The sequence below is a fragment of the Beta vulgaris genome, chromosome 5 (assembly GCF_026745355.1).
Source record: "Beta vulgaris subsp. vulgaris cultivar EL10 chromosome 5, EL10.2, whole genome shotgun sequence".
In the NCBI taxonomy this organism is placed as follows: domain Eukaryota; kingdom Viridiplantae; phylum Streptophyta; class Magnoliopsida; order Caryophyllales; family Amaranthaceae; genus Beta; species Beta vulgaris.
The window spans coordinates 38,264,549-38,336,637 of NC_079206.1; the positions used below are offsets into that span (position 1 = coordinate 38,264,549).

Sequence of the window (72,089 nt, forward strand, 5' to 3'; positions counted from 1 at the left end):
TATTTTTATTCCTTTTTTATAAAACAATAACTACTAACCTTTTTCTTAAATTCATGAAATCATAAAATATACTATTATTGTCACCTAGATATTAACACAATTTAAGTTGATAAATTTTATGCTGTAGTTTTATAATCGTTTTATATTTTGCTTAATTAGTGAAACGATAAAAATAAAATATATTTTTAACTACTCATAATAATTAATTATTTACTTTAATACGCTTAAGTTTTCAGGATATTACACAACTACACTATCATTTTCGAAAGGATTGCAAATGAGATTGATGGATGTAGTGACCACATATTTGTATGGCTCACTTGACATAGATATTTATATGAAAGTCCCTGATGGACTAAAACTACCAGAAAATCACATTCCCAAAGAGATGTTTTCAATGAAATTGAAAAAGTCACTCTATGGGTTAAAACAATCTGGCAGTATGTGGTATAATCGTCTTAGTGAATACCTATTGAAAGAAGGATTCAAAAAATAATCAAATCATCAATCCCTTTGTTTTCATTAAGCGATCTAAATCAGGATTCGCCATCATTGCTGTCTATGTCGATGATTTGAACATTATCGGAACTCCTAGAGAACTTGAAGTGACTGCAAAGTACTTGAGGAAAGAATTTGAGATGAAAGATCTCGGGAGGACAAAATTGTACCTTGGACTGCAAATGGAACATTTGAGAAATGGGATTTTTGTCCATCAATCAAACTAGACAGGAAAAAATCTGAAACGTTCTTTCATGGACAAACCCCACCTAATAAGTTCTCCAATGATAGTGCGTTCCCTGAATGAGAAAGATGATCCATTCAGACCACGAGAAGAAAACGAAGAAATTCTTGGTCCTGAAGTACCATATCTAAGTGCACTTGGTGCCTTAATGTACTTAGCTAATAATACTTGACCTGATATAGCTTTTTCAGTAAACTTGTTAGCTAGATACAATAATGCACCAACAAAGAGACATTGGAATGGAGTCAGACACTTATTACGTTATCTTCGAGGAACCCAAGACCTTGAATTATTTTATCAGTCGAAACCAAATGCATCACTCATTGAATATGCATATGATAGCTACCTATCAGACCCACAAAAGCTAAGTCTTAATCCGGGTATTTTTTTCACTTATGGAGGTACTGCAATAACTTAAAAATCCACGAAGCAAACCTTGACTGCTACATCATCAATCATGTAGAACTAATTGCTCTTTAAGAAGCTGACGGGATTGTGTATTGCTAAGGTCAATGATCAAGAATATCCAAGAAGAGTGTGAAATGGAAACAATAACAACAAATCCAACTATCATATACGAAGACAATACTGCATGTATCACCCAAGTAAGCGAAAGGGTACATCAAAGCAGCCATAACTAAACATTTATCACCAAAGCTCTTCTTCACTCATGACCTCCAAAAAGAAGGGACGATAAACATCCAACCGATTCAATCATGTGAGAATCTTGTAGATTTTATTTACCAAATCCCTTCCAGCGAAGAAATTTGAAGAATTAGTCCAAAAAATTGGAATGCGTCATCTTCACGATATATGCTAGATTCAGGAAGAGTATTATACGCGTTGCACTCTTTTTCCCTTCGATCAGGTTTTTATCCCACCGGGATTTTTCTTGACAAGGTTTTTAACGATGTAGTTAATTTTAAGCATATAAGGATACATAGTAGTTGTACTCCCTTTCCTAGTCATGGATTTATTTTTACTAGGTTTTTTCGAACAATGTTCTTAACGAGACAACTATATCCTATTAAATATGGGTATTCAAGGAGGAAGTGTTATAAAGTCAAAAAGTGAATGCCATGTAAATGCATGGTAAATTTTTCCTAAACCTACATATTAGGGTAATATATACATGTTGACTTGTAAGCTTTTGCCATAAGGCTATGTTTAGTTCACATGAAATTTTCTGATCTGAACTTATCTGATCTGAACTTATTTTTTCTGATCTGATCTGATCTGAACTTATTTTTTCTGATCTGATCTGATCTGATCTGATCTAATCTGATCTGATCTGATCTGATCTGATCTGATCTGAACTGATCTGATCTGAACTGATCTGATTTACAAGATCTTATCTTTTATAAAATATATTATTACTATTATATTATTACTTTGTAAATCATTATTATGCAATACATTATAAGATCTTCTTTATAGTATTACTATTATTATCATTTTATTTCTATTACAACTTTTACACAACTTTTATTAATAATAATAATTATTATCATTATTATAAGAACAACAATAATTATTATAATCATAATTATTATTATTATTACTAAAAGTAATTATATAACTCAAGTCATTAATTTATAAGAGCACTTATACAATGTTTCACACTTTCCCTTTAAAAAAATGTTTCACACTTGAGAAGTCGACAAATTCAACTTTTTTTTTCATATAAAATAAAATAAGATATACAAACAATTATGACTTGAGCAAAAAAGAAATAAATATCGTGTAACTTCAAATAGTTAAAGAGATCTGGAATTCGGTAGGAAGAGGTATACCAAATCTAAATTTATTATTTGTATCTCACACTTAGCTTATTTTGAAATGTAATCCGAACTTAGTAGTTTCGTTGTCATGAATTTGAGATATCATATTTTATATATTTCTTATTTTTGCGTCAATCTTATGTTCTTAACACGTAGCTTATAATTTTCTATTATTTAATAACAACAAAATAACTTAATATAATGATAACAATGACATTTATAATGGTAACAACAAGATTACTAATAATTACCAATATTAATAAGTACAACAACAACAACAACAACAACAACAACAACAATAATTCTTTTGAACAAATGTACTAGTAAATAATAATACTCCCTTTGTATTTTTTTTATCTTTATGACTTAGAATCTTGACACTATTCACAATTAGATAGAATCTTTTAGATTTTTCTTAATATATAAGAAAAAATATAGTCATGTGGGGTCTTGTTTGATTCGTCTCAATGAGTACTTTATTAATATTCAATTATTATAGTTTTTACTAATATGTAATGAAAGGTATTTAATAATAAGAATGAGTTTTTAAATATAAGCATAATCTGAACTGATCTGATCTGATCTGGTCTGATCTGATCTGAACTTATTTTTTCTAATCTGATCTGATCTGAACTTATTTTTTCTGATATGATCTGATCTGATCTGATCTGATCTGATTAGATCTGATCTGATTAGATCTAAAATAAGCAAAAATAAGGTGAACTGAACATAGCCTAAGTGGCAATGAACAATTTCGTGAAGAAAAAAATAATTTCTCTGTCATTTTTTGACTCTATAATCTTTATATTCTTGTTTCATAACCATTTGTATTAAAGTCTAATTTTGACATTTCGCTTGTTTAGGGCACGTGGGGAATCATAAAAAGCATAGAATTTCCCGTCCTTAATCTCTCTAATCAAAGTAAAACATTCGATCAAAAGTTCAAACTACCTTCACAAATACATCTTGAAGAGGATGCCGGTAAGAGTTTCCGAGGCTTCTGTACCTTCACAAATACCAGGTATTCCCCACAGTTCAACAATTTATATCTGCATCAATTACACCATCTTCTGCATTTACATTACCTCAACATTTGTGCTCTTTCTGTACTTATATTAATGTCTTCATTGTTCTTAAATTAATGGGTTTTCTGAGTTGCTTTCTGAAGGTTCATGTTCTGGGCACACCTCACCTCCTCCTTGTACCCTCCTCGGTGTTGGGCAGGTAATATCCCTGCTGACATAATACAACGCTTAATCTTTCATTTAATTGTGTTCTTAAAATGATTGTCTGTTATGATTTATCTAATTAATGTTAAATTATGGGGTTTTGATGTGTTGTTACTTGGATATTGAATTTCTACAGTTCAACGTGAGTTGGAGATACCTTTAGTATGATTGGTCTTGTGGAGGAGTGTAAAATCTAGTGAGTTTGCCATTGCTTGAGCAATTGAGCTGATCATAATATATCACATATAAAAGTTTGCCTCCATTCTAGTACTCCCTTCGTCCCCAGGCCCTTCCCCGACATTTTGGAGGCCCTGGTCGAACTAAGAGAAATGAACCCTCCCCAATGTCAACTAATATTCTTGACTTATATCGATTCAAAACATAATAATGGTCAAAGTTCGGTTGAATAAGGGTTTCATAACTCATGAATTTTGTATTCATTTTAGCTCACAATTTTTATAAGGTACTCACTTTTTAACCGTTCCACTTTGACATTTGCGTTTTTTATTAACATCTAATATATTTTTTTATCCTACTTTATTGATTCGTACAATTTTCGTAAAATAGAACATTTTGAATGTAATATACATTGTGATAAATTTAGTAACATTTCATATTAGCATTTGTTCTTATATATTAGTAACTTTGTAGTCGAATTAGAGCAAAAGAACAATGTAAACATAAAAATTGAACAATTATATAAAATTGAAGAGGGGTGTGAAATAGCAAAAGCATAATTACTCTATATGAGAAGGAAAAAAACCACTTACTAAAGATTAAGCAGGTGGAAATAAAAGAAAACCAAAAAGAAAAAAAAGGAAACTAAAGCTTTAAATCATTGAAAATAAAAGGAAAAATAGAAAGCTGAAAGGCGAAAAAAAGAAAACAAAAGAAAAGCAAAAAGAAAAAATAGAAAGGGAAAGACAAAAACTATTCGTGGGGTTCGAACCTAGGATAGATGAAATGCAAAGGAATCAATCACTAGACAACAAACCAAGGAGCTAACCCTATACTAAATAAATGTAATGCAATGCAAATTTATTTATCTCAAATAGCATATTGCAAAAACAGCAACTTGAGCCTTTTCTCCCTGGGCCCTTGGCAGGCGCCGGTCCCTCAAGGACGGGTGTGTTCATTCCATATTTGTGTTCCTACTTAGAATCGTAACACCATTTCAAATTACATAGAATCTTCCATATATGTCCCCAATTTAGTCATTATGAGGTCTTATTTGATTCGTCTCAACGATTACTTTAGTAATATCAAAGTTCTATAATTTTTTACTAGTGCGTATTATATATATTAATAATGAGAGAATTGCATTGGTGAATGTGCAATTAAAACCAGGAACATCAATGAGGGACGAAGGGAGTATTTCGATTAGTGTCCTGTTTGCACTATTTTTGTTCTTACAATTGAGCTCCATCACAGTATTGTTTGGGTATTCACCTTCAAACTCTTATATACGCCACTCTTGTCCACTTTTTTCCTTAGCTGAAATTGAATAATATGCCTCACCAAATTGATCTCCTTATGTGCATGCTTCACCACTGGAAGTTCTCTGCTTCATTATTAGCGGCTGCTTTGATGTTTTGTTTCTAAAATCTGCAACAAAGAGTTTGTTTTTCTCAATAATCCTTTAAATGAAAGCTCATCAGTCATGACTGTAGCTATGGCTTTATAGGGGGTACCAATGATGGAGGAAACTTGTTAAAGATTATGGTATGAAGGAATGAAGAGCTATTATTTAGCCACTGTATTGAAGCTCAAAATATTGTGGTAATGGTGTGTCTGTTTTCTTTGTCTAGGGCCTTTAGGTATGAGGTCATTGAGGCAAAACGTTATGAAAGGCACTAGTCCATGCTTGATTGGGGCGCAACTGGGGAAGCGGGGGATCGGGGAGAAACCCGATTTTTTCAATTTGATGAATACTTGGCCTTGTGTGGCTTTATAGTTGGTATCACATTTGTCATGGCTACTGTACTGCTGTGTAGCTGATTAGTAAGTTTTAGTGGCTTACAATTGCTTACAAAGGCTTTAGATTGGATACAAAAAGAAGATCAATGAAGAACCATGGCTAGTCAATCATGGTAAACCATGACTGGCTTGACTCATCATGCCATATGGCACGGTTGTTCCGCAATCCATTAGATATTGTCCGGTTTTCCGAGTAGTGTAATGGGTGGGCATGTCGGTCACACCCTTTGGCACAGGCAGGCCTTGATCTAGGACATTTTAAAAATTAGGCGTGCTAGTTTGCATGAGTTTATTTCTTTGCTGTTTACTTTGCGGTTTTTGGGATTTGCTTAATCACTAAGATTTATCATGTATTTGTTGTAGCCTCACTATTGTAATATATGACAACAATTAGGGTTTATTTCTTATGCCATGTACCCCATATAGATAAGAGCATCTTTAGCTTCATATTAAGATTTTGATTGAATAGAGCTATGAGACTAGAGGACGCGCTACTCGTCATTTGGGAACTTTCTGACCCTTAGTGAAAATCTTTATTTATTAATTTGTGTGTGGATTTCCTCTTGGGCTTCTTAAAGTCTAATCTATGTTTTGTGCTTGACTGATTAGGCTTAGTTCATGGACTGTGGTTTACTTTTTGCTGTAATCTGAATTTAAAGTTCATCTTTCTTTATTTTTCTCAAATAAAACCCCCCAAAACTCTTATTCTTCGTTGAAAATTGATCTTAAGAAAGTTCCCTAAATCTCGGATTTCTTCATTTTGGTGCCCCTTCGAGCTTAGAAGAAGTTATTGTAGTAATGTACCTTTGATTTGTTTTTCCTGCTTTGGGAACTACTTTTTGTAAATTTTTGGTGCTTTGATCTCACAATTTATCGAATTATGGACAAAAACACTTCAGGATATAACCTAGATTGCCAGATGTTAAGAGTTACTCATATGTTTCCAAAAACAAATACATGGGTCACCAACCGTGTTTCTAGGAAATTTGTAAATTGCTTACATAATCAATTCAGAAAATGAATTCGATCAAGAAATTATTATATTCTCAAGATCACCAACTACAAAGGAAACAATTATGAATTTTTTCATCAAAGACTTACTTTTTAGAATGATTAAACTACAATTACTCCTTCTGTCCTGAGAGTATGCTATAAACTTATCATGGCACACAAGTTTAGGAGGCACGTTGTTATTTGGGTATCATTTTTTTATTCAAAATGTAGTTTTGGTAGGAGTTAGTAAGGTATTTTTTATCTAGTAAAATGATATGCTGGAGATAGTAGGGTAACTTTTTTGAATGAGAGAGTGATTGGGACCATAACTTTCTAGGAGTGGGAACAGATGTATTAAACTATGATTGGATCATTTTTAAATATAAAAGTATAAAAAATTTGTGTGATTGATAGAAAAAGAAAGTGTAAAGAACTATAATGGGACAGACGGCGTATAAACGTTAACCTGAAATATCTTGTAAAAACTAATTTTCTATTGATGTGTAATTGACTAAAAAACATGTGATGAAGAGTTAAGGGACGATGGCACGATCATTACAAGGTTTAAGGTACCTTCAGTCAATATTACAAACAAACATGACCTTTTCTAATTAAACAATGAAATAACCAATTATGCTTGCAAAATATGCAAGGGTTGTTTGTGCAAAACTATCTGATTTTTGTAAATGACTGTTTTGTACACCAGTGAAATGACCTGTTTTGCAAATGACTCTCGGATTTTTTTTAAATAAAAGGTATAATACATTACCTTATAAAACTAAAAAGTTTGAGTAGCACTACCAGAGTACCATTCCACAGACTCCGGCACTAATTACTGTCAATGGGGCCCATAAACTCACTTTTCCCTCAAAGCTTTTCCTCAATTGAAGATTAAAGATGTAAGTTCCACATCAATTTACTCTCTCTTGAATATAATTTTCTATATTTAAGATGTTTGATGTCCAAATTATGGCAATTGAAAGTTTTAGGGTTGAATACTCGAAGGTAGGGTCTTAAATTGATGATTTTAGGGTCGACAACTTAAATTAGGTTTCAGCGTTTCACACTTTAGGACTTTATGTTCAGATATGGGAATGCAGGCTATTTGGGTCTCAATGGTCTGCAACTTTGGTTTATGATTTTTTTGCTTTAAGGCTATCTTTGACTAGATTCATTATAATCAGAAGGTGAAAGAGTTTGAGGATCCTATTGACAACAATTAGTAACGAAATCCATTAATTGGTAGTCGTACTCAAAATTTGCAGTTTTATAGGGTAGTTTAAAAAAAAAAATACATATTAGGTAGTTATATACAAAATGTCTCATTGTTTCTTTTACAATGAAAATGTCTCATTTATTAGGTACTATTTTTACTATAATTTCATATGCATTATTAATTGGCAAATATAGTATTATCAGATTAACAATTGCCAACCTTTACTCATAAATATGCATACCTTATAGTGGTAACTTTTTATATATGGCGAATTAAGTTGCAAATGAAAAATTAGAGGGAAGGTAATAACTTTAGAACAAAGAAGAACATTGAAATATTATGCAAATTTTCAATAATGAAATAAAGAAAAGTATAACATAAAAGAACCATCAAATGTAGTGTATATTTGTGGTATTTACCAATCAAAGTAAACCATTTTATTGAAAAATCTAACAAAAGATCTTTGATTAAATATGTAATGAATAGAAATAAGTGACCATATCCAATGAACCATTATCAAATATCCTAACTGTGTTTGAGTAGCTTAATTTTACAAATAAAGTTTACTGTATGATTTGGGTCCATAGGCAAACATCAATAACTTGAATGCTTCTTGAACTCCAAATCACTTAGTTTTAATGCTTTGTGAGAGGAAGATATTATCTCTACAGTTTGTTGGTGTACATCAAAAACTTGAATGCTTCCTGAACTCCAAATCACTTAGTTCTAAACTTTTACTGATTTGTGAGAGGAAGATATTATCTGGTACGGTTTGTCATGTAGGCGATAATTAATTTTGTCTACTGGTAATAAATTGGTGTAAATCTGTTAGAAAAATCTCATGTCAATGTCCATGGTATGACGGTAATCAAACTTATTTTGACACACGTGAGTTTCTTTATAAATTTTCATTACCAATCAATATCAACTTTCGTTACATAAGAATGTAAGAGTAAAAGGCTTTGAAAGGTGTGTTGTTGACACTCTATCTTTTTGTTTATGTCTTGTAAAATCTGCATCTCTCTGGTCATGAAATGATCACCTTATGGCCTTTTAGTGACTCGATTACCGCTTCTTGAACCAGGTAGGCATTTGCATGATCTAGTGTGATGCTTAACACCAACATACTATATACAAATGTTTATCTTAGAATTCCGGTGGGATCTTCAATCTGCCACTTTCAATTTGTAACCAAGCATGATTATGTTGTGGGTTTACTGTTTAGTCAGTGTTTTGTCAAAAAGCAAAGATTTTGTCTCTGAAGTAGTAATACAACTTCTTGGATAAGTAACTCAAGAGGCACTTGTGATTAGTGAAATGTTAGGTTTTTGAAGACGTTTGAATCTAATTAAAGGCAATATTTTCAAAAAGTTTGAGGCGTTCAATTGAAACCCAATGATCTGGATTCTTGAAAAGTTGTAGCTTACTACGTGTGCAATCATTAATATTAATATAGTTTCATTCAAGTGACAGGCTACTTATATTTTACCCCTTCTGTTTTCTATTTTCTTCTTTGATTGAAGGTTGCGACTGTGAGAATAGGAATACCTTTATGTAGAAGGGGGTGCTTCTGCATGCCAAAATCCTTACCCTAGTTTGCCAAAACTAGAATATTTCAGTTATTTACTCAGAAACGTTTCATGTTAGGAGGTGTGATGCCCATAGGTAGGAAGTATAGCGTAATCGAGTCAGGGTACAATTTTTTTATATGATGATTAAGGACAAAATGCATTAGGAGGATTTTATTTGTGTTTCCTCTTTTGTATCCTAGAAGCTGTGAGCTGACACTACCCACCTCTTGAATAGGGTTAGGAACAGTACAAGAGAATCGAGAAAACCAATGTCAATTGTTAAGTAGTCTCATGATGCACTACCAACAAACTTTTTAAGCAGTTGTTATGAGAACGTACTACTAGGGCAATTGATTGATCTTTCTTTCACCAAAATTCGCTGAAATTTTGATTGTGTAAAGTTCTTCATGGATCTAACTCACATCTCTGATCTAGAAGTACAATGATTTAACACCACAGTTTCTGTCTATATTTTGATGATTTTATTATAAAGCAAAACTGCCAAGTGTAGATCTTGGCAGTATTAGGAAATTGTTTGCAACAGGAATCAACAAACAAAATTCAAATTGAAGGTCTAGTCCTGATTTTGTAGGGTGCATTATTATTACAGCAAAGAAGTAGAAATCCTTTTGAGCTCCATTAATTTAGGACAAAATTGTCCTCATGAGAAATAGAGGGGCATGAGCATCATTCATTTTATGTACGCTTGAGAACAACATTAGCAGTATAGATTCCTAATTAAGTACGTAATCATTTTTTTGGAACAACTTGAGTAGTATAGGTTCCTAAATAAAATCTAGCACTTTGTTGAGCCGTTTCTTCAATTTATCTCAGACAACCAATTAGCTGTCATCTTGACCTAAAGATGCGAGCATAAAAGTTTACTCAACAGCTGCTGCATCTTCTACTTTCTAACGAGGAGACACGAAAAAATTGATATTTTTGCTTGTTACTTGCTGTTTAGCCTGTGTCTACATCCAACAATTCTTAGTATATTAAGCATGAGTAGTCGCCTTTTTTATTAGTGGTTACTTTTCACATTTGTATATAAGTGGAGGATTCCTCCTCCTATTACTTTATCCTTTAGTGAGTTATTTTCCTATCTAGATTTCCGTGAATCCCATTTTAACTCGGCTAATTACATGTAAGACTGCGACTTATTGGTAAATTCTTAGTGCAACAAATGTGCTGCAGCTCTACATATGACATATTGGTGTAGTTCCCTGTATAACGTATTCTTATAATCTTTTCCTATTTTAGGCTTTTTCTGGAACTCAAAATGTTTCTAGTGTACAAAAGGATGAGGCTTGGAGAGTCAATGTACGTATACAAGGTTGTGACCTTGAGCATGGGTATCTATGTGGCACTATGGAAGCTCTTAATGTTCCAATGGCAGATACACCTGTAAGCAACTTCCATCTGATGCATGTGATCTTTTATATAAGCTCTCTAACATGAGTATACATATCACTTGATATAATGATATATATCGATACCAGTTAGTAATTGATGAGGAACTCTATCATACTGTATACTTACCTCTTTTTTTTTTTTTTTTTTTTTTTTTTTTTTTTTTTTCTTTCAACTTTTTCCATTTTGGGAAGTTGCATATTACTTACATTGTTGACATTTTTGGTAATTTATTATCTTTTTCTCTCTCCGAGCATCTGGGGTCCTTTTTTTTCCTATTTTTCTCACCACCTATGAGGTTCATTTATGCTGAACAATAGGCAAGGGACCATCCGTAAATCAGCAGAGAGTTACAAAAGTGGTGGGTTTTTATTGTGATGTGAGGGAATAATCTAGAAATTGTAATTTTTAATAACGGGTCTATGCATCCATGCATCAAGTGTGAACAAAATGAAGGATGAGAAGGTTTCACAAATTATAGTGAGGTAAACATATTTGAGGGATATTTTCATCTCAGATAGTGAGAAGCTGTAGCCTGGTGTAATCACACTGATTATCAATACAACTTAGTTATGTGGGTTCCTAATTGCTATTTTTCTTCTTTATTTACTTTATACTGCTTGATCCGAGCTAATCTCTAGCAAATTGGTGTCAAAGCAAGTCGATTATGAGGTGAGAATAGAGATAAAATGGCCCCTGTTTCTAATGGACAAAGAATTGAGATGTTTGAGCAAAGTGTAGAGGTGTTGAAGGTAATCGCTCAAGCAAGATTACGCAGAAGGTGACCATAAGGTGACCATCAACTCGAAGTCGGTATTTCAAAAGTTGGAGGTTCGATTCTAGAGGTCTCGTTTGCAATGATCTGGGTGATGAGGGAAGTGGAAGTTTGAGGATGAGATGAGGGCGATCTTGCAGTCGCTGAAACCCACAAACTCCGAGGGACCACAATCGCTGACAGTTCGAGAGTCTAAATGAGAGAGTTGTAGCAATTTGAGGTAAGTGGGTGGATCTAAGTTTGCAGAGGTATGAAGAGGTCGAAGCGGCATGGTATGACATGGGAGTTAGAAAGTATAAGAAGCTCGATCTACCTCTGTTTGATGGGTCGAATCCAAATGGTTGGATACCGCTTGATGAGGTATTTCAACTTTTACTGTGTGAGCGAAGACGACAAGTTGGAAGCAAAGTGGTCTCGTTGGAGGGAAATGCACTTTTTTTGTTTTAATGGATCAAGGTCGTGGTGGCACCGACAATGGGAGGAATTGAAAATGCTCCTCCTTAGACAATTCCTATCCTTGACCTTCGGATCACTTCATGAACACTGGCTTGCCCATTAACAAACCGTCACCATTATTGATGGTCCCATTGGAGGGCATACCTGATAACATCTTAAAGGGGTAGTTTATTGAAGACCTTGAGGAGGATATAAAGGCTGAATTTAGGCTCCATGGGCCTTATACCTTGGATGCCACAATTGATGTGGCAATGAAAGTGGAAGACAAACTCAAAGTATCCCTACTCAAAAAGTAGACGTCATGCCTCAACTCTTGTAAAGGCACCTTTAGGTTAGTTTCTTCTTACTTTGTTAAGTCTAATTCCAATCCTCTTTTTTGGGCTCTATAGTGTCTTCCACCTCACCTATTGGGATGAATTCTGATCAGGGAACGAGGAATGGAGAACTGGTGTGTCGCCGGTTCCGTAGCCAATGGGAGATATGAGAAGGTTAGGTGAGAAAGAAATGCGATTAGAGAGGGAGAATGATGAGGTTCTCAAGGTTGATGAAAAATAGTTCGCATGGCACAAATTTAAGAAAAAAGAGTGTTGTGTGATTTATTTTGGATTGGGAATTAGAGGGGATATGCACTGGAGCACATGCTTTGCACAAGTTAAAGTTACCTATGAGCTTAGTTTTAAAAAGCGCGCCCAAGGTGTGCCTAGGCACCAGGCGAGTGGAGGTGTGGCCCAAAACGCATCCTTTAAACCACACGAAGCGAGGGACGATAGGCGCACTAAGGCGCGCGTCTCATGTCGCCTTTGGTAAGGTGCAAGGCGCACTTCCTGAGTCGCCTTTGGTTAAGAAGCGAGAAGAATAGGAATTTGAGTTCAAAACATGACAAGAACGCAAAAGAAACAAAATATAACTCTTAACCAGTCTTTAAGATGTAAATTCGAGCAAAAGCCCTAATGCATGAAATTACTTTAATTTAACCCCAAATTGAAAGCCCTAATTTTTCGACAAACCCTAATCTGAGAATTGTGAAGCATATGAGAAATTGTTGATGACGGGGTATGGCAAAGGTGGTCAGCCGGTTCTTTTGGGCACTAGATTGCCGGTGATTTTTTGTGGTCGGCCGCCGGTGAGGCTTCTACGTTAGTCGTTTCTCTCTATTCGATGTGTTCTTCTTTCTTTCTCACTCTTCGAACTGTCTTCTCCTTCTCTCTCTTCGACCCGTACCACAGTAGAGCCTCTCGATTTTTTTTTCTTTCTTCTTTCTTTTTTATCTTTTCTTTTTTCCTTTTTTGTTTTTTGTGTTTATTTTTTACCTTCTCCTATTCTTTTCCCGATACCATTCACTTGTTCTTTTCTCTGCCTTTTTTTTTCATCTTCTCCTTTTGTTTTCTTCGTTTGTTGTGCTTGTGTTGTTCTTAGCTCTTCTCTGATTATTTTTTGAATAAAAACTTACAATTTTAGAGGAGCAAGTTTTTTGTTAATCACTCTTTTGGGTAAAATAACATACAATATTTTTTAGAGTAATTTCTATAAAATATACTAGGTGGCAATAAGTAGCTTAATTTCATAAGTAGACTAAATATATACACCAATTAAAAAATTTACGGTAACTAATATTAACTAGTAGTCAACTTTTTTTTTTTTTTTTTATCATGACAACTTGTATTTTTTTCATTATTATGTTATTTCTAGTATAAGATATTTTCTATAATTAATTTTGAAGCTTTTTGGCCTCAACAGTGCGCCTCGCCTACCGGATGCACGCGCCTTCGCCTTGCGTTGAGCCCTTGCTCTTTGCGCCTAGCGCCTTAGTGCGCCTAACACCTTTTAAAACTAAGCCCATGAGCACTCGTAAGGCCATGTTAGAACATTTACTAAGGAAAGCAAGGCTCTTGAGGTCTCCTTGGATATTGGAGAAACCCTTCAAAGGAAGGGAATTTGTAACTTCATAGCATCATCCTTTGGCATAAAATGGTTGGCATGGAAAGAAAACGCGGGCGCTTTCGCGGTAACGGTCGTGTTTTTGCGGGAACGGCCCGTAACTGCCAAATCGAACGTTTTACGGCTGTCGTGGTGTGAAAAATTCACATAAGTGGCAATTTTAATTTTGTTTGATGTTTTTTCTTTATGTTGTGTCTAATAGTATTATATATAGTGTTTGGGATATTTACAAATATATTTTAAATATATTTTTTTATTTATTTGTTGTTTGTAGTTTTGTTATTCACTACAAGGCTCATTAATTGATAAGTAAACTGGATAATCCTTTCTTATTTAAAAAAAACCTTTGTTTTTACAGAAAAAACCAATTTAAAAAATCAGGGAAAATGGATAACTGTTGAATTCTTGAGTAGATGGAGGAGAAAAGAAAGGTTTTAGAAAAGTATAGTTGTTGTAAAAGAAATTACTGTGAAAAAAAAGGTTTTATAAAAGAAAAGGGAAAAAAGAGAACCATGCATGTGATAGCCATAGACTGCGTGTCTTCAGTTTGACCAAATAGTACGGCCTATGGAGGAATAAAGCAGAACAAGAAAAAAAAAAGAAGAGAGAGAAGGAGAAAAGAACGATATACGAGTGGGAGAAGCAAACTTACCCAGAAACTCTCACTGGCACATATGGTGCTAGAGGCGACCGGACATCTCTTGCCGGCATATTCTGCCTTGACGGACAACGTAGTGGCCGTCAATTGCATCCCTTAGTGTCACGCATATTAGGTTTCTATGAAAGTGGGATCTAATTTAGGGTTTAAAAGAAGTATTTCAAAGAAATTAATTGAGGGGTTTTGATTGAAATTAAGATTTAAATTTTTAGTTTAAGTTAGATCTTATGATCATGAGCCTCTTTTCTCTTTCACTTCTTCTTCTTCCTTTATCTTTTTTTCAGAAATAATGGGCGTTCTTATATAAAACCCGTTACAGAACGGTGTTCCACCGTTAAGGAATGATGTCGCGGCGAGTTTGGTGTGAATTCCAACTCCCGGCATTATAACGGTGGGTCTGAAATCCGTTACAGAATGGCCGTTCTGTAATGCAACAGACGAGTTTTTGATCACTAATGGTTGGAGAAGTTAGGGACTGTGACTGCCAACTCGAAAACCTAAAACCCCTAAAGTTTGAAGTGGGAAAGGCATCACTTACTTTGATTGGGGGAAGCCTTCCCTTGGGAGATCCGAAATATCCTTAAGCCCATGTTAGAACATTTAGGAAGGAAATCAATGGGTTTCTTGTGGAGTTCAACCACAAGCAAGTAGACTTCCTTTCCAGAGCCTCCTCAATTTTACGAGAAGACTTCCATCTTCCAGAAAAGGGGACTAATCTAGTGACTGTAAGGCCTTTTAGTTACATAGAAGCCCAAAAGGTTAAGATTGAGAGGCTCATACACATGGAATTAAAACTCTCTCGTTCCATTACAGAACGGTCGTTCTGTATGGATTTTTGACTTGCCGTTCTGCCAAATTCCGTTACGGAACGCCATAATAAAATTCACATACTTCTTGCCGCGTTGACCGTTCCGTAACGCGAACTCGCCGCGTTAGAATGCTTTTATCTCCTTTACATCCGTTCTTTTCAAACATTGGCCAAATTTTTTTTATGATTTAATCATATAGTTGAGGAAATATGATATTCTATTAGATTTGATTATATTATGTTGTAATAATGCTTCATAAACTAAAAAAATGCAAATAAGGTTAAAACATATTAATGTGAATTACTTTAAAAAATTCACGCCGTGTCGGCCGCGAAACGTTCTATTTCTCGTCGATTAAGAAGAAGGATGGGTCCTGGAGAATTTGTGTGGACTACATACCCTTGAACAAAGCGACAATTCTAGACAAGTTCCCAATGCCCATTATTGAGGAGCTTTTAGATGAGTTACATAGAGCTCCTATCTTTTGTAAACTCAACCTTAAGTCACGTTACCACCATATTAGAGTCAAAATTGAAGATGTGCCTAAAATAGCGTTCGGAAAACTTTGCCGTCTTGTCTTCTTTGCGATCTTTCCCGTAGTCCAGGGAAGATACTGAGCTACACTAGCTGAGGGCTATGAAGTACGGGTACTTCTCCATGGTGCCGTTTCCCGTACCGGGGACGGGGACCATACGGGTACATGACGGGTATGCCGGAAATTCGTCTTGTCACGTCTCTAAATTATGGGGATGGTGAGTACACTTACACTTAGTTTGTTTCTTTTTTTGTGATCACCATTTAATATTTTTTTATCAGCTTTTCTTATCCGCTAGAAGGAAAACATAAATGGTTAGAAAGTACGCTAATATTTTTCTAGATTTACTTTGACATTTTGACACTTTGACTTGTTAAAAATAAAGTACTTTTTTTCCACATTTATTTTTCATTTATTTTTTTGCCGAATCCATGCCCTACCCGTTTATTAATAATTTCGTTTTGTCGTTTTCCGTCCGCGTATCCGTCCCCGTACCCGTACTCTATCCGTCCCCGTATCCGTACTCGTATCCGTTCTCGTATCCGTTTCCGTGCTACCTAGCTTGAGGGGCACTATGAATTTATAGTTATGCCCTTGAGCCTTACTAATGCCCCAACCATTATGAATAAGGTACTTAAGAAAAATTGTTGTAGTGTTTTTAGATGATACCTTGGTATATGGTAGAAATACAAAAGAACACTTGGAGCTAGTTCTAGCTTTGTTAGAGTAACACCAGCTTTTTGCCAATGGCAATAAATGTGACAGACTGAAGTGGCCTACCTAGGTCATGTGATCTCGCACGCAAGGGGGGCGGTGTATGTGAGTAAGTGCAAGCTATGCTTGACTGGTCCATCCCCACAAATCTCAATGATCTCAGGGGATTTTCGGAATTTACGGGATACTACAGGAAATTTATTGCAAGATATGCACAGATTGCAAGACCTCTTACTCAGCAACGTAAGCAATAGCTTTTGGGTGGACTTTTGAGGCCACTGTTCAGCAGCTGAGGTCAGCATGTCTATCAGACTCGTCTCTTCCTTTCTTTCTAGAAACTGATGCATATGGGTTTGAAGATGGTGGTTTGTCTTCACCAAGGGCACCCAATTGCTTATTACAAGAAGTTGTTGGGTCCTAGGATCAGGGTGAAATTTACATATGCGAAGGAATTCATAGTTATTGTATTAGTAGTTCGAAAACAGAGGCACCACTTCTTATGGAGAAAGTTTTTCACCAGAAGTGATGAACAAAGTTTGAAAATCCTCTTAGAACAGAGAGAAATTGCCAACAATGGGATTGGAAGCTGCTGGGGTATGAGCTAGGGGCTACCTCCAAAGTGGTAGATGCTTTTTCTAGGGAGGAGTAGCAGCAGGAAAGAGCTCTCTTATCACTACTTCCACCATCAGCTAGGAGGATGTTAAGGCCCATATTGAGGGTGATCCCTTGATTAAGCGGCTGCCCCGGATATTCAGAATGGGGTCTCAGTTACTAGAGGCTCTAAAAGCTCTGGACCAAGATGTGTTGAAATATAAAGGGAGCTTGGCTGTTTCCAAATCCTCTTCCTTTCTTTCTTACTGCAAGAGGGTTAGCTCTTGGAGTTTCACTCAGCGGAATTTAAGACCTATGGCTAGTGAGTGGTTTTGTCCTCTTACGAGGAAAAAGATGTGGCTAAATATATGGCTTCTTGTGACGCAGCAAAAAGTCTGCACATCCCTAATCTGGTTCGAGAAGACATCTCCGTGGATTTTATGGAGGGCTTCCCAAAATCCATAGGGTTTGACACAATTCTTGTAGTGGTGGATAGGCTTACAAAACATGCTCATGTCCCTGGCCTTAAGCATTTATTCATAGTCACTCAATAAGTCTTCTTTTTGTCAAAAGAGGTTCTTAGACTTCATGGCATTCAAGCATCTATAGTTAGAGTGTTCTTAAGCTTATTTTGGAAGGAGCTTTTTGAGTTACAAGGCACGACACTCCTCAAAAGTCAAAAGTAGCGCCATCCAAAAACTAATGTCACCCAAACTTGGTTAATAAAAGTCTTCAAAACCTTTCATGAATGCACAACCTGAGGCATGGGTAATATAAGGCACAAGCATCAGCATGGCAATATAAGTGATATGAAATAGAATAGTAATTATGTAGTATTCTAGTTCTGTTAGAATTCTATGTAATTTAGGGTTTTATTTAAGTAAGTGTTTAAATGATAAAGGAATCCTATTATGAGTAGGAGTCTAATTCCTTATCATTGAGTCTTAATAATTAACTATGTTAGGCGTGTGGATTATTGAGTTTAGGCGTGTGATTAGGTTAAGTTATCTTTTATCTTTAAGCTTTACTAGTCCTAGTAGGTTTAGGAAAATCTTGTAATATATATAGGCTATTTCGGCCATCTTAATAAAGTAGTGTGTGTTTTGTTTTGAGTTTAACCTATTCCTTGTGGAATTAACGTTTTAGGAGTGAATCCAAGTTTAAGCAGTGAATGCAACCCCAGTTATTATCACCCTTGGTTAGGAGTTGATAATTTCATATCCTTGAACTTCTTGTGCGTGATGCATAGGAATTTCGAACCTAAGTCTTGAATTAACATTCAAGATTCACTTTCTTGGTTAAAGAATCATTCAAGAACACAAAAAAATACATTCTTTCATTCAAGATTCATTAAAGAAACAATAAAGAACTAATCTTTGTAATCAAGAACTTAAGTATAGCCTTCAATTTCACATCAATTGGTATGGCTGCTGGGATCATAAAGGTGTTTCATTGGAATTGGAAGGTTATAGCTTGCGCAAGATGACTAAGAATACAATCACTCTTGCGTCCTTAGCCAAGCAAATTGCGGACCTTATGGAGATGAATGCCATGGTGCACGCAGACATGACTGAGGTGAGGCGTGACGTGGTAGACTTAAGGAGTAATAGAAGGGATGTCTCTCCACCAAGCATAGGTAATCGAAGGAGGGAGGATGAACTCAAGCTTTCGGACTTGCCTTCCTTTGATGGTGATGAAGATGCCGAGGCTTATTTGGATTGGGAAAGGAGGCTGGAACGTCTCTTCAACCACAAACAATTGGAGGAACACGCTCATTTCTCATATGCCACACTTAAGCTTGCAAGATATGCCTCACTATGGTTTGAGTCACTTCAAGCTAGGCGTGAATCTGAAGGAAAAGAACCACTTGATACATGGGCCGAATTAAAGACTAAGATGAAGAAGAGGTTTGTGCCACGAAACCACAAACAAGATTTGTTCTTAAGGCTAAATTCCCTCACACAAGGAACCATGACTGTCGAAAAATACATCAAAGAATTTGAGCGTCTTTACATAGCATGTGATTGTAGGGACCAAGAAGAACAAAAAATCGCCAAATTCGTGCTTGGGTTGAACAGAAATTTACGCAACTATGTGGAGTTACAACCACTCACTACGTTTGATGAAGTATGTTCCTTGGCATGTAAGCTGGAAAGGCAACATAAAGGCTCGGTCTTTGGGATGTTCAAGCAGGCTAAAGGCGAGATGGACGTGAGTAGTGCAGCCAAGGAAGCCGTGAATACCAAGATAACTACACAAGAGGTCGTGGAGGCTATGAAGGGGACTCTTCCTCTTGGTGCATCTAAGGAGTCGGGGGTGAAGAAGATGGTGTGCTTTAAGTGTCAAGGGTTGGGACATGTGGCACGAAACTGCCCTAATCGTACCATGGTGACAAGGGAGGAATATTATAGCTTCTTGGTACAAAGTAAGATGGAAGAGAGTGAGCCACACTATGAAGAACCACACGACATAGGGGATATGACTAGTGAAGAGTTTTGGAACAATCAAGCCAAGTGTAGTCCAGAAGAGGCGCATGAAGTGTTGGTGGTAAGGAGATCCTTGTTGGCCGAATTGCAAGATGAACAAGAAGATGAGCAAAGGCAAAGTCTTTTTCTTTCGACTTGCTTAATAAAGGATCAAGCTTGTTCTTTTATCATTGATAGTGGATCATGTACCAATGCTTGTTCTCTAACTATGGTGGATAAGCTGCAATTACTTACAAGAAAACACCCTAACTCTTATAAACTTAGCTGGTTGAATGATGAAGGTGGCGTGTGGGTAAGAAAACAAGCTTTGGTTAACTTCAAAGTGGGTGAATATCATAATGAGTTATGGTGTGATGCTATTCCTATGACATCATGTTCGTTATTGCTTGGTAGACCATGGCAAAGTGATAGGTTTGTACTTCATAATGGCAAGACAAATGAGTATTCGGTTCTTATGGGTACTAGGCGCTTACTACTTGAACCTTTGCCTCCAAAGAAACATGCTGCCACGCAAGGGAAGGAGAAAGGGAAGCAAGAAGGAGCTCATATGTGCGTGAGTTTGTGTCATAAAGAAGTCTTGAAAACCGCAAGCAACAAGAAGGAAGGGAGACAACAAGTGCTACAACTACGTCAAGGCTCTAAGTTGGACTTAGGAGATAAGGTGTGGTTGTCCCTTGCAGCTCAAAGACTCCATGTGAATCACAAAAATGGCGAGCCAATGGATGAAGGACCATTTGAAATTGTTGAGAAAGTAGGCTATGAAACATTCAAGGTGTTGCTAGGAGGTGGCATATGTGCAACATTGCCTTCATGTGACTTGGTACCATGCGTTCCAGATTAAAACTTGAGACAAGTTTTTTTTTCTACAGGGGGAGTATAATATGAAATAGAATAGTAATTATGTAGTATTCTAGTTCTGTTAGAATTCTATGTAATTTAGGGTTTTATTTAAGTAAGTGTTTAAATGATAAAGGAATCCTATTATGAGTAGGAGTCTAATTCCTTATCATTGAGTCTTAATAATTAACTATGTTAGGCGTGTGGATTATTGAGTTTAGGCGTGTGATTAGGTTAAGTTATCGTTTATCTTTAAGCTTTACTAGTCCTAGTAGGTTTAGGAAAATCTTGTAATATATATAGGCTATTTCAGCCATCTTAATAAAGTAGTTGATGTTTTGAGTTTAACCTATTCCTTGTGGAATTAACGTTTTAGGAGTGAATCCAAGTTTAAGCAGTGAATGCAACCCCAGTTATTATCACCCTTGGTTAGGATTGATAATTTCATATCCTTGAACTTCTTGTGCGTGATGCATAGGATTTTCGAACCTAAGTCTTGAATTAACATTCAAGATTCACTTTCTTGGTTAAAGAATCAATCAAGAACACAAAAAAGTACATTCTTTCATTCAAGATTCATTAAAGAAACAATAAAGAACTAATATTTGTAATCAAGAACTTAAGTATAGCCTTCAATTTCACATCAATAAGGCACGAGCAACCTAAGGCATGGGAGTCCATGCTCTGCAGGAGAGAATTCCAGTACACCTCCTTTCATGCTTCTAGTGGGTGTACCCCACAACCCTCTATAGGAAGGAACCTCCACACCTCATTAAATTTGATCATGGGGCTAGAGTAGTTACATCAGTGGAAGAAATGCTCCAAGATCGAGATGCTATCTTGGATGAGGAGAGAAGGAGAGAGAAGGAGAGAGAAGGAGAGAGAAGGGAGAGTGGGGATTGTGGTTGGCGATTGGAGAGGTGGTTGGCTGGTAGGTGGAGGAGAGAGAGGGAAGGGACTCACGGAGTGAAATATCGATTGTGGTTGGTAGGGTTTCTGAGATTTTGTTTGGTTTATTTTAAAGCCCACTAGCCCGACCTCTTTTTATAGAAAACGGTTCTACGGATCCGGGTCCGGTCTGACCCAGACCCGCAATCTGACTACAGGACCCAGATCGGGATCCAACGCGTCTGAAATTTTAGGATCTAGATTCCAGAAAACGAATTTGGGTCGGGTCCAAGATACATTGCCATCCAGAGATAGATCCTTATAAAAGTTGCTTACCACCATCATCATATGATGAGAGTTCAAAAATCCAAACTTCATAGGACTAAAGTATGTCGAAGAATAATAGATATGTAAAGTATGCCATTATAGTGGGCGGCAAGCTATTTTTTGCTATGTGACTAGACAACCTAGCTTAAGACGGATCAATCTATTTTTGAATTTTTGGTAAGATTCATAATTGGCCAAAATTAACAATGTTTTCTTCTCTCTTTATGCTTCAACTTTTATATTACGAACTGATGATCTATCAGTCTCACAAGCACTTTTGAGAAGTATAGAAAGAGAGGTAGATTATAACTGGAATGTCCTTATTCTAGTAATGCTTGATGAGTTAGTGTCCTTATACATGAGTAAACACAGAATTTTGGGAAAACAAGCTGGAATATTGAAAAAAAAAAACATAAGTTAAAGGAAACCAGCATGCGTTTTATTAATTTGGAGAAGACTTGGCTCAGAGGTACGCATGTATTGGGTTGAAGCTTATCCCTTGCAGGTCGTGGGTTCGAGGACCCAAGAAATCAGTTTTACTGTTTTATTTTTTTCCTTCCTTCTTTTTTTACCTTTGAGCTGCGAGTATCAACTTTTGCTGCCACTTTTCAATTTTTTTTAATGCATTCTTTTGGTAGTTAGTTTTATAAATGGACTTTGTACTTTTTGGATTGGATAGTGTACTTCATAAATTAACTTCAAGTTTCATAATCTAGTTGTATAAATTGAATTAATACTTCATACTTGAAAAGTTGGATTGGATAGTGTACTTGATAGTTATTCTGAATTTTCAGAATCTGGTTGTATAAATTGAATAATTGATACTTCATGGAGTACTTGGATAGTGTACTGCTGCCACTTTTTTTTTATGCGATTTTTGGTAGTTAGTTTTATAAATGGACTTGATACTTTTTTGATTGGATAGTTTACTGGATAAATTAATTTCAAATTTCAAAATCTAGAATAAATTGAATTGATACGTCATACTGGAGAGTTAGATTGAATAGTGTACTTAATAAATTAATTTCAATTTTCAGAATCTAGTTGTATAAATTGAATTGATACTACGTACTCGGTTATTGGTTGTAATTTGAAATTTGAATTATGTATTGAGTTTTTTAGGTCCTGTTTGGCGAAATTAGAGGTTGCAGTATGTGTTAGCAGTCGAGTTAGCTGTTAGCGGTCAACAAGTAGTTGTTAGCGATTAACTTTCGATGTTGTTGTTTAGAATATAAGTGTTTGGCGATAGTAGCTGTCAATTGCAAAAAACAAAAAAGGACATATTAATTTATGGAATTAAATATAACAATTTGAATAATTAGTAATTTAATAATTAAACTCAAATGATTATTCTTCAATGAAACTTACATATAAGAAGCATTATACAACTTTTATTACTTAAATAAATGTATAAGTTTAGGATAGTCCTTCAACCCTTGAAGAAACCAATGTCTTTTTCTTTTACAAGGTAAACCAATGTCTTAACAATACTAGTAATCATAGAAAAAGGGTATATACCTTGTTCATAATAGGTAGTTTGACTTAGCCACTTATGAATTTGGGTTATAAAATATTATAAAACATTAGCTAGCCCATTTCTAAAAGAAAAACAATTAACAAAAAATTCCCAAGTAGTCCAACTAATAAGCAATTTACACAATACTTTATTATAGATTTATTTATATAAAAAAAGAACAAAAAGATGATCAAAAGCATATAGCAATGCAAGCTGCTAGCAAACGCTAGCTTATGTTTTTCAAACGTTACCTATTCTAACGTTTTACACAAGGTGCCCAAAAGCTACCCTAATCTCTACCCGCTACTATAACCGCTACGTTGCCAAATGCTCTTTTTTTTTTTTGTTTTCCCTGAGTAGTGTTTTGACCTTGTCCAACCTCTACCCGCTACCTAAAACGTTAGTGCCAAACAGGACCTTAATCAATTTATTTTGATCCTTTTATTTTTAACAACTCTGAACCCACGTGGGTGAAATCCTAGATCCGCCACCAGGTGTGATTGAAAGTGGCCTACATATGCTGTCACGAGTTTGCATTCTGCCTCTCAAATATTTTCATCTTCTATATCACTGGCTATGGGCTCTCCGCTTATTACTCTTAAATTGGTGTCAAACAGTGAATTGCGTCCTTATATAACTTACCAGTTGCCACTTTCTTTTTTCAGACACTGCTGTGTCTGACTTCAAATCAGATGATTTGCTGATCTCTGCACTGTTTCTTCCCTTTGACTTTGTCGTCTCTGAACTTGCTGCTTACTCTCTCGGCTCTAATTTTTAGTAAAAATATCCCCCTTCATGTTGCAGTGATGTAACATAAGTCTTGGAGGCCCAAAAACTTTTTGTTCTAGTTATATTTTGGATCATTCGAAAAAGTAGGGGGAAATACTAATAATTTAGAGTTTATCTTGCTATTTGGTTTCAAACTGAAGCAGTTTTCGTTCTCTCTTGTTAGGTTTGCGAAGTTTTCAGTGTCATATGTTACAAGTTCTTCACTTAAGACGGTTGCTATTTTGATAAACAATTAATTGGAACCCGAAGAACTGTAGCCATTTTACACTCTCTTGTTTCATTTGCGAATGTTTCCAGTGTTGTATGTTAAAGTTCTTCACTAAGACAGTTGTGACTCTTTTAAAGAACTAATTGGAGCTGGAGAACTGTAGGCTCTTGTGGCTTCTTAGTGTCAACATGTGCGAAGCATGTGGAAGTTTGTATTTGTAATCCTCCTAACAGAGATTCAGAAAGGGGAAGGGGAAATTCAGGAAGGGAAGGGATAATCAAGTTAATTAGAATAATTGTTGATCCATACTTGTTAATAGCCTAAGTTTGGACGTCTTTCTTAAGTTTCCGAGACTGGAAAGAAAACGAGCAGCTTTTTCTTATGCTGTGTCATATTCTATTGACTGCCACGTTTTGTTCATTTGGTGGAATTTGCAGTCATGGCTCACATATTTTTGCAGTCGTGAATTTAATGCTTCATCTTGGTATCTTGGTTTTGTATAAATGATTAAGTATGATGTCCTTAAAATTATGTATCGCTTTCTCTTATTAGCAAATGAGTGATTTATGCTTTCACCAATCAGTCATAGATGTTTTAGTGCTGCCTTCTGGTCACTTTTGAGCTTTGAGCACGTAGAAGGTCTTCCATTGAATCTAAACTAGCTGTTTGATGAGCACCACCTAGCTTAGGACCTTAGGTGTTAGAGTGTCATTTATTTAGTCTGCTTCACAACCTGAAAATGCTTAGGATCACTTGCTGATTAAGCTTCTCTGTTCACACATACAGGTGGTAACTTTTTGGGAAGGGGAAATTGTTGATACCAAGAACTACACCTTCTTTACTGGAAAGTGGGAAGCAACGTGAGGTTTCTATCTCTTTACTTATTACTGAGCCCAATTTTTTGGTTTTTCTATGTTTTTTGGGTGCGGGGGGAGGGGGGGGGAGAGGGGGGGGAGGGGTGGGGGGGAAGGGGATCTCTTATTTTTCCCTGGAAAAAGTTTTTATCCCAAGTTTAGGGCTCCTACTTACAATAACCCCACCTTTTCATTAATGATTTGTTCATCCGCTTCCTTTTGTATTTTAACACTATTCACAAATTTATGTTTGACTATCATTTGTGATTAATGAGTAACGAAAAATATAGTCATGTAAGATCTTGTTCGATTCATCTCGATATGTACTTTTGGAATATCAAATTTTTATAATTTTTATAAATTCAAATTTAGAGATATTAATGTTCAAACATTTACATTGACAAGCGTGAAAAGGTAGTGTAACTATTAAAAAGAAATGGAGTGAGTATTTGTGAGGGTCAAAATTCTTCAAAGTCCGAATAATGTTATGGCAAATTGTTAAGAACTAGCATAACTTGGATTGATCAAGGACAAGATCTAACAAGTAAAATCAGAGTTGGATTGATAATTTTCTGGAAAAGTGATGATAGAAGGATAAATACAAGCTTTCGAGAGGCTTGCTCTCTCCCCAAAGAACTCTTAAAAGTTCACTAAAACACTCATCAAAATTAAGCATGTCTTTCCCTTTCTCATTACCCCTATATATAGAGTATTTCCCCTACTAACCTACCCAGCTTATTCCCCACGCTACTGATGAAGATAATACCTTAATCACCCTTCCCCTAATTTCAGTTCATTACATTACTGCCCATCCAAACAATCACGTTGTCCTCAAGGTGGATAGAAATTAGCACTTGATTCTTGGCGTTGGCAGCAACAATTATATGTGTTCCTTGTGTTGTGCCACTCAAAACTGAGATTGGGATTCCTCATGCATTGAAGCTCCTTCACAGTGAGGTATTGACCTTCCATTAATGGCCTCACTATTGAGCAATAGTATTGGGATTTGCCGTGGAATGATGTAAGCAGGAGGATAAGTTTGTTGTTGAGAGTTTGTGGTTATAAGAGATGGGTTTGGAATGGTGCGTTTGTAGGATAGAGGCAAGAAAAGGAAGTTGGATGTACAAAAACATGGGCAGGAATACTAATGGTGTGGTTGCGGAATTTGGATTTTTAATTTGGAGGGTTAGAAAAACAGGACAGATTTGATGGGAAATGTTGGGTTTTTTCAAGAGGTGGACTGGATTGGGTAATGGGCTGGGTGGGATAATTGAGTTTAATGGATGAGTGAGTAGGTTGAGTCGTCAGGGTAGGGCAATTGGTTTTATAAAAGTAGGAAAATATATGAGCCGTAGAGTTGTTAAGACCAGAAGGTTTTGGGTTGAGGGAGTTAAAAAGAAAAGTGTTGAGTGGTTTGGGTTCAGAATTTTGCGCCTCAAAAGTGGGTTGTGTCTCAATAATTAGTGAGAGTCTGATTTGTAAAGAAATGGTTGCCAGTAACTTTCTTTCTGCCTGGGGCTTAATGCCCAATTTGCCCTTACTAAAGGTATCTTCTTCTAGTGCCTTCTTCTGCAAGCCAACGTAAATCCCAGCCATTCTTCCTCGCTCATGGTCATCTTCTTCAAATATCTGCTGCAATCCCCATTGCCATTGCCACCCTACTGAATGCCACGGGAGGCTTAGTCCCTCGGGCTTACCGGGTTTAGGTAGATAAAACCTTGCCAACGTACTTTGTTGCAATTTAATTAATGATTAAACTACAACGCCTATTAAATTCAGGCGAAATGTAATAAATAGAGCAAGCAATAATTAATCATTTAATTAAGGTAAAACATTCTCATACATACCACACACTTTAAGAAAGATTTTACAACACATAATAGGATAAGCCATGCTGGACAACTAAAGGGAAAGCACGAAAGTTATTACCTCCATGTTTTTTTGCTTCAATCGGAGAATTACAGAACTTGGCGCTGGGGTCGAGCAAGGGTCGGGTCTGGGTCGGGTCCAGTCGGACCCTAAATTTTTTTGCAGACACGGACCCTAAGGGTCTGAAAAAATTGGACCCTGACACAGACCCTCCAGACAGGCCTAAATTCTTTATTTTGCCAAATTTTCAGCATTATTAATATCAATAATCATCTGAAATTCGCATGAAAGAAACACAAGAATTTGCATAAAACAAACACAAACATATAAATTGAAAAAAACGAAACAAACACAAACTTATAAACTGAAAGAAAAAACGAAACAAACACAATTCACAAACATATAAACTAAAAAAACGAAACAAACACAAACATACAAACCGAAAAAAACGAAACAAACACAACTTACATAAGAGTTCAGAATGAGTGTTTTGGTGTTTTAGTTTAGGTTTCAGTCTTTTGGAAAATCAGTTTGTTTTTTAAAAAGTAAAATAAAATGTATATATTAAATAAGTTTAGGGTCTAAGGGTTGGGTCTGGGTCTTAAGACCCGGACCCTAAAAAATTCACTTGGACCAGGCCCAGACCCGGACCCTTAGGGTTTGAAAAAGTTGGACCCATACCGTTAAATTAGGGTCGGGTCCAACAAGGTTCGGGTAGGGTCCTGGACCCATGCCCATCCCTAGTTGGCGCTAGAACATGTTTTAAGTCTAAGGGACTAAACTATAAACCAGAAGGGGGTTGGGTAGACTAAGGTTAGGCTACGCTAAGGAAAGAGTAAATGCAAGTTGTGCTTGATGTTCGTTTGTTTTGGTTGATGATCCTTCTTCTATTTATAAGCAAACGTGTTATGCAACTTTGCTTTCTTGGAGGGAAAACATTTGAATCATCTTTGATTCAAATCTCAACACCCTTCTGGCCAATGACCGTAGCCTTGCACGTTCTTCCTTATGTAGATCCGTCTCATTATTATTCTTTAACCACATGTACTTTTGTTATACTTTTGTCATTCTTGATCTCCTGATGATCTTGATGGCATTCTTATGTTGACTTCGTCCGATGGGCCTTATGCTCTAGGTTGGCCTTCATATTGAGGCAAAATCAAACCTTTGAGATCTAATAGAATGTACTCTAATAAATGTTATCGTACGTCTAAAAATAGCGGTGTAGATCCGTCTCATGATTACTCTTTAACCACCTCTACTTTTGTTATACTTTTGTTATTCTTGATCTCCTGATGATCTTGATGGCATTCTTATGCTGACTTCGTCCGATGGGCCTTATGCTCTAGGTTGGCCTTCATATTGAGGCGAAATCAAACCTTTGAGATCTAATAGAATGTACTTTAATAAATGTTATCGTACGTCTAAAAATGGTGGTAACACCACCAAAAATTTCTCCGGCGAAGAAATTCGAACCATAACCACTATTTTTCCCTGAAAAGTCTCCGGGTCCATCCTGTTCTATACTCCACCACTTATGGAGTTTTCTGTAGCAAGCAATATGGTGAGCTCCACCATCTTCCACTACCAAGATTACCGGCGGCGAAGCCATTTTTACCCATAAAATTTCCGGGTCCCCCTCCTGACTCGCTTGCCTCCGACCCGCCCTACACAAATATTTCTCGTTACTTGTTCAAGCCACCATAAGTGGTGGTTGCCTCCCCAAACCTTCCGTTTGCGGCCAAAATACCTGGTCCACCACCGGACCCACTTCCTTCGGCCCCACCTTTCTCGAACTTTCTTCCTCCACACTTGCTTCCAACCGAATCACCTCCCCATGTGTATACTCCAGCAAAATCACCATGTTCTCCACCAAATTTTCCTGCGGTCGTTGGATCTTTGCCGATGCGATATACTTCAAAATTTATTTCAAGGACATTCTTCTTGAGATCTAACTCGTTCAGTTGGTTGCCTTCCTCTTCAAGCTCCTCTTGAAAGTTAATGGTGGTTGTTTGAATCTCCTTTGTTCCTTCCACCACTTTCTCTTCTCGTACTAGATTTTCTTGGTTGTCTTTTGGCACCACCAGTCTTCCAATGCCCTTGGTATGACAACCTGTATATCACTCATTTCACCATGACTGTAACTCACGGAGATATTTTGGTGCTTCACCTTACCATCCCAACCCCTCTGAGTTGCCACCGATGACGGGTTGAAGCGCCTCAACAAGTGCTTCTTCATTTCCTGCCACCCATATCGCTGGTGTTCCCATTCGAACCACCACTGCGCGTCGCCGTGAGTGCCATTATGGCAGCCTTAAACTTTGTTTCTTCATTTAATTGGAAAAATTGGAAGGAGTCCTCCACTATTAGAATCCACTCATCGTAATTTCTTCCATCAAATGCCGGAAGTTGAAGCTCTCGCCGGATTCTTTGTTCTTCTTCGAGATCTGAGATTCCTCCATCTCTTTTTTGTGTGATGTAGGCAAACTCTTCACTGATCCACCTTCGCATTAGCTGCACTCCGTTTACATTTCTGCCTGCAACCTACATTGCAGCTTTCTGTTTTTTTTTAAAAAAAAAGTCAGAAACTGAAAATCAGCACTTAATCTCCCAGAATTAATATACCATTTGTTAACAACTAGCATAACTTGGACAGATTAAGGACAAGATGTAACAAGTAAAATCAGAGTTGGATTGATAATTTATGGAAAACTGATGATAGAAGGATAAATACAAGCTTTCGAAGGGTTGCCTTCTCCCGAAAGTACTCTTAGAAGTTCACTAAAACACTCATCAAAATTTAACATGTCTTTCCCTTTCTCATTACCCCTGTATATAGAGTATTTTCCTTAATAACCTATCTAGCTTATTTCCCAAGCTACTAATCAAGATAATACCTAAATCACCCTCCTAATATCAGTTCATTACACAAATGTTCTGTATCTCATAATGAATATATAAATTTAAGCAAGTCGTCAGTGACTCGGTAGTATTTCAAGTTAAGCAAGAGTTGGGATTATTATATGATGTGCCAAACTAGGGTATATTCATTCTGTGTATCCCTTTTCTGTTCAGAGCTTTTTGTATTGATGATTAAATAGGCTGCTAAATCCTACATTCGTAGATGTAATTTATCTCTTGCTTTGCAACTTTGTTGTAGGCCTGAGGATGATATTAGACACTGGACAAAGTTTCCATCCTTTGCACCTCTTCTGGTAAGAAATTGTCCTTGTCACCGAGCAAAACATATGATCTATAAGTAAGCATCTGATATGATCTCTTATTAGAATCAAGTGGAGGTGGATGGTGGCAAGTCACTGGACCTGAATAACTATCCATACATATTCATGGTAAGCTGATGTGACTAGTGATATCTTGCTATATCAGAAATACAGGGATATTTTCAATTTTAACCATTTTCCTGTGCCATCTGTTGCGCAGAGATGGAAGGAACAGTATTTTGTGAATGTTGGTACAGACTGTGGCTTAACAATAGCAGGCTTTTATTATGTTTGCTTTTCCTGTAGTGATGGATCCATTAATGGCTTCTATTATGATCCAAATAGCAGGTACGCCATATTTGCTTTATTAATATAGCAACAAATCTTCAAAAAAAAAAATCGTGCCAAATGAGCATGGTTCATTTGTACATGCACTATGCAAGTGCCTGATGAATGAAAATTTGCAGCCCTTTTCAGAAGCTTGAGCTTAAATCTAGTAATGAAGGGAGGTCTGGTTTCAGCTTTTCTTCATATGAATTGCAATGAGAAATACTCAATGAGCATCATGAAAGTGAATATTGATCAAGCTGCCCCGTCGAAAGTTTTCGTACTGAGTTTAGAAGGAAAGCTGTAATATTAGGGGGTTGGTCTTTTGGTTTGAGGGAGATGCTTTAATGTAGCTTTTTCTTTGTATATAGAAATGTTAGTTCCCCTTCTTTATAGCTGAATAAGATTACATTTAATTTGTTAAGGCACTGAAACTTTTTGCTTTTTCTTTCCTTTTTTTTTTTTGTGACGCCATGAATTTCTTAGACTAAATTATGTTGGAGGAACTTTGTTGTAGGCGGAAAATGAACTTGCAGGGTTACACCATATATTTCTTGCCATTTTACTTGTTAATTCCCCATCACCATTCCCGTAAATTTTCTATTCATTAGCAATATATTGTTTTTTTTTTAGCTTATATAAAGTTGTAGAAGCTCTGTTAAAACGCTCTTTGGCCAGACATATTTTTTGTTATTGTTTTTGGAAAGGCTCGGGTTTAGGTTTTCTTGAGATAATAGTTACTTCTATGCTATTACTTTTTTACAACTATTATTATAGTTTTGGGTGTACTATTCAGTAGGTAAACCTTGAGATCTTTTATAAATAATCTTTTCTTCTTCCAATTTTTCGGTCTTTCCATCATTTTATGTAAGTACCTTTTTTCACTAACTCTTTCCATTCTGCGATCCAGGCCTAAATGTCAATTTTTTTTTCTAAGACAAAAATGGAGCTTTTTCAAATCCAAATACTTTCTATGGGTGTATTTGGAGATCCTTTTTTCTTTTTCTTTTATGCAATGAAAATAATAATTAGGAGATCTTTTGCACGAGGAAAACTTCTAATGCATCGCTTATAATGATAGTGTTTAGAGTCGAATTATTTAATGCTTATATAAATAAATAAGAATCAACGAAGGGTCTTACATTAGCTATTCTTCTATTGATGTGATTGATGCTTTTAGAGTTTGAGAGAATTGAGAATGAACTTTATGTATTTGATGATGTTTGCAATTTATCAAACAGGATCCTACAAACCTTGGACTACTTTGATGAATAGTAGCTTGTCTACCTCTAACATGTATTTTGGATACTATTTTGAATGGCAAGTACAATCCCATGCTGGAGAGTTGTGGCTTATGCTTTGAAAACTTGAGCTTTTTCCCAAAGTTCAAAGTGCAAGGCTTGTAGAGCTTCCCTTGATTGTTGCGAATGATAACACCAACTGCAGTGGAGGAGCCAGCAGAACAGTCGAATTTGAGTATGAAGGAAGAAGTGGGTGTAGGATACCAAGATAAAAAAAAAAGTGGGAAAACTTCAGTGGGAGGATGGAGATGAAGATTTGGAGAGAAAGGAGAGCCTATCAAGTGACACTTGTTTATAGTTGTACGTAAGATCAATACTGTGTGATAAAAATGCACTTCATGGGATATTATGTGGATTAAGTTTTTTCATTGTTGAAAATAATATCATTACGCACCTACCATAGACTCCACATTAAAAAGATGAGTTTAATGATTATTTTTTTCCCGTGACATGGTGGATTTCAAGGTGGGCCATAAGCGATGTGGAGGAGTGTCAAACTGTGGCCATTTGCTAGCTTTAGACAGGTATCAAAGTTGTTTGGAATTGATGCATTGACAAAAAAGATGATTAATAGTTTCTTCTTAAATGTTGCATAATTGTTAGATACTTGATCACTTTTCTTTTATAAAGAATGTCTCGAACGCCTAAACTGTTATATCAAATTTTTCATAGAAAAATTTTAAGCTGTAAGGGTATGTCGATGGGCCAAACCCATTTGAAAGGCCATTACTCGTTATCTGGGTCGAGATTATAAGCTAACCAAGTTGTTGGTTTTGCTGTGAAGTTTCCATTTAAGGTTAAACCTTTCCTCTTATATTGGCGATTATGTGATATGAATGTAGATATTGAAGCTTTTAGTTGTTCAAGTTTTATTGGAGAGTATATATATCTTCCATGTGGTACCTTTGCAAAGAATCCCTCTTTCAGAGAGAATTTTTAACCAAATCAAGGGAGTCTTGTAGTTTTGGGCACGAGAAAAAAAAAAATTCTTGACGTATCTTACATTTATGATTTTGAGCCATAAATTGTTGGGCCCGCAAGAATTATTCAGCGAGCTTGGTGATCAATGCTTTTTTGGTGGCAAATTTTTTTTAAACATAGTCTTTCCCTAGATTTAGGTCGGCATACATATTTTATCAATGCATGCTATTAGTGGGATGACGTGTTTATCTTTGTTGGAATGCTCATCTTATTTGGATGAACTCTAACAGGCAGACACCTAGAGAAATACTAAGTTACCAACTGTCGGAAAACAACAAAGATGATACAAGGTATTGGAGCGAGAGTAGGAATGGTAAATTCTTTGTCAAACCCGGCTACTGGACTTCCCTTGAGATAATGAACCCTTCAACCACCTCAGATTCGAAATTTTGGAAACGGCTTTGGAACCAGAACATATTCCTAAAATGGAAACTATTTACTTGGAAAATAATGAATTGTGCGCTCCCTGTAGCCAACGAGTTTGCAAAAAGAAATATTCAGATTGACCCAAAATGCAAATTTTTTCAGTCTGAAAATGAAACATTGGAGCATCTCTTTAGAGATTGTCAATTCTCAAAAAGTGTTTGGTTCGGTACCATGGAGTACCGACAGGAAGATAGGCCCTCCACCTCCTTCAGTGAATGGACAAGACTTTTTATGCAACATTTGGGAGCGAAATTTGCAAACTACACACAGCTCTAATCGAATTGTGAATTTTGCCATAGACCCGGGAGATGAGCATCCAATAACAGTTAAAGCTATAGCCACCATGTGGGCTATATGGATCCACCAAAACAAAATCACTTTCAAAGGCTGCGAGCCAGACACACAAAGAATAATGGCTTCTGTCCAAGAGTTGATTCACAGACAATCGATAACGACTTCTCTTGCGGACAAGGAGTTCACGATTCTAACCAAGCTACTTCTAACAACTATACCCCTGCGTGGACGCAAGGTCGGATTCAAGAAGGGAATCTAGAATGTTTCCAGGTAGATGGCTCTTGGAAGAAAGACAAAAATGCTCCGAACTCATAAAATATTTGGTGTGAGTTGGGCTTGCTCAACTAGCCATGTGGAGGAAAAGGGAGATATTTTTCTTCTCTCATTTTGATTTCGTGACTCTTTTGCATTTTTGTAACCTCCATAACCCCCTCATTATTTCACTTATTAAATCCTTTTTTATTTATTCTTTAAACCACTCAATAATATGATTAATAACAAAATATCATTGCTGTCATCCTTATAAAAATTCGGTCATTATCATCATCTTCATTCTCTCTCAAGTTTTTCTACTTCTTTTCTTCATCCATTGTTCTTAACTTGTTCTACTCGCCTATTCCTCATTCGTGGTGTTGTGGGGGTTTGAAGATGGAGAGGAGTGCATGCATAATTCAGGATTATCACAATAGTTTTTAGCTCGCCTCCGATGATCCAGGTAACTAGTATTTATCTTAGAATGATAGGGATTTGGGTATATTTCGGTATTAGATTATTGCGTTAGAAATTGTTTTAACTACTTTTCATATGAGATTGTTGATGAAAATTTATGTGAGTGTTCATTATGTATGTTGTGAGTATGTTATATGAAGAAAATAATTCTTTTTTGAGTTTTTCCTATTTTATTAGTTTAATTTGAAATTCGTGTGTTTATGGCTAATTTATAAAATAATTAGTGAATGAATCTTAGAATTGCCGAAACTATTTTTCATGAAGCATGTTATGTGTGTAGTATGTTTTTCATGTCTTAGAATAATCTTTTTTCTACTGTTTACGAGTTTGAATAATCCAATACTCTATTTTTGTATTTTCTTTTATGTTAGTATTCAAATCTTGAATATTATATTTTGAGGTTGAAAATCTATTTTTTTTTTTACATAATATGTATCATCGTCGGTTTATGCATGTTATGTGATGTTTCAGTAATTATTGGGCATCCTTTTATATATTTAAGTATTATAATGACTTATTAGACTAATCTGTAAATTAATAATTAAAAATTGCTTTTGGGGTCCGAAAATTAGAAATAATGGCCGTATGATAATTTTTTAATATTTTATTGATTGATTTTATTAGTTTAACAAAAAAATTATTGTGTTTTTGTTAAGGGTTTGAGGATATACTTTTTAATTATTTAAGGGTTTAATAATCAGAAATATATTAAGACCTTTTACATTCTTGGAAGCTGATGATTTGTAGGTTACTTGTGGTTATAATTGAGTATCATTATATTTACATTTAGATTTTGTAAAAATGATTAATCGTGAACTTGCTGATTTAATGAGCTTTGGTGTTAATTGGTGGTGGCGTTAGACGCATGCTGATGCATAAGACGCAGGTTGGTTTGTGCACCAGACGCACAGGTTGGCGCTGAGCGCTCTGTTTTGTGTTGTATGATTTTTTGTATGTGCTTGTACGTATTTTTTTTCTTGAAGTTGGTGATCTTATATGATTCATTTCTGGTTGATACTGTTGGTGCTGTAAAAACTCTTTTATTATCATTGTTGGTGCTTAGTGGTGTTCATAGTGTTTGGTGATTGAGATATTTTTTGTAAGTTTGTAAGTTACTATTTTGAGGAATTTTGAAGAGTTATTTTTTTGATGAATTATGGGTATAAAGTCGGATAGCATCCATTTTGTCGATTAGTTTTGAGATGAATGACACTATTATGTTATTTAAGATTTTATTTTTGGGATAAGAACATCCAGTGGGATAGATGTAGTTCTCGGTGAAGAACATGCCAACCACTTGCTTTGTGAACTTTAGGTAAACCTAGGTTAATTATTGTGGTTCGACAGCTCATGGAGTTCTATGTGTTCTACCCTGCGTCGGGAGTTTGGCCATTCTTAGACACAAGCAGTGGGAAGGTAAGCCCACAGACTAGCCTGGAGATTGCGATCTGACAAACCTTAGGAAGTGAATTACGACTCACTAGCGTTCGGTTTCTGACTCAATAACTTACTTATATATGCTTTTAATATTATTTAAGTACTATCAATATGGCTTATTCATTTTTTATCATATTTACTTGATATTTACTTTCTATTGCATTACTTATGAGCTTTATGGTTTTGGATGCATGTTATTGTTGTCTTGTCCTTATGGTTTCCTTTCTTATTAATCTATATATGAATTACACTTTGATTTCTTTTGTTCTGGGGGAACTGCTAGTTATTCCCCCACTGACTGTGGTATTATTTAATATATCTTTGCAGATGGAATTGGCCTTTAGACTTGTGACTGCTTGGGCTAGCAGAGTGTGGGTTGGTAATGAGAGGAAGTTGCTCATAGTCTTTTTAGTAGATGAGTTCTATGAAGACAATAGAGAGTCTTATATTATGTTAAGTCTCAAGGACATTTAGACTAATTTGAATTTTTGCGGGAGACTTGCATGTCTCGTAGTTTTTGGATGATGTTATGTTTTGACCATGATTTTGGGTTGTTCCTTTATGATTAGAATTATTATATTTTGAGGTATTACTTTGGAAGCTATGAAAACTTTAGTTAAGTTTACCTTTCTTTAATTTTTTTAGAGTAGCATAACCTTCTTGACGTTATTTCCACTAACGTCTTTTAGTCAATTTAAAGTAGATATATATTGTTAAGTATCTTAGTAGTAGAAGGACGGGGTGTAGTTGAAGTAACTAGGATCATTAGAATCTTACGCTTGAAGAAATGTAGTGGTGAGAGGGTCACATGGGTAGGAAACCATGGGGAAATATTTTCTTACTTTGATGTGATAAGTTATTATTTGCAACTATTAATGTGTTAAGTAATGATCGTTTAACTTGTGTTTGTAGAATACCGCTTTGAGGTTAATAGTGCTTAAAAGGGGGCTGCCCGAAAGAGGCGCCAGGCACTTGAAAACGCCATCATAACCATGGCTAATCAGTCTACTGATCCGTCTAATGGGTAATCTATCTTCGATCGATTTGACCGTCACCGTCCGCGTACTTTTGGCGGGTCTTCTGATCCAGTTGTGCTAGAAGTGTGGATAAGGGACATGGAGAAACTGTTTGCTGCTACTGGTTACCCTGCTGCTGAAATGGTGCCTATTGGTACCGTTTATCTGAAGCTGGAATCTGATAACTGGTGGAACACTGTTTGTGCAAGCTACATGGCTACACCAGGTTTTGGATGGGATGAGTTTCGGGTTAGGATGAAATAGAGGTTTTATCTTGATGAGCTCCATTGGTAGAAGCAAGAAGAGTTCATAACTCTATCTTAGGGTACTATGAGTGTGTAGGAGCTACATGGCTACCAACGTTGTACATACTGAAGTTGAGCGTGTAAAAAGGTACACAAGAAAATGGATTTTAGGGTAAGGCGAAAAAAGTAGCGGATGTTATGAGTAGCAAGAATAAGCATTCTTTAAACGCTGATGTGGAGGTGCCTCGTGAGTTGTGTTAAGATAGATATCGAGGTTGTTCCTGAAGGTTGTGTGTCTGTGATGTTTGGTTCTATAAGTGTTGTACCTGAGTTATTCCAGGAGTTGAGAAGCAAGCAAAAGGGTGATCCAAAGTTATAGAAGCTCCGTGAAGCAAAGATGCAAGGTCGTGCAGAAAATTTTGAGATATGTGCTGATGATAGCTTGAGGTATATAGGGTGTTGATGTGTGCTAAATGATTGTGAGCTTAAGAGAAATATTCTCAAGAAAGCTCATAATACTCCTTATAATGTCCATTCCGGGTGGTGACAAGCCTTATAAGGATCTGAAGGTTAATTTTTGGTGGCCTCATATGAAGAGTGACATCGCCGACTTTATAGCTAGGTGTCTGGTCTACCAAAAGGTGAAATTTGAGCATCAGAGACCTAAGTGATTTGTTGCAACCTTTCCTTATTCTTGCTTGTAAGTTCGACTCGATCTCGAAGGATTTCGTGATGGGTTTGCCTAGAGATGCTGTGGGAAGAATGTTGTGTGGGTGATTGTGGATCATTTGACCGGAAGTGGCTCGTTTTATTGCGATGAAAAACACTTGGTCTATGGAAGAGTTGACTGAAGATTATACTAATGAGATTATTCGTCTTCATGGGGTTCCGAAAGACATTGTCTTTGACCGTGATCCGTGATTTCTATCCCAATACTAGACCGCTCTACAAGAGGCTTTTGGTTCAAAAGTGAAGCTTAGTACTGCATTTCATGCGGATACCGATGGTTAGACTGAGAGAACTATTCAAGCCTTGGAAGATATGCTTCGTGCTTGTGCCTTAGAATTTCAACAATCTTGGGTCAAGTCGCTTAGCCTGGTGGAGTTCTCTTATAACAACAACTATCAAGTTAGTATCCAAATGGCTCCGTATGAGGCTCTCTATGGAAGGAAGTGTCGTAGTCCTAATTGTTGGAGCGACATCAGTGACTCATTGCTTTTGAGCCCTGACAGAATTCAGGATACTGTTGAGCAGGTGAAAGTAATTCAAGCTAAAATGAAGGCTACTCAAGATAGGCAGAAGTTCTATGCATATATGCTCGGAAACCTATTTCCTTTGAGGTGGGAGATAACGTGCTTCTGAAGGTTTCTCCAATGAAGGGAGTTGTAACACCCCGATAATTCTCTCTTTTCCGAAAATCCTTTTCAAATATAAAACTAGAGAATCATTAAAGCATTATTGCCCGTGTGATAACGTATCGGCTTATTCAGAATTTAACAGCGGAAAACATATAATTAACTTTAGAATTGAAATATAATAAATAACAAGTAACTATAAAACCTAACAACACTGTTAACGTTAGCTTCAAACCAAACTTAAATATAACGTAATAACTATAAAACAATAAATAAATCAATATGCTACAAGCTCTCCATTCTCAAAACCCTATGATGCATCATCTACACACATGTAGATGTCGTAGCGCAAGAGAAACTGCTCACAAAGAATGGATCATCACAGGATCAATAAGGCAAATGATCAACACATACAAACAAAGCACGTAATCAACAAAACTGAGTACTACATAATAGTAAATAAACATTTCTAACATGATAGTAATAAATATTAAGAAGAGATAAATAACAACATAACAATCTGTAGATAAGTTTTATTGAACTAAACTTTAACAACCTTTTTATTACTTTAATGGAATAGTAATCATTGGACCGAGTTGACTAACTAAAAACCAACCTTCACCTAGGAAGACAAAATACGGGCGCACGTATTCCAAACGACCTACGATATCGAACAACCTTTTAATTAAATATATGAACGGTGATCAATCTGATTCCCAGAAAAAGCCATGCCTAGCTCATCATGTGCCCCAACTCCTGATTGTCCAACTTCAGACGTGCACCAGTTCAAAGTTTATTACTATCCAAGTTTTTCTTTACATGATTTACCAATTATTACTTGTTATGACACATAAGCAGCACAAATCAATATAATCAAGCACTCACAACCTTATTTCTTTTATCTTAGGATTAAATAAGTGAGCATACAACTTGCAACCCAAGATTAATTCATTCTTTATTCCAATCCTTCTTATTTGTTGAACCTAGCCAATAACCAACTTACCTTTCAAAGGTATAAATTATCAACTAACCAGATAAGGCTCACAGTCCTCATAGAGTCGTGAAAATAATAATATAAGGGAACACATTATTCAATCGTGATCCAGCTAATAAATATATTGATTCCCCCATGTGAATTAATAAATAAAGTTCCTAAGCAACATGCTTGCATCAATATTCCATACAAACATGATATAAATCTCATAATTAAATCTCATACTTAACATGTTTCACACATGCATAAAACATGTAAAATCCAACATAATAGCAATCATATATGAACTCACAAAGTTCCTATACATGATACTACATAATTTTGCTTCATAAAATCGTGATATTACATCAAACAACACATAGGTGTATACGTACCTTGTGTAGACAAATTGATAGGCCCCTTTAACAACTTTAGAAGTCGCCTAGAGAGATTTCTCCACCTAAAACAACCAATAGAATTTATAATCAATACACCAAATAAATTCCAGCAACTTTAAAATACTTTAAATCTCCTTTGAAAATATTTAAAAGTTATTTTCATCATTAAAACTTCAATTACTTATACTCCCTAGCATAGTACTACTATACTGGTCATCAAAATCCATAAAACTCCATTAATAACACTCTTTCTTAAATTCCAGCAACTTATAATATATTAAAACCTCCTTTAAACATACTTAAACATGCTTAAATTCAGAAGTGAAATCAATTTCATAATTTATAACATGCTACTATGATTTTTCAATCTTTAACAGCCTAAACATCCATGCTTTGATAATTTAAAATCCAATTTAGACATAATAATCAAATTTCGATTTTTATTCTTTCAATACATAACTTATATAATCATAGATTCATCACTAAAACAGTAAATTAATGTTTCAAAACATAATTAGTACAAAAAAAAATCATAAAAACATAAGCTTTAGTCAAAACTTGAGGAAGAAGAAAAGTAATCAAACCAATACAAGAAAGAAGAACAAGGTAGAGGCGCCGGCCAAAGGACAGTAGTGGCAGCCGGACAAGTCACTATGGTCGGCGATGGTGGCGCGAAGTGAAGGATTTCTTGTTGAGGAAAAAAGTGTTTCTTGGAAGAGAAAACAAAGGAAGGAGGAAGAAAAGACGTGAAGAGGGAGAAAGAAAATGAGGTCCGGTTTTTCTTATGAGGGAGGAGAGAGAGTTTTTGTGTGCCTAAAATATTTGGGTTTGAATTAGTTATAGGTATGTTTTCCTTTTGGGCTAAGGAAAAGACAATTGGGTTTTAAGTAGAGTTAGATGATGAATAGGATTGATGAACAAACCTCCTAATATCACTAGAAGTCCCTTTTCCTAATCCAATTAGTATTTGGGTTCCTTAATCCCATTTAAACTCTTTTTTTTCCAAGTGCAAATAAAATTTTAAATATTTTTCAAAGCATGCCTTAACAAAATATTTTAACTTCCTTAAATCCTTAAAATAATTCTTTTGACTTTCAAAATAGTTAACCTTTTAAAAAAATAAATTACTTTAAACTAAATCATATATTAATATATATTATATATATAATATAATATATATATATATATATATATATATATATATACACTAAAATATATTTATGAAATCCATAAATTTACGGGGGTTTATAAGAGTGATGCGGTTTGGTAAAAAATGGCAAGTTGAAATCGAAGTATTTGGGCCCCTATGAGATTTTTGAAAGGATTTGGGAGGTCGCATATCGTTTGACTTTGTCGCCAGAGCTGTCGAAGGTTCATGATGTATATCATGTGTCGCAGTTGCACACGTATTGTAGTGATCCTAAGCATGTGATTCATGTTGAGTCGGTCTCAGTCGAGCCGAATTTGACTTTTGAAGAGCGATCCGTTTGCATATTGGACTGTCAGAGGCGTGCTATGATAAGGAAGGTGAATCCCTTGGTTAAAGTACTTTGGAGAAGTCAAAAGTACGAAGAAGCTGCGAGGGAAACTCAAGAGTCGATGCGACTGAAATACCCGAAACTATTCGTTTCAGGTATTCTTTGAGTACATGTCTTATTTGTTGTGTTTTCGAAGTCTCGAGGACGAAACTTTATTTAAGGAGGGAAGATTGTAACACCCCATAATTTTGTTCCTAGTTTTTCGAAAAAAAATTCCCTAAAACTATTATTTACTCTAAATTAATGATTTTTATTTTTATAAATTATTGGGAGCCGAAACATTTTTATTATTTGACGTGCTAAGTAACTGTATTATATGTGTATTATATTTATAATATAATTATTAGAATTATTTTCGTTATTAAGTATTCTTAAAGTTTAGGCACGATTTAGGAAGTTATCGATTTATCGCGTAGTGGACTTTTGACGCATGGATCTTTGATGATTGGGCCAAAATATTTGGTGTGAGTTGGGCTTGGGACAACCGGCCATGTGGAGGAAAATGAGATATATTTCTTCTCTCATTTTTGTTTTGGTGACTCTTTGTATTTTTGTAAACTCCATACCCCCTCATTATTTCACTTATTAAACCCCTTTTTTTATTCTTTAAACCACTACAAAATCTGATTAAAATCATATTATCATTACTGCCATCCTTACGAAAATTTAGTCATCATCATCTTCGTCATTCTCTCTCAAATTTTTTTACTTCTTTTCTTCATCTATTGTTCTTAACTTGTTCTACTTGCCTATTCCTCGTTCGTTGTGCTTCGGGGTTTGAAAAAGCACAGAAGTGCACACATAATTTGGGTTTGAGGATATTATAAGTTTTGTGATATTTTACTGATCGATTTATTAGGTTAATAATTTTTTTATTTTGATTCTGTTAAGGGTTTGAAGATATTATTGTTAGTTATTTAAGGGTTTAATAAACAGAAATAAACTAAGACCTTTTACATTCTTAGAAGCTGATGATTTGTAGGTTATTGTGGTTGTAATTGAGTATCATTATATTTACGTTTAGTGTTTGTAAAAATGATTAAGCGTGTATGTTTTGCAGATTTAATGAGCTTTGGTGTTAATTGGTGGTGGCATCAGACGCACGCTGATGCGTCAGACACAAGTTGGTCCATGCACCTGACGCACAGGTTGGCGCTGAGCGCTTTGTTTTGTGTTGTACTCCCTCCGTCCCAGAAAACTCTTTATACTTTCATTTTTTAACTCTCCCAGATTACTCTTTACAATTCTATTCTGGAATATGACCCACTATTTTAATCATTCTACCTTTTAACTATTGGCCCACTCTCTCTCTCCTTCAAATAAGATAATACCGCTTTTATTGCCTACCAATTCTAACCATGACTTACATTTTCTCTCCTCGAGATAAAATAAACTACTTTTACTAACTACTAACTTCTATCACATCTACTTTTCAATAAAATAACAATTGATAACTAAATAACAACTTATCATCTAAAACTACATGCCTTGATAAGTGCCAAGAGTATTTTGGGACGGAGGGAGTATGATTTTTCGGATGTGTTGTACATATGTTTTTCCTTGAAGTTGGTGATCATATATGATATCATTCATTTCTGGTTCATATTGTTAGTGCTGTATTGTTGGTGCTTAGTGGTGTTCATAGTGTTTGGTGATTGAGACATTTAATGTAAGTTATTGTTTCGAGGAATTTTGAAGACTTATTTTTTTGATGAATTATTGGTATAGGGATGGGTGGCAGCCCTTTTTACCCCGAGTTTCGAGATGAATGACAATATTATGTTATTTTAAGATTTTAGTTTTGAGATAACAACATTTTATGGGATAGATGTAGTCCCTGGTGAAGAACATTACAACCACCCGGTTTGCGAACTAGGGGTAAACCTGGGTTAATTGTTGTCGTCTGAGAGGTCACGGAGTTTTGCGTTTTCTACTCTGCATTGGCAGTTTGGCCAATCTTAGACACATGCATGGGACCGTAAGCCTATAGATCGACTTAGATATTGCGATCTGACAAACCTTAGGAAGTGAATTGCAATTCACTACGTTTAGTTTCTGTTTCATTAACTTATTTTATTGGTTTTTTCACTAAGTACTCCCGAGTTTTCAAAAAAATCACCAGGTACCCTCCATGTTTTCAAAATTTACCTGGTACCCCTCAATTCTATGTAAATACACTGAAATGCCCTTACTGTCATCCTTTTGTTAGAGCTCTGTTAGAGCAAACTTTAATTCACAAGATACCCTTAAATTTAAACTTTTTTCACAAGGTACCACTAAATGTTTTTAAATACAACTTGCAAGTTAACGGGTAGAAACTGCTTTAAAAAACTAGTCGTTAGGTGCTTTAATTAAAATTGTTTATATATTGCGGATTCCCCTTTTGACATCCTTACTCATAGTCTCTTTTTACCATCTCTCTAAATTATCCTAATGAGTTCTCCCTATAAACATCCTCCTCAACCTAAGAGTTTACGTACATTAGGGTTCCAAATCGAATGTGTAGATGTGGGAGGAAATTCACAATTAGAAGTTCTGATTCAATTTTAATTCACAGTTATTGTACTTTAAGTGTGATGTTTGGGACATTTTTAGGTGGTGCAAAGGTTGGGTGGAGCAAAGTGGAGGCATCCATCATGAGGCACAGAGCACGGGAAGATCAGAGAATCAAAATATGTAAGAAGAGTTGAAGCAAATGAAGAAGAACCTTAAAGAACAAAAGAAGTTAGATAGGCTTATAATTATGTTAGGTTTACTTACGTCTGTATTGCTTTTCGTTGTAATTTGGAAGTAAGTGACGTAATTTTTGGCAAAAGAATGAAAAAAATATGCTTAGCATGATTATCATTGTAGCATAAACATGTATGCGCATCCAAAAAGATCAACCAAGTTTAGTTTCTTTACAAAATCTGACTTCCCCTAATCACCATAACAAAGGACACTAAATCATTATATCTTTACAAAAACTGATTTTAAAACATATCAATGTAGCTTTACAAAAAAAAACTGCTTTAAGTAAATTACCCAAAAAAAATATGTTCAAAAGTTGCAAATGTTGCTAGATTGCTTAGATGGCCTTTCTTGCTCTATTATGTGTCTTCTTGGAAGTGCTACCTCAGTCTCAGCTTGTGGCCTTGATCTCTTTTTTGCTGCATCCCATCTGCCACATGTTCTTGTAATATGGCCCATTTCCTTGAACCTGCTGCACTTCACAGAGTTGTGTCTCTTGGCCTTCTTAGCTTCATTCACACCTTTATTCCTCTGTTTGGAAGTCTGTCAGCACCTCTCTTCTTGGAGGGTGAATTAGTGGGAGGTTGAAATCTAGCCAATGAGATTGATCAGCCGTGGGATGGATGTGCTCAGCATAAGTTGCCTTGTAAGCTACCCCCTTGTAATAATCAGACACATAGTGAAGAAGGTTAATTCTCTCATTGTACATCACCCTTAAGGCATGCTTGCAAGGGATACCACATCCTTGCCACTTGCCACACCCACAACTTAACCTACCCAAGTTTATTGGGAAAGTGACATTCCTATATGTGACTTCAAACTCCCCTCCTCCACAAGCTGTTGCATGAGAGAATCTTGAATCCCCGCTCCTAGTTTCCAGCACCTTTGTAGCATAATCAGTAAGGTGCCAAGGCTCCATGTCAATAGCCTTGCCAAATCTTTCACCAATCCTCTTCATTGACCACACTCTTATGGTTGAAAAAAGTAAACAAAATTGTTAGAGCAATAATAATTCAAATCAAAGAAATTTTTTTTAAAAAAAGTTACAATTGTATACCTCCAAGTAGGTTGAGCACATGTAAATCTCTATGAGCTTTGGTGCAGGCATTGAAACTTTCCACAAAGTTTGTGGTATTGTGATCACAACTGATTGTTGTGTTAAACATATGCCTAGATCACTGCTCTGTGGTGCTATCCAAATAGGCAACATCTTTCTTAAAAGCCAAGATCTTCTCCATTGCTTTGTTGAACACATATTTGTTGTAGGCATTTACTGCGATCCAGAATAAGTAGTGGAAGGTTGATCCACTCCAGCCCAAATTCTTGTAGTTCATGTATAAATGCTGGCAGCAGAGCCTCCTAGTAGTCATGGGAAACACCCCATGCAAAGTAGCGTCAACCCCTCTCATCCTATCACTAATGAAGCACCAATCTTCCTTATTGCACCCTTCTTTTTCAAAGCACAATCTCAAGTTCCTAAAAAGTACTCCAAAGATTTTGTGTGTTCTCAGTATCAACAATTCCATATGCAATAAAAAATATTTCATTATTGCCATCCACACCTAGAGAAGACAAGAGGATCCCCTAATAATATCCACTAAGTGTGCCCCATCAATGCTTATCAAAGGCTTACAACCCCCTTACTTATGCTAAAAATGAAAAAAAAAAAAAAAACAGGCCTTGAATCTTGGTGCTCCCTGTCCATGTTAGAAGGGCATATGACCTTGGGTTTGTAGACTTAATCACTTCAGCAAATGTGAGGAATAAGCTGTAAGCCTCAGCAAACCCTCCATAAATCTCTTCCTTAGCCAATTTTTTCACCTTGTAAAATAACCTCTTGTTGATTGTCACCCTAAACTTCTCTTGAACCACCTTTTCCAAAGACTCAACAGGAATATCAGGTGTTGTGTCGATGACTTCCAACAGTTTCTTACAAAGCTAATCAGAAGAGACCATGGGGTTCTCCTCTAACCTTCCACAAGTGGTATGTTCCCCCTTATGGTCTTGATGACCCAACTGATTTTATCAGTTAATCTGGAAGCATGTTTCCTCCATTCACATGCTTCCTTTATGCAAGAAGTTGTGAACCTCTTGTTATCAGCCTTCAAGACAAGAAGACCAAAGCCCTCTTAAATGCAAAAATCCCTCAGAACCTCCAAAATCATTTACCTTGTTCGAACGATCAACCAAGGCTCTAATGTAATGGACCCATATGTCTGTTCATTCTAAATCTTACCATTCCTATACAATTTATCCACAGTAGATCTCCCATCTAAGAAATCCTCAATAGCCTTCTCAGATACATCATCATATGCAAAAGAATCCTCATCCACAACGAAACCCCTAAAACATCATCATCTTCTGATGTATCTTCATCCTCCTCAGCAATGAAGTCCTCATCATCACTGTTAGGTTCATCATCTCCATCATCATCAGCAAAATCCATCATCTTTGGTCTCCTTCCAGTTCCTTGCCTCCCGATTCCTTGTCCTTTTGCAACATAGGTTCCCTCCTTCGTAGTTGTGGTTTTAGACACTCTAAAACTGAGGGCCTAACCTTCTTGCCCTTCCCTTTTACCACAGAAGCTTGGTCGATTGGGGTGGGCTCAAATGGGGTGTCTTGTGAAATAGGTGGTGATGGTGGGTTTGGATCAGTTGGAGTATGATGAATAGGGGTGATTGGGGGGCTAGTGTTAGTAAGCTGTGAGGGGGTGGGCTGGGTTTCAGGGGCTGTAAGGAGGTGGGCACAGAGGGGATAGACTGCTTGGGATGTGTTTCAGTGGGATGAGAGGGGATGGGATGGGTAGGCTGTGTTTCAGCAGGCTAAGAGGGGGTGGGCTTAGAGGGGATAGGTTGTTTAGGGCTAGCCTTCTTCTTGGGCCTTGGGGTCAGCTTTTTCTCTTGGGGGTGGTTGTGGTTTTTTTTCTTGGGGTTCTATTTATGTGTGTTATTGTTGTGGGTTGTGGATGATTTATTGGTGTTGTTGATGTGGGTTGTGCCTCACTTAGGGTGGGTTGTGGCTCATTTGTTGTTGTGGGCTTCTCTTGGGTTTATTGCTCAATTTGTGGTTGTGAAAAACCAGGGACCATTTCATCAGCTTCCTGTGTTGAGTACACTCGCTCTTATGTACTCAACCTCGTAATGGTCAACAGACGACACAATTGCCTCAATAGCAACACAAAACCCAGTTGCATATTCCTTCTGTTCTTCCAACCTCCTATGCTCTTCCTTTTCTTCTTGTCTCCTTCATTCTGCCTCCTCTTTCTTTCTCTCTCTCTCCTTAATATCTCTTGTACTCTCCTTATGTTCTCAAGCTTCTCCCTTTCCTCGTTATCTTTCTTTGCAAGATCAAACCTAAATACTTGGCAAGGGTCTGCAGTCTCCTCTACCCATACCTCAATGGTATCCTTGCCCAAACCCCACACCCACACTTTCATCAAATTAGAATCAGTCTTCAACTCAATTTTCTTCTTAGTCCTAGAATTCTCAACTAACACCATAAATAATTTAGGCAAGTACACATTCTATCCTAACATCAAAATCATGAGTACCGAAATTAACAAATAACCAAACAGCAGCCATCCTAACAATCGCATAACATCAAAATCAAACACAAAGTAAAGAAAACCTAAGTACGAAGCATATTTTTTCTAAATATTACAAGTCCAGCAACCACAACTAACCCTAACTTCCTAAAACAATGCAAAACATTATACATGCAAGTGTGAAATTATTTAACTTGAAATCAATTTAGGTTGAAGAAAATGAAGAAAAAATTTACCTTTTCACACTTTTTAAACCGTCACTTTGAAATTTTGCAACCTCTTCGCAATTCCACAAATTCGCACTTTTCCTTCAATCTTCTATTCACATTCTTGAAGTCCTTAACAATCTGGCCAAATATAGCTTCCTAATGCGCACCAAATGGGTCAAGAATTTTGTGAAAAATAAATCCCAGTTTTAGGGTTCCATGGATAAACAAAAACAGAGGAGTGGGTTGAGGGGACGATTTTTTTTTTTTTTTTGCTCAATAAGTCAAGATATTATAGAACCAAGGTGAAAAAAGCCACACCACCAATATACAACCAAAGACACATTTCACACAATGAACCAGAACCTACTTACACATTAGAGCTAAAACACTCAGCCAATCTCTATCTCTTCGAGACGCCTTTTAGGAAGAACGATATAACATCTTTGTATGACACTATAGTTGATTCTATTTATATTTATACCGAGTAAAACAACCTTCTAGCTCCAAAAGGCATCATTTATAACCCTCCAGATAAAGTAAACAGAGGCACTTAGAGAATAAGCCAAAATGAATTTATGATTTTTAGAGTATCTACTCCTAGGCAACCATTGAATTAACTCATTAACAGAGCACCTTCTGTCATCTAATCCCAATCAAACACCTATCCTCTTCTACACCATCTTGCTGTAATGGCACTTAAAAAACAAATGTTCCCGTGACTCAGAGTCCACCCCACATATTTACAAAGCCTCTCAGTAGTTTGCAATTTGTTTTTCATCACTGACCAAAGCAAGAACCTATGTTTTGGGATCACAAGTCTGCACCACACATACTTATCCCAACCAACTCTTCTCGGATAATGAGAAGAACATCTGAACCTCATAGAATTCTCATACAACAACAATTACTATGCTAGTATTAAAATGGCTCCATTCGAAGCATTGTATGGGAGAAAGTGTCGTAGTCCCTTGTGTTGGAACAACATTAGTGAGACTGTGGTTTTAGGTTCTAAAATGATTCAAGAGACTGTGGATTAAGTGCGAGTCATTCAAGAAAAGATTATTAGGGCTACACAAGACAGGCAAAAGTCCTATGCAGATCAGGATTGAAGGGAAGAGAATTATGAAGTTTGAGAAAAAGTGTTTCTTAATGTGTTCCCAATGAATAGAGTGATGTGATTTGGGAAAAGAAGGAAGTTAAGCCCTAACTTCATAATACCACATGAGATTTTGGTAAGAGTAGGCAAAGTCGCTTATCCCCTGAAATTTCCCAGCGAGTTAGAAAGGGTCCATAACGTGTTTCACATATCCCAACTCCGAAAATACGTACCTGATGAGTCACATGTCCTAGAACTTGAAAACGGTCGAGTTAAATGAAACCTTGTCCTATGAAGAGAAACCCATCAAGATCGTAGACCACAAGGTGCGTAGTACGAGAAATAAGGGTGTCGAAAATGTGAAGGTGTTGTGGAGAAATCAAAATACTATAGAAGCCACATGGGAAGTAGAAGTTGTAATGCGTCTGAAGTACCTTGAGCTTTTTCAAGAGGTAGGTGAGTTAAGGGGACGTAACTTTTATTTTAAGGGGGGGAAGAATGTGATAGAATTTTGCGCTTCCACCATAAAGTCTTTTATTATGTGTATTTATTGCTTATGCGACGTGTGAAACCTGGAAAATGCTTGTGCAATATTGGGACTTAGAAGTGCAAAAGATAGTTGTTAAGACTAGCTACCTCAAAGTTTCGGGACGAAACTTCCTTTAAGGGGGGGAGCCTGTGATACTCCGTATTTTTGGGAGTTATTCTTTTATAAATAAGAAAATATAAAGAATAAAGAGAAAGTATTTTGATATTATTTACAAAAATAATATAATTTGGGTAAGGCTACAGTTATAACTTAATTATACAACCTACTTATTATACCTAATTATATGATGGTTGGGTTTTATTTTATTTTTGAAATAAATAAAATAAGAAATAGGAATTTGATTTGGGAATAAATCCTATTAAACTTAGGTTTACCATCCTATAAATAGGAGAGAAGAAGAAAAAATAACAATATAAACTTCTCTTTTGTTACTTAATATTGTACAATCTGATTTTGTAATTTTAATGTAATTTGATTCAGATGTAATTTGATTAAATTGTAATTTGACTAAGTTGTAATTTGATTAAATTGTAATTTGACTAAGTTGTAATTTGATTAAATTGTAATTTGATAAGTAATTTGTAATTTTATTAGTAATTTGAAAATTAAGTAAAGGAATTTATAGCTATATTGGTAGTTCTTATGGTAATTTTATTATTTAAAACCTGATTTTTATAAGACTTGAACATAGTGGGTTAAGTTTTGGATATTATGAATAAGTAAATTATAAGCTAACTAAAATCATATTTGCATTGTATTTATTAGTTCCCAAAGACGTTAGTGTCAATAAAGTTTATGAAAAAAAGAGTATTAAACAACAAGATTGGCTATTTTTATATTTCTAAACACTAAGTTCTATATAGCCAGTTAAGTTGTTTTTTATTTTTAATAATAACAAGGACGTAAAACTGAAATATTTCATTATTCGATAGGTCTCAATTTCATAAGTGGAGCGTTTAAATAGTCGGCGAAAATTCTTCGTTACAAGGTATATACGCGTACTAGTTCAATAGGATATGTTAGTATCATGTTAGGTTACGAATTCTTTCATTGGAACCTAGAACATGATTGTATGATTATGATTGACGAGATTCTTTTCTAGCATGAAATGGATTGGAAATCTGTATGTACTTCCTAATTGTATGACTTATGAATTAGATTGCATTATTATTGAAATGCGTAATTCTATCGTATCGCAAGCATGAAATGTATTAGATTGGAATCCTTGGAATTATTGTGTAGCAATGATGTTACAAGAACTAAGGAATTGAGCAATGTATCTAAGAAAGAACATTAAATGATTAAATGATTTTTAATGTTATGTGAAAGGATAATACTAACAAAGGATTTTGGCAATAAACTTGTAGTCGGACTCCCTACAAGTAATGAACAATGGGGGGAGTGTGGGACTTGTTCTACACTCCTATGCAGGTCTACTGTGACAATAATAGTGTCCTTATGAATTTTATAACTCAAGTAGGCGGAAGGCTCCATATGATCAAAGGGGTTAATGATGATTCCCGAGTTGTAGTTAACATATTATTTCCGCTGTAGTTTAGTTTTCATAATAATGTTTTGAGTTAATGTTTCATTCCAATTAGCCTTGTGTTTCACCGCGGCGGTAACACTCCCAAAGTCGATACAACGTAGTTTAGATGTGTGTGGATTTTGGGGGTGTTACAATTTCCTTCAAAACCTTTAACTTTCAACCCAAAACTTTAGTTAATTGGCCATGACCTCAACAACCAAAGATCTTTCCAAGCCAAATAATACCTCCGATAAACCTTCTCATAACCATGCATATCACATCCTAATAAGCCACAAATGACATACCAAACCCGCTAGGTCGAAAACCCAAAAGGCCAACTTAGGTAAAAGTCATGGCATCTTCTCATTCATTAACTTGAACTACATATGGTCTGATTCTGCTAAGGATACATAGGAAACCTCACCCTGAAATCCGACCGCTTTAAACAAACCAAACGTACATCATAATCCACCCTTGCCAAAGACCTCATCCAAATAAATGCCTAATTAATTGCAAATGGCTCCAAAGCAAAATGCTTGGCCACCAATTAAAATATTAAGAGCTACGACTAGCCTAATTCTATCATGGATACGTAGGCAACTGTTAGTCTATTATAAACACTAAATCAACTACACGAGGGGGGTGAATTATAATTGGGGAGATTTTCAAACCTCTTACGGATAAACTAATTTGAAAGCTAATAAAGAGATATGGCAATAAGGAAGAACACACAATGATCCTTTTAACAAGGTTCTCTTCCTCATTTATTTAGGAAGAAACCTTGCTCTTTTATTTATAATAGTTCTTACAAAATATTATAAATTAATCCTCAGTTAGTTCCTCTAGGAACCAGTTCCCAGTCACCTTGTTCCCCCTGAACACGTGACTATCCTTAATTGACTTCACTAGAATCTTCTCTTTCTCTCTTCTCTTTCTCTTTCTCTTTCTCTTTCTCTTTCTCTTTCTCTTCTCTTTCTCTTTCTCTTTCTCACTCTTGAATACAAGATTTTTGTTATCTCAACCCACACTTGAAAAGTATTACAAGAATAATAGCTTGAAGAGCAATAAACTGAAATAAACTTCCTTATAAAATAATACAAATAAATCTGGGAAATTGTTGTTTTTTTCTGGTTCGTTATTGCGCCATATATAGGAGATCTTTAGCAGCGTAAATATTTTCTGGCCCCTCCCATGTTATCCAACCCGAAACCATTGAACTAGATGCGACCCTCATCTTTGAAGACGTCCTGTTAGAATCCTTGATTCTAAAATGAGAAACATCCGAAATAAGGCAATAAAGTTAGTCAAAGTTTTATGGTCTAATCAACAAACCGATGAAGCAACTTGGAAAACTGAAGATGACATGAAAAAGCGTTATCCTGAACTCTTTTCCTAGGTACGATTATCGAGTTTCGGAAACGAAACTCGTTAAGGGGGACCGAATATAATACTAACAGAGCGCACAACTACTATTTTGTTAATATTAAACATGTAACTTTAAAGTTCGAGGAAGAACTTTATTTTTAAGGATGAGTAGATGTAATGGCCCGAATTTTCAGAGCATATTTTATTATTTATTAAGGTTTAATATTATTTCCACTTAAATTTATTTTTCTAATAATTTTGTTATATTTGATAATTATGAATTATTTAATGAGTTTATTGAAATTTAATTTATTTAAATAAACTAATTATTCATTTTCATTATTTCTAAATATTTTAAGTATTAATTATGGTAACTGAGATATTTACTTGGCTGTGGGCATTCTAATACAAACTATTGTCCATCCATATTAGCAATACATATATGCCCAATGTCAAGTCCATAGCCCATGTGTAATTTTACCCAAAAAGAAAAAGGAAACGCTAAAACAAAAACAAGAAAAAGAAAAAAGAAAGGAGGAAAACATGATCTTCATCACCACCTTCCTTCCTTCTCATGTATGATCAACAGCAGCAAAGGAACAATTTTTTCAACAAATTCAGCAACTCTATTCAATAGAGTTTGAAACTCAATCCACAAATCCCGAATTTTAGGAGCAAAATCAATCAAAAGTAAACCTCAAACACCTTACTTCACTATACCTCACTATACTTACTCCATTAATGGAGGTTGACTAAGCTCTACAAATCCAAAAAATTTGCTCCATAAATTGCAATCCAAAGTTCCATGGTTTGCTTCAACCTTCTTCTTTTCTCTCTCAATTTCTGATTTTTGTTTTGAAATATTAAATATAGAATTGCAACCCACCATTAACACCACTCTTTGTTTTCTCTAAACTGCCATCAACCATCACTCGAACCATCTGAAAACCCCCGACTCCACCTGAGTCTTCGCTGCGCGACACCATCAAACCACCTAGAAACTCGCAGTCCAACCCTTCCTCTATAGCCTTGCTGTCCCTTCGAACCCCACAACAACCGCCAACTAGTGGCGTAATTCCCCTCCTCGCATACCCAACCAACTCCCCCTCTCGCCTGAACCTCGTTGTGAGTCGCATCCAACCAAATACTCCTCCTCATCACAGCACCCCTGTTGCCGCCTTGACTAGTGCCCAGTCATCATTGAACCACTGCCCGTCCCCGCCTCAGCCTTCATCGCCGCACGCCATAGACCACCAACACCAATCTCCCTCACTTTCTCCCTAATTAATAACTCCCCTGATTTTTTTTCTTCCTCTTTTTTTTTCTTTTTTTTTTATGAAACTAGTTCTTAGAACCAGTGAAACTTTTTTCCCTTTTCTTTTTAGTTTTATTAACTTTTATTAGTTTATCTTTTTCTTTATAAAAAAATCAATAACTTTCCTAAATTACCTTATGTTATTAAGTTGGTATATTTTAGATTAATTAACTTAGTCTCTTATAACTTGAAATAATTCTTAATTTTCTAAAACAAAGTAAGAAGTATAATAAAGTTAGTTTTCTATATTTAATTGTTTAAGTTAATGAAAATTAAGTTGAAGTAATTTTTGAGTACTTAAATATGATTTCATAAATAATTTAAAAACCATAAACTTTGAATTATAAATCTGTTAAAATCATTATAAATTTCTTTAAGTTATTTGAATTATTTTAATTGTTTTTTATATATAAAAAGGGGTTATTTAGGTAACTAACTTAGATCTCATTAATATCTATTGTAGACTCTGATTGCATAGACGAGGAATATCAAGAGTGATGACCCGTCCGTAAACTTAACTTTTAGCCACGCGTCACAAGGTAATCTCTGATGTCCGTCTAAACATAGATCCCGTTAGTGTAAAAAGATTTGATTACTTAATTATGTGCTTATAAAATTTATAAGTATGGACTATAATTATGGATTGTAACTATCGACTTAATGCGATTATGAATACGAAGAATAAAATGGATAACTACTATGGATTACGATTATGAATCATGACTATGGACGATGTACGATATGACAAAGATGATCATTAATTAAATAGTCGGCGAAAATTCTTCGTTACAAGATACGTACACGTACTATTTCAGTTGGATATGTTAGTATCATGCTAGGTTATGAATTATTTCATTGGAACCTAGAATCATGATTGTATGATTATGACTGATGAGATTGTTTGCTAGCATGAAATGGATTGGAAATCTGTATGTACTTCCTGATTGTATGACTTGTGAATTGGATTGCATTATTATTGAAATGCGTAATTCTATCGTATCACAAGCATGAAATGTATTGGATTGGAAGCCTTTGAATTATTGTGTAGCAAGGATGTCACAAGAACTAAGGATTTGAGCAATGTATCTAAGAAAGAACATTAAATGATTACATAATGTTTAATGTTATGTGAACGGATAATACTAAGAAAGGATTTTGGCAATAAACTTGTAGTCGGACTCCCTACAAGTAATGAACAATGGGGGAGTGTGGGACTTGTTCTACACTCCTACGCAGGCCTACTGTGACGATAATAGTGTCCTTATGAATTTTTGATAACTCAAGTAGCCGGAAGGTTCCGTATGATCAAAGGGCTTAATGATGATTCCCGAGTTGTAGTTAACATTTTAAATCCGCTGCAGTTTAGTTTTCATAATAATGTTTCATTCCAATTAGCCTTACGTTTCACCGCGGCGGTAACACTACGAAAGTCGATGGGACGTAGTTTAGATGTGTATGGATTTTGGGGGTGTTACAATTTCCTTCAAAACCTTTAACTTTCAACCCAACACTTTAGCTAATCGGCCATGACCTTAACAACCAAAGATCTTTACAAGCCAAATAATACCTCTGATTAACCTTCTCATAACCATGCATATCACATCCTAATAAACCACAAAAGACATACCAACACCTGCTAGGTCGAAAACCTAAAAGACCAACTTAGGTAAAAGTCAGGGCATCTTCTCATTCATCAACTTGAACTATGAATGGTCTGATTCTGCTAAAGATACATAGGAAATTTCACCCTCAAAACCGACCGCTTTAAAACAAACCAAACCTACATCATTATCCACCCTTGCCAAAGACCTCATCCAAAACAATGCCTAATTAATTGCAAATAGCTCCAAATCAAAATGTTCGGCTACCAATTAAAATATTAAGAGCTACAACTAGCTTGGTTCCATCATGGATACGTAGGCAACTCTTAGTCTAGTATAAACACTAGATCAACTACAAGAGGGGATTGAATTATAGTTGGGGAAATTTTCAAACTTTTTGCGGATAAACTAATTTGAAAGCTAATAAAGAGAAATGGCAAGAAGGAAGAACACATGAACATCCTTTTAACAAGGTTCTCTTCCTCAATTCTTTAGGAAGGAACTAGTTCCCAGTCACCTTGTTCCCCCTGAACACATGACTATCCTTACTTGACTTCACTAGAAGTCTTCTCTTTATCTCTTCTCTTTCTCTTTTTCTTACTCACTCTTGAATACAAGATTTTTGTTATTTCACTATTTTGATAATGACATATAATTAAAGTTTACATGATTTTAGTTTATTAAGTCGGGTTTTTAGTTTATTATGTTAGAAGTAATTTCATGTGTTTAGATTTATTTCTCATGTTTTGTTTATTTCATTTTGTTAGATTTATTCTTTTAGTTTTAATTAGTTTATTTATTTAGACTTTACGAATAATATGTTAAATAACTTATGATGAATTGATTAGGAGTTTAATCAAGATTAAGTTGTTAATATCTTATTTGTGATATTCGGTTAATATTATGGATGTGACAAATTTAATATATTAAGTTTTCATAATATTTTGTTTAGTTAGTATGTGCAGCATGTTTATTTTTCCTACAATCTAGGAGCCGCCAAACACTAACCTAAGCATGCGCTTAAAAATAGATCGTTGAGGTAGTTCCTACATTTTAGGAACCAGAACAACTAATCTATTTATAAGGCGTGTGAACGTGCAGAAGTGGCTAAGTTTAAGGAAGCCCAACTGCCAACGGAATTATCACAACGGACATATTGTGGAGAAGTGGCTGAAGCTACGTGTGATTATGGAGAAGATCTTGGAGAAGATCGTGGAGAAGAACTCCAAAAGAAAGGTCTCTACAAATAGAGTTTTGTAATGATCTTATTGAATATACTTTCAGAATTTTATGTAATATTCTTAGTGAAAGTACATTCGGTTTTCTTCTTAGAAATTGATGTATTATAGATTGGGTTGAGTGAATCTAAGTCTGTAATCATTTTGAGAGAAAAAGAGAAAGAGAAAGAGAAAGAGAAGAGAGAAAGAGAAAAGTCTTCGAGTGAAGTCAAGGGAGAAGTCAACTGTTCAGGGGGAACAGGCTGACAGGGAACCAGTTCCTAGAGGACCAGAGTTGGTCCGAATATAGGTTGTACAAAAGAGAGTCTTTTGGCCTAAAAGTTATTAAAGAGAATTGAGTCAAAATCCCTCGTGGTCAAGGTTTTTTCTTCCTATTGGGCCTAGGAAGTTTTCCTTGTAAAAATCTCGTGTTCCTAGTTCTTTCTTATTGCATGCAATTATTTCTTTCTTATTCAATCATTCATTTATTTCCGCAAAAAGTTTGAAAATCTCTCCAACTACAATTCACCCCCCCCCCTCTTGTAGTTGCTTAAGTGTTCGTCCAAGACTAACAATTGGTATCAGAGCCTAGTTCCTCCAAAATCAGTTAACACTGAGGAGCTAGTTCCTGGAAACGATGAACACATCAGGAGAAAGATTGGAAGAAGGTTACTCAACTCAGCGTCCACCAATGTTTAATGGCAAGTATTATCCATACTGGAAGAATCGTATGGAAATATTTATCAAGGCCGAAAATTATCAAGTTTGGAGAGTAATAGAGATTGGTAACTTCGAAGTCACAGAGAAAAATGAAAAAGGTGAAGAAATCCCCAAGCCACTCTCCAAATATGATAAAGATGACTTTGACAAGATGGAGATGAATAACTTGGCCAGAAAGATTCTCCACTGTGGTCTTAGTCCCCATGAACACAATCGAATCATGGGATGCAAATCAGCCAAGCAAATGTGGGAACTTATTCAAGTTACTCACGAAGGAACAAACGAAGTCAAGAGATCAAAGATTGACATATGCTCATGCACAAATATGAGCTATTCAAATGAAGCCTAAGGAGTCTGTTCAAGAGATGCTCACAAGGTTCTCCAACATCATTAATGAACTTGAATATCTAGGATAGATCATCACTCCGGAGGAACAAGTATGAAAAGTTCTACGAAGTCTTCTTCAGGATGAAAAATGGATGGTGTTTCTGTCTAGAAATTAAGGGTGCTAACTCCTTTGCTAAGGGAATACCGGGTCAGATCTGTATGTCCTAAGTCAAAAGTCCGTACGCCGGGATCCTGCAAAAGTAAAGGTTAGACTGCCCCGGAGGTGGTTCCGGGATCGCCTCTCCGACGCTCAAGTCAGTGATCAAGCTAGAGAGATAAAGTCTAGAGAGAGATGCTCTGGTTTGTTAGGTAAGAATTCAATACCTTCTCATTGATGAGGGGGTTGAGTATTTATAGTGCTTGGGATATCCCAGCTGTAGGCCAGCTGGAATGCATTGACAGCTGGAAGGTACTACCACAGGTGGGCCCCTGGGGGCTTGAGGCTCTTGTTGGGCTTGGATTACCCCTTGCTGGCTTAATCAGGGAAAATAAGCCCAAACAATTAGCCCCACGCCAGGAATGGGGAGGATCGAGGCCTTGCTGAAGCGTCTCCCGTTCGTGGCGGAACCTAGATAGTCCTGAGTCCAGACCGACCCGGTCTCCTTGAGGAGAGGGGAGGCAGGTGCCGACCCGGTCTCCTTGAGGAGAGGGGAGGCAGGTGCCGACCCCTCCTTGAGGAGAGGGGAGGCAGGTGCCGACCCAGTCTACATGAGGAGAGGGGAGGCGTGTGCCGACCCGGTCTCCTTGGGAGAGGGGTAGGCATGTGCCGACCCGGTCTCCTTGAGGAGAGGTGACGCATGTGCTGACCCGGTCTCCTTGAGGAGAGGCGACGCATGTGCCGACCCGGTCTCCTTGAGGAAATGAGGAAAATTGCTTATGCATGACTCGGATGAGGGGCCAATGATCCCCATGCTTGTCCGAGCCGGTGTTGCTTCTTGCTAACTGAATTCGTGACTTGGGAAATTTTACTCAACCCAAGAGGGGAGCCCCCTTGGGCCGAATTGGTTGGACGCGGCTCGGATGAGGGGCCAATGAGCCCCATGCTCATCCGAGCCGATGCCTTCTCTCGCTGAGTCAATCTGGGACTTAGGAGATTTACTCAACCAAAGAGGAAAACCTCCTTGGGCCGAGTTGGTTGGACGCGGCTCGGATGAGGGGCCAATGAGCCCCATGCTTGTCCGAGCCGGTGCCTTCTCTCGCTAAGTCAATCTGGGACTTAGGAGATTTACTCAACCAAAGAGGAAAACCTCCTTTGACCGAGTTGGTTGGACGCGGCTCGGATGAGGGGCAATGAGACCCATGCTTGTCCGAGCCGGTGCCTTCTCTCGCTAAGTCAATCTGGGACTTAGGAGATTTACTCAACCAAAGAGGAAAACCTCCTTGGGCCGAGTTGGTTGGACGCGGCTCAGATGAGGGGCCAATGAGCCCCATGCTTGTCCGAGCCGGTGCCTTCTCTCGCTAAGTCAATCTGGGACTTAGGAGATTTACTCAACCAAAGAGGAAAACCTCCTTGGGCCGAGTCGGTTGGACGCGGCTCGGATGAGGGGCCAATGAGCCCCATGCTTGTCCGAGCCGGTGCCAAAGATCTTGGACCACTGGCTGAAGTGACTGAGCTGGTAACCTTGAGCTGATGAACTGGTAATCTTGAGCTGGTGAACTCAACAGTTTCTTTAAACCCGAAATGCCAAGTGGCAACAGTGGATTATTGGGGTGCTTGAAAACATGGTGACGATTCAACTTCCGGTCATTTATGACCTTTCGCGACTCTTCGCCTTCTTTAAGGCTGAACCTTCCACCAGTTTTGGGCCCTCTGAGAGGCCCGTTAAGGGGGTGAAACAGCAGGTCCCGGTCCAAGTTTTGACGCAGGACACAGAACCCAAGGAACTTTGCTTATAAATAGGGAGAGGAGAGAGAGATTTTTCCATATCCTCATTTCTCTTTCTCTCTAAAATTTGAGATTTCTGCTCTCTCTCTCTTTCTACTTCAGAGCTCTTTCTCTCTCTAAGTCCGGGCTCCATATTCTTCGTCCGACCAGGTACGCTTTTGTTTTGTTTTTTCGCTAACTTTTTCTCTCTTTCTTTCAATAAATTCGGCCGACCCCCTTCTGTTGATAAATAATGGGGAGCTCGTCCGAGTCAGTGACACCTCCTCCTTCACCTCCTTATAATTTAGCCGAGGAGGTGAGGGGTATGGGCATGGTATTGGTGTCAACTTTAATAAGTTGCCCCGATCCCTCGGCTGTGCCTGAGGCGCTTTCCCTCCCGAGTACTCCTTCGCAAGCCGAGGAGGAGGAGGCCGAGGGTGCCATCCCTCTACCCTGGGAGGTGTCCCTGGCCTATCCCTCTTCGAGGAGTTACTTAGACAAATATTTATCTGATGGTGTAGTTAGGATAATTATGCCGGGAGAAGAAGGCGAGGCTTCGACGTCCGGGCGGCTCGTGTATCCAGAAATAGATCCCAAAGGCGGACCGGGAGCGAAGTTCCCCCTTCCGTCATTAATAAAAGCCCTGGTAGAGGATGCCCGAGGCCAAGCGGCCAAGTTTCAAATAAAGGACCCCTATTTGCTGGTCCGACCCGATGCCAGCCACACTATTCTGACTCCACCACCCGGATGCACTGCCTTCTACTACAAAGCCATGGAGATGGGCTTGAGGTTCCCGCTGACCCAGTTCGAGAAGGACTTATTGAACGCCTACAATTTGTGTCTGGGTCAGCTTTCTCCGAACTCTTGGGGTGGAATTTTGGCTGTCCAGGTAATCTGTGACCTTATCAGCGTTAGGCCGACCCTCACTCTCTGGCGCCACATGTACAAATTGTTCGAAATGCCAGCCGGGGATCATGGTCCTGGTTGGTGGTGCTTCCAGGCTCGGCGAGGCTACCGAACCGTCCTTGACCTTCCCACTTCTCAAAAGGGGTTTCGCCGAGGGTTCGCCTTTGTCTACCATGGGGGAGAGTGGGGCATCCCAACCGTACCTCCATCGGCCGACCCAAACCATTGCTTGAACTTCAAGGTGCCCGAGCTATCCGATGAGGAGGTTGTGGCTGCTATTTATATGCAATTGGAGGCCAAGATAGTGGATGGCGGCGAAGTTTTTGTAGCGGAGAACTGGCTCCCGAGCTGCAAACTTTTTAAGAACGAGCACTTTCTGGCGGCGTTCGGTCTGAGCCCGGCCTTTCCCAAGGGTAATTCGGCAAAAGGGGGTCCGGTTAACTTGTCTTTATTTACTATATCCTTCTAACTTGTCTTTTTCCTTTTGCAGAAGCTTCTCTAGCATTCATTAAGGAAACCGACCAAGAAATGGCCGAGCAATTGACATCTGCTGCTTTGAAAGCTGCTCGGATCAGGGCCGAGATGAAGGCCAACAAAATCAACAAACCCTCTAAGCCAAAGGTATGCATTCCTTCCATCCGACTTGGCTCGGGGCTTACATTTCATAATCTTACCAACTTTTAGATTTTTCTAGGACCCGTCCAACCCTAAGCCGAAGAAGCGTAAGGAACGGGACGAGGTGAGGGTCGAGCTGACCGAGAAGGCTTTGGCCAAGGCCCGGGCCGAGAAGGAGGCTTCCGCGAAGAAGGCTAGGAAGGAGCCTTCGGTCGAGGTAAACAGTCCTCGACCAACTTCCGGAGAGGGTGACACTCATGTCTCGGTTCACCCTTCCGATTTTGAACCGGTCCGGAGTCTGGGGTATGTGCCGGCGTCCTCCCACCCCTCCTTGGTTGAGCAGACTCTGTCTAAGGCGCCCATTCCCTTTACTCAAATGTCCAAGACGGACAAGAAGAAGAGGATTTCTGATGCCTTGGAGATCCTGTGTACCCAGACCGACCGAGATCACATCAACAAGGTCAATGGGAGGAATGAGTCGAGCGAGCTTTTTCGCTCCTGGATGGACGTAAGTAAATTTGTTTTACTTTGCCCCTTTTACTTTGCCTTTTATCTCTCAACCTCCACCTCCGAACTAGCTTTCTTCTTAACAGTTCTCTATCCGAATGACCAAGGTGGCCGAGGACCGGCTTGCTTTGGTCCAAGAGGTCTAGGAGCTGAAAGATGCGGCTCGGACGCACTTTGACAAGCTCTATCAAGCCGAGGAGGGTAAGCGCTTGGCCGAGCTCAAACTGGACGAGGCTGAGGACAAAATCCGGAAGGGCGAGGAGGCCTGGCAGAAAGAGCAAGAGGAGTGGAAGGTGGAGAGGGCCAACTTAACAATGCCCAAAGGCAATTCTGAGTCGGCTAAGGCTGCCGTTGAGGCCAAAGTGACTCGGATCCAAGGCGACTTGGACAGGGTCAAATTCAAGCTCGCTACGGCCGAGGCCCAGCTGAAGGAATCCCAGGAGGAGGGGTTCACGGCATGGCAGGCCTCTGATGCCTGTACCGACTTTTGTGCCGACGTGAGCCAATCCTCCCACAAGATGGGTGAAGACGAGGCCCTTACTAAGCTCAGGGTCGCCCTGGCCGACTCCTGCCCTTCAGCGGACTGGAACTCGGTCTGGTCCCGCTATCAGGAGCTGGCTGAGGCCGAGGCAGCCGTAATTCGAACAAAGATGGTCGAGGAGGCGAGCTCGGATGATGAGGATGATGACGATGATGAAGAAGCTGCCGAAGAAGGCGGAAGCACCGGGCCGCCTCAGCCAGAGATCGCTGCCAAGCAACCTGCTGTTGAGCAACCTGCGGCCGACCCCTCCACCCAGATGCCTTGGGATATTACTCTCTTCTTAGCCTACTTAGCTAGTGGCCTCTCCGATGGAGCTTTTTGTAATTTAAGGCATTTTGTATTTTTTGCTTTCCTCCATGTTTTTTTTGCAAACTTTTGGTTGTGTTTTGCAACTTTGATCAATGGAATACAACTATTATTTTGCAACTTTACTTGTTGTTTTATTATGCAATCTATTCTTTTGTTATTTGCAATATCACAACATACAACATACAATGGACTGGTTAAGTCTTGTTTACAACGTTTCAAAATAATAAGACTGGCTAAGTCTTTTTATTTCTGGGGTAAAAACCCGACTTGATATATGGACTGGCTAAGTCCGAGTTACATGGACTGGCTAAGTCCGATTTACATTCGAATTTGCTAGCTAAATCCGACCAGGTAGCGCTGGTTTTACAATATGCCCCTATTGCAAGTAACAAAAGAAATTATACATAGTATTTTTTGAGGTTGTCTAGGTTCCAAGGTCGAGCCAGGGGGACCCCTTCGGGAGATTCGAGTCGGAATGTCCCTGGTTTGAGAACCTCTGTAACCTTGTAGGGGCCGTCCCATTTTGCCCCCAACTTCCCTTTGAGATGGGAGAGTCCGGTAGCTTCTACTTTTCGGACGACCTAGTCGCCAAGGCTGATTGGCCGAGGCTTCACCCGCCTGTTGAAGTGCCTTGTGATCTTTTGTTTGTATCGGATGGCTTGCAGTAAAGCATTACCTCGTGTTTCAGGCAACAGGTCTAAGTTGATGGGTTTTTCCTCTTCGTTTTGGTCAAACTCATAGAATGTCATCCGAGGAGAGGGGATTCCTACTTCGACCGGAAGGACAGCCTCGCTACCATATACCAACCCAAAAGAAGAAAGCCCCGTGGCTTCTTTGACTGTCGTTCTGGCCGACCAGAGAACGCCGGGTAGGTCATCTACCCATGCCCCCTTAGCAGCGTCTAGGGACTTCTTGATGCCCCTGAGGACAATTTTGTTGGCCGACTTGGCTTGTCCATTGGTTTGGGGTCGGGAGACGGCCGAAAACCTTGTCTGAATGCCGAACCGGGAGCAATAATCACGGGTCGGGCCGCTGTTAAATTGCCGACCGTTGTCTGATACTAGGGCTCTTGGGATTCCGAAGCGAGTGATGATGTTCCTCCAAATGAACATTTGAACCTGCTTATCAGTTATTGATGCCAGCGGCTCGGCTTCTGTCCATTTGGTGAAGTAGTCGATAGCCACAATCAGGAACTTCCTTTGCCCGGAAGCTGGGGGAGAAGGTCCGAGCAAGTCCATGCCCCACTTGTCGAAGGGTAGAACCGCTTGAATGGTAGTGAGGGGAGTGGCAGGTGCTCTCGGTATATCTGAGTGAATCTGGCAAGAGGGACATTGCCGGACTAAGTCCGTGGCATCAGCCTTCAAAGTGGGCCAATAATATCCCGCCCTTAATGCCTTTCCGGCTATTGTTTTGCCCCCTTGATGGCTCCCGCAAGTAGGGGTGATAATGAGCCTGACAAGCTCGCGAGCAGCTCGGGCTCGGCTCGGTCAAAGCTCGGCTCGTTGAAGCTCGGCTCGAGCTCGGGCTCGGCTCGAGACTTAAACGAGCCGAGCCGAGCTAGGCAAAGCTCGGCTCGTAAAGCTCGTGAGCAGCTCGTTTATTATTTTTATATTAAAAAAATATTTATATTAAAAAAATATTTTATATTAAAAAAAATTAATACTAATTTATATTTTAATTTAGATTACAAATTATATATTTTAATTTGTGATCCAACTTCACCTCTACTCCACTAGGCACTAAAGTCCCACATTGGTTAAGAAAACAAGGATCAACCTTATTTTCTTTATAAATAGCTACTTTTCCTTACTTCAACTTAAATTTTAATTTTGTATCTCCTTGGTTGTAAAACAAAAACTATAAGTTATTTTCTTCATAGAAGGAATGAAGTATAATTTTAAATAGTTGATTATTTAATACTTAAAATATTTGATAATGTTTTTTTTAGCAAAACATGGAGTCCCACATTGAAATTTTAACAATGCTAGGAGGGATTCCAAGTTATAAAAGCATATGTAAACAAAACAAGGGTATAATGAGTTTTTTTTCTTAACAAAACATGGAGTCCCACATTGAAATTTTAGCAATGCTAAGAGGGATTCCAAGTTATATAAGCTAAGCATATGTAGAATGAGTTTGTTTATCTTAAACAAAACAGAAAGTTCCACAATGAAATGGGGATAGTGAGTTTGTTTTTCTTTAACAAACCATGAAGTCCCACATTGAAATCTTAGCAATGCTAAGAGGGAAATCAAGTTATAAAAGCATATGATGGGTGAGTGAACAAGCTCACCTACTTCGAGCCAAGCCGAGCTCATTAGTCGAGCCTAAAGCGAGCTCGCGAGCCGAGCCTAAGCGAGCTCGCGAGCCGAGCCTAAGCGAGCTAGCGAGCCGAGCCTAAGCGAGCTCGCGAGCCGAGCCTAAGCGAGCTCGCGAGCCGAGCCTAAGCGAGCTCCGCGAGCCGAGCCTAAACGAGCTTGCGAGCCGAGCTTGAGCCCCAAAATTCCATCACGAGCCGAGCTCGAGCTCGGCTCTCCCAAGCTCGGCGAGCTCACGAGCCGAGCCGAGCCTGGAAAATTTTAAAAGAGCTCAAGCCGAGCCCAGTGCTATTCGGTCTCGGCTCGCTCGATAAGCACCCCTACCCGCAAGCTCCTTGGTGTATTTCCCTAAGGACATAGTTTCCTTCCTCGGGGGTTATACATTTGAGAAGGGGATAGGTGAAGGACTTTTTATAGAGCTGCCTTTCATGCCAGAGGAACCAACCTGATTTATGTTTGATCCGGTCGGCTTCCTTAGGATCATTGGGTAGGGTCCCGTCTCGCAAGTACTCCACAATTTCGCCCATCCAGTTCGAGGAACGATTGAGTACAAGCTGCTCTTTGGCATTTATGCTAGGTTCCTTCAACACTTCCCAAGTTATAGTTCTAGGGGCCGACCCTTCAGCAGAACTGGCCATCCGAGCCAGTGCGTCGGCCTGTTGGTTTTCCGAGCGAGGAATATGGGTAATCCGGAATCCGGACAACTTTCCAATGATAGCTCGAGCTTTGGCCAAGTACATTCTCATGTTGTCTTCCTTGGCCTCGTATTCTCCAGAAATCTGACCCACAATGAGTTGTGAGTCGGATTTGGCTATGATTGATGTTGCTCCGGCCAGGATACATAGTTGTAGTCCGAGGATGAGGGCCTCATACTCGGCTTCATTGTTAGATCCGAGAAATTCGAACTTAACAGCATATTCAATTTTCTCCCCGACCGGGGGTTTGATGACCAGACCTGCTCCACAACCATTCTATGTGGATGACCCATCAACAAGCAACTCCCACTCTTCTTGTGAACCGACCGGAGGTCGAGTTGCACACTCGGTGATGAAGTCAGCGAGTGCTTGGGCCTTGATTGCCCTTCGTGGCTCAAATTCGAGCCCAAAGTCTGCTAACTGGTCTGCCCAATCACTCATCCAACTCGAGTGATTTCTATTTTCAATGCGCTTCCGGAGCGGCTGTCCGGTTAGGACTTTGATCGGATGCGCTTGAAAGTAGGGCTTGAGCTTCCGACTTGCCATTACTAAGGTAAAGACCATTTTCTCGACATCACTGTACTTCGCCTCAGCCCCTCTATAGGCATGACTGATGAAGTAGACGGGATGTTGCTTTCCTTCTCGCTCGGCTATCAGGACTGCGCTAAGAGCGTAGTCCGAGACAGCGAAGTAAATGAACAGAGGTTCCCCCGGCAAGGGGGAGATCAGTTTAGGCAAGGTTGCCAAGTGATTCTTGAGGGCGGTGAAGGCTTGCTCGGCTTCGTCATCCCATGCGAACTCTTTTCGCTTCAAGGCCTTGAAGAACGACAAGCTCTTATCAGCCGACCTGGATAGGAAACGACCGAGCGCCGCTAAGCAGCCGGTTAGGCGCTGTACTTCCCGAACGTTCCGAGGAGATTTCATCTCTAGGACCGCTTTGATCTTGTCCGGGTTGGCTTCGATTCCTCTTTCATCCACTAGAAATCCGAGGCACTTTCCCCCTTTAACTCCGAAGACGCATTTTTTGGGGTTTAGCATCATGCGGTATTTTCTCAGGGTGCTCAACGTTTCTTTCAGATCCGCAGGGTGATCCGACTGAGCCTTGCTTTTGACTATCATATCGTCAACATATACTTCAATGTTCCGACCCAATTGGCCGCTGAAGATTTTGTTGACGGTTCGCTGATATGTGGCCCCTGCATTTTTGAGGCCGAACGGTATCATCTTATAGCAGTAGACACCCTGAGGAGTGATAAATGTCGTATGAACCCTATCCTTCTCGGCCATGGGAATTTGATGATAGCCAGCATTCGCGTCCATGAAGCTGAGAAGGGCATGCCCTGCCGTCGAATCGACCAGCCTATCGATTTTTGGCAGAGGGTGATTGTCTTTCCGGTAGGCTTTGTTTAAGTCCGTAAAATCGACGCACATTCGCCATGCCCTGCTCGGTTTTTTGACCAATACCACATTGGCCAACCATTCCGAGTATTGACATTCTTCAATGAAACCCCCTTCGAGCAGCTTCTTGACCTCCGCGGCTGCTGCAGCATTTCTTTCAGGACCCTGGTGCCTGAGCTTTTGTTTGATTAGTCTGAACCCCTCTTTGATGTTAAGCTCGTGGCGCATGATTTTCGGGTCGAGACCAGGCATTTCTGTGGCCTCGTAGGCAAAGACATCTTGGTACTCCATGAGCACTCGGATGATATCCTGCCTTGTTTGAGGGTCCATTGCCTTGCCTACCCTGACAGTCCGACCGGGGTCCTGGCCGATTGCGACCTCTTCGTCATCCTCGGCTGGCTGAGGGCGTTCATATTGTTTGGGGTTGTCAGTTATGTACACCCCGAGGCTGGTTGAGGGCTGACCCTCTTCATATTTTCTTTTTTTCGAGTCCTTTTGGACGTCGTTGTCCGAGTCCTTTTGGATGTCGTTATTCTTGAGGCTATTCACATAGCACTCTCTTGCTGCTTGCTGGTCGCCTTGAATTTTTCCCACCTTTCCGTCATCAGTCTCAAACTGCATAAGGAGTTGATAGGTGGAGATGGCGGCCTTGGCTTTATTTAGCATGGGTCTCCCCATTATTATGTTATAAGGCAAAGGGATGTCTACCACAAAGAAGTCGATCGGTAGGCTTCTCCCCTTACCTTTTTCACCCATCCGAGTGGGTAGTTTTATTGATCCGATCGGGAGGACAGAGTTGCCCCCGAAGCCTATGAGCGGCTGATTCAGGGGGGTAACATCCCGTTCGGTGTACTTCAACTTCTTGAGGCAATCAAGGGTGATGATATCAGCGGATGACCCACTATCCACCAACACTCTCTTTACCCTTGTATTTGCTACCTTGAGCTCAATATAGAGGGGGTCGTCGTGCGGAATATGCAACGTCCGACTGGGTTCCCCAAAGGTCATGACGGGGCAACTGGCTCGGGGGAGCTGGACATCAAGTACCTGATGCTTGAGATTTTGGAGGTGAGCCTTGCGTGCTCGGCCGGTTAGGCCTCCCGACGCGAATCCTCCAGCAATGACACCAATGAATCCTTCCGTGTCCCCGCTGTTCGACTGACCCACCTTTTGCTTCCCCTTTTCCTCGCTCGAGTGCTTTAGGTAGTGATTGAGCTTGCCCTGGTCGGCCAAACCATCCAAGGATTTCTTGAGCTCTCTGCAGTCCTTGGTGGTGTGCCCACATTCCTTGTGGTAATCGCACCACAAGCTTTTATCCCTCCGAGACGATGATGTGCGGATGGGCGCTGGGCTGGGAAGCCAATTTTTGTTCCGGATGTCAAAATAGATCTCTTGCCGGTTTTTATTAAATCGAGGGTCGTTGCCGTTATCGGTGAGCCGGTCCCCACGCCCCCCCGTTCTCTGATGCTTAGGCTGACCCATGTGACCCCCTTCATCTTTTCTCTTCTTGGTCCCTTTATCCGAGTAACGACAGATGTCTGTCACTTGAATGAACCTTTGGGCTCTGGCCATGGCTTCCGAGTAGGTCTTCACCTCGTTCTCGGCCAGCGACCATCTAAGCCGACCCGGCAGGAGTCCGGACATGAGGGCTGCGAAAGCTACCGCATCCTGCAAGTCGGTGATTTTGAGGGACTCCTCATTGAACCTTTTGATGTAGTCCGATAGAGGTTCATTCTTGTTTTGCTTCACCCCCATGAGATGAAGGCTGGTTTTTCTTTGCCTCTTTCCAGCTACAAACTGGTGGATGAAGAGGTGTTCAAGTATGGCGAAGTCCGTGATGACCCCCGCCGGGAGTTCTTGGAACCAATTGAGGGCCAGACCTTTGAGGGTGGTGGGGAAGAAACGACACCATGTGGCCTCACAACTTGTCTGAACGCTCATCTGAGCCTTGTAACTAGCCATATGATCATCCGGGTCGGTCAGGCCCGCGAATGGCTCGATCAAGGGAGTTTTAATTTTCCCCGGGGTTTGGGTCCCTAGGATTTCCTAACTGAAGGGGATTAGGAACTTGAGCCCTCCTCCAGTTAGCCTAGGAGGCTGAGAACGAGCCGAGTCCCCTTGGCCCTCTCGGTCATTCGCTTTCTTCTTGAGGAACTCCCGGGCGTCATAGCCTCGGCTGAGGCGCTTCTTGTTGTTAAGGAATTCTCGGGCGTCTCGGGGTTTCCGACCCGCGTCCCCCCTTGGAGACTTGGATACATGGGTTTCCGCATGCTGACGGGCCGACCCCTGTCGCGCCGACTTTTCTTTTTCTCGATGGCTTGGGTCTCTCGCATCGGACCGTGGCCGGCTAGGCTGCTGATCCCGATTAGAGCGAGAGTGGTACCTTTGGGAGCGAACGATTGTGCGCTCTCTAGGCTCATGCTGATTGAGCGGGACGAGTTGCTGCTGCTTCTGCTGGAGCATGGCCATCATGTCCATCATGCCTTTTTGGAAAGTTTCCTGGAGCTGGGCAGTGATAAGGGCCAGGTCAGTCACAAAGAGCGGCTGAGGCTCCACATTCTGAATTTGCTGCGAGACCGACCGGGGGTCCAGAGTTTGGACGGTGGGTGACCTCCGACCCGGTGAGGGAACTTGCTCACTCTCCCTATTGTGTGGGGGGGAGTGGCCTCTCTCAGGCCGAGGAACCTGATCAGAGGCCTGCTTGCCACGGGTGTTCTTGGTTGGTGCCATTTTCGATTGGCGTTTGGAGCTGAGTAGCTACTAAGGCAAGTCTTAATGAGTGGTGGCGAAGTAACTTTTTGTACTATCCCCACAGACGGCGCCAAACTGTTTCTGTCTAGAAATTAAGGGTGCTAACTCCTTTGCTAAGGGAATACCGGGTCAGATCTGTATGTCCTGAGTCAAAAGTCCGTACGCCGGGATCCTGCAAAAGTAAAGGTTAGACTGCCCGGAGGTGGTTCCGGGATCGCCTCTCCGACGCTCAAGTCAGTGATCAAGCTAGAGAGATAAAGTCTAGAGAGAGATGCTCTGGTTTGTTAGGTAAGAATTCAATACCTTCTCATTGATGAGGGGGTTGAGTATTTATAGTGCTTGGGATATCCCAGCTATAGGCCAGCTGGAATGCACTGACAGCTGGAAGGTACTACCACAGGTGGGCCCCTGGGGGCTTGAGGCTCTTGTTGGGCTTGGATTACCCCTTGCTGGCTTAATCAGGGAAAATAAGCCCAAATAGATGGCAAAGGTCACTGCCCTGCTTGAAACAAAAGATTTCACCACATTCAATATCGAACAATTTTCCGGTTCCTCGTTGACTCATGAAATCCATCTAGGAACTCATGAAGTTGACTCTCAATAGGCCTAAGGCTTGGCTCTCAAGTCGATGACTTAGAGGATTCAGAAACTGATGATGAAGAGGCAGCACTGATCGTGAAAAGATTCAAAAAGTTCTTCAACAAGAACTACAAAGGGAAGAACTTGAAAAAGCCAGGAAAGTTAAGCTGTCACAAGTGTGGAAGTCCGGATCACTTCATAAAGGAATGCCCTTTCTTGGAAAATGAAAAGAGCAAAGGAAAGTACAAGGAGAAGGGAAAGGAGCAGCGAAAACTTTTTCAAAAGTTGATATGAGAAGGGCCATGGTTGCTGCCTGGGGAGAATCCGATTCAGACGAGGAGCAGGAACAACCAGAAGAGGAGACAGCTCATTTATGTCTCATGGCAAAAACAGACGAGAAGAAGACTTGCCAAACAACAAGGTACGCATAAATGTTATTGAAGAAGAGTTAAAAGAACTTTCAAAGAATCAATTAATAAAACTACTTTTGGAAACTTGTGACTACAAGGCCATTTGTGTTAGAGAAGAAAATTTAGAAAAAGCCTTAGAAGTCACCAAAGGACATTCAAATTGGTTTAAAAAGTGAATGCAAACATTGAGGAAAGATTCTTTGAAGTCTTTGATGAAAACCGACGTATTCGAGAAGCTTTTGAAAATGCTAAAAATGAAAATTATTTTTGAATATGGAAATGGCTGAATTGAAACTATTCGTTCCTGAAGGAACCAGTTCCTCTATAAATACCAGATCCGAGTTCGAAAAGTTAAAATTCGAACATGAAAAAGTTTTGAGTAAATATCTGGTACTTAAAGAGAAAATGGAATCTTCAAGAACGACTCTTCCTGATCCAGTAAGCTGGATACAAAAATATAAAAATGAAGGAAGAAGTGGGTTAGGTTTCAATCACAAGAAGAAAAACAAAATGAAAAAATATGTTGATCTTCCAAGCAGCCGAATATGCTCTTACTGTGGGAACAGTGGACACTTAGTGTCTGACTGTTCCTCCAGAGAAGAACATATTGAAATGAACACCCACTTAGTTAAACAAGTTTGGAAAGTTAAGAGAAATACAACCCGACAGAGGAACCCAAGTCAAATGGGTTCCTACCACTAACTGATTGCTTTGATAGAGGCTAAAGTGAGGGGGAACAACCTGTGGTACCTCGATAGCGGTTGTTCTAAACACATGACAGGAGATAAAGAGAAATTTCTCTCGCTTTCAGCCTATGATGGAGGAACTGTGACCTTCGGAGACAATCTTACCGGTAACATAGTTGCAATAGGGAAGGTAGGAAAGTCTAAGTCACATTCCATAGACAATGTATTTTTGGTCGAGGGTTTAAAAATAATCTGCTTAGTATTTCTCAATTTTGCGACAAAGGGAACAGTGTAAATTTTACTGATGAATGTTGTGTAGTAAGTAATGCAGGAAAGGTACCAAAATCCTAGAAGGAACAAGGAAAGGGAACACCTACATTGTTGATCTCAACCTTGTTCCTAGGAACAATCTAACGTGTTTAAGTGCCGTCGATAATGAACCACTTCTTTGGCATAAAAGATGTGGTCACGCAAGTATGGCATTACTCCAGAAGCTAAGTGGTAAGGACTTGGTGGTTGGATTACCAACTATCAAAGCTCAAACCATGAAGTTTGTGGACCATGTGCAAAAGGTAAACAAGTTAGATCCTCGTTCAAATCAAAGAAAATGGTAAGCACACAAAGTCCCCTTGAATTGATTCATATGGACTTGTGTGGCCCTGTTCGAATCCAAAGTCGATCTGGTAAGAGATATGTGCTTGTAATAGTTGATGATTTTTCAAGATACACTTGGGTTATTTTTCTCCATAGCAAAGATGAGAATTTGATGAATTTGTTAACTTTGCTAAAGAACTCAAAGAATAAGTGGTTTTAAAATTAAGCACTTGCGTTCTGATCA

The 72,089-nt window shown here is 38.4% G+C and overlaps 2 protein-coding genes across 2 annotated transcripts; both read left to right on the plus strand.

Moving 5' to 3' along the window:
• Positions 1–3,362: 3,362 nt before the first annotated feature.
• On the plus strand, positions 3,363–31,295 carry LOC104893647 (uncharacterized). Its single transcript, XM_010679776.4, has 8 exons — positions 3,363–3,544; positions 3,692–3,747; positions 10,770–10,913; positions 25,233–25,306; positions 30,330–30,384; positions 30,457–30,519; positions 30,611–30,738; positions 30,858–31,295. Exons 1-8 carry the CDS (start codon positions 3,499–3,501, stop codon positions 30,934–30,936), a joined length of 645 nt encoding a protein of 214 aa, XP_010678078.1. The 5' UTR covers positions 3,363–3,498; the 3' UTR covers positions 30,937–31,295.
• Positions 31,296–59,534: 28,239 nt separating this feature from the next.
• Positions 59,535–62,485, plus strand: LOC125493969 (uncharacterized). Its single transcript, XM_048637447.2, has 4 exons — positions 59,535–60,855; positions 60,933–61,063; positions 61,137–61,565; positions 61,651–62,485. Exons 1-4 carry the CDS (start codon positions 59,790–59,792, stop codon positions 61,708–61,710), a joined length of 1,686 nt encoding a protein of 561 aa, XP_048493404.2. The 5' UTR covers positions 59,535–59,789; the 3' UTR covers positions 61,711–62,485.
• Positions 62,486–72,089: the final 9,604 nt, after the last annotated feature.

Excerpts from the sequence above, each read along its gene's own strand:
- LOC125493969 (XM_048637447.2), top strand. The coding sequence starts at position 59,790 with ATGGGGAGCTCGTCCGAGTCAGTGACACCTCCTCCTTCACCTCCTTAT. Across the intron at positions 61,064-61,136 it reads ACAAACCCTCTAAGCCAAAG|GACCCGTCCAACCCTAAGCC; the intron begins GTATGCATTCCT and ends AGATTTTTCTAG. Across the intron at positions 61,566-61,650 it reads TTTTTCGCTCCTGGATGGAC|TTCTCTATCCGAATGACCAA; the intron begins GTAAGTAAATTT and ends TCTTCTTAACAG.
- LOC104893647 (XM_010679776.4), top strand. The coding sequence starts at position 3,499 with ATGCCGGTAAGAGTTTCCGAGGCTTCTGTACCTTCACAAATACCAG. Across the intron at positions 25,307-30,329 it reads ACTGGAAAGTGGGAAGCAAC|GCCTGAGGATGATATTAGAC; the intron begins GTGAGGTTTCTA and ends ACTTTGTTGTAG. Across the intron at positions 30,385-30,456 it reads CATCCTTTGCACCTCTTCTG|AATCAAGTGGAGGTGGATGG; the intron begins GTAAGAAATTGT and ends ATCTCTTATTAG.